General features: G+C 39.8%; 4 protein-coding genes across 6 annotated transcripts in view; 1 reads left to right on the forward strand and 3 right to left on the reverse strand.

Moving 5' to 3' along the window:
* LOC126392964 (GDP-Man:Man(3)GlcNAc(2)-PP-Dol alpha-1,2-mannosyltransferase-like) overlaps window positions 1–1,946 on the forward strand; it is a 6,263-nt gene extending 4,317 nt beyond the window's left edge. Inside the window, exon 6 of the mRNA XM_050048756.1 lies at window positions 1–1,946. This exon is cut by the window's left edge and continues 609 nt beyond it. The gene's annotated coding sequence lies outside the window, so the exon portion shown is untranslated.
* LOC126392963 (serine/threonine-protein kinase Nek5-like) lies at window positions 1,842–26,525 on the reverse strand. Of its 2 annotated transcripts, none has more exons than XM_050048755.1 (24): window positions 26,389–26,525; window positions 23,964–24,091; window positions 23,769–23,865; window positions 23,585–23,682; window positions 23,413–23,496; window positions 22,172–22,242; window positions 20,024–20,110; window positions 17,679–17,733; window positions 16,501–16,614; window positions 14,768–14,854; window positions 12,589–12,679; window positions 11,422–11,534; window positions 10,266–10,318; window positions 9,960–10,136; window positions 8,911–8,989; window positions 8,220–8,333; window positions 7,913–7,993; window positions 7,147–7,218; window positions 6,663–6,743; window positions 5,272–5,391; window positions 5,012–5,186; window positions 4,598–4,708; window positions 4,365–4,491; window positions 1,842–4,086 (listed from the first exon to the last, which is right to left on the reverse strand). In XM_050048755.1, exons 2-24 carry the CDS (start codon window positions 24,084–24,086, stop codon window positions 3,777–3,779), a joined length of 2,520 nt encoding a protein of 839 aa, XP_049904712.1. In that variant the 5' UTR covers window positions 24,087–24,091; window positions 26,389–26,525; the 3' UTR covers window positions 1,842–3,776. The 2 variants fall into 2 exon arrangements, with proteins under 2 accessions (XP_049904712.1, XP_049904711.1); XM_050048754.1 differs by lacking the exon at window positions 26,389–26,525 and adding an exon at window positions 24,769–24,884 and having other exon boundaries at window positions 8,136–8,333.
* Window positions 26,526–30,539: 4,014 nt separating this feature from the next.
* Window positions 30,540–60,717, reverse strand: itm2bb (integral membrane protein 2Bb). 2 transcript variants are annotated; one of them, XM_050048282.1, is made up of 7 exons: window positions 60,481–60,717; window positions 40,304–40,471; window positions 36,890–36,958; window positions 35,272–35,421; window positions 34,553–34,663; window positions 33,697–33,847; window positions 30,540–31,367 (listed from the first exon to the last, which is right to left on the reverse strand). In XM_050048282.1, exons 1-7 carry the CDS (start codon window positions 60,562–60,564, stop codon window positions 31,279–31,281), a joined length of 822 nt encoding a protein of 273 aa, XP_049904239.1. In that variant the 5' UTR covers window positions 60,565–60,717; the 3' UTR covers window positions 30,540–31,278. The 2 variants fall into 2 exon arrangements, with proteins under 2 accessions (XP_049904239.1, XP_049904240.1); XM_050048283.1 differs by having other exon boundaries at window positions 40,340–40,471; window positions 60,481–60,715.
* A 3,658-nt stretch (window positions 60,718–64,375) lies between these two features.
* On the reverse strand, window positions 64,376–69,146 carry esd (esterase D/formylglutathione hydrolase). The gene is made up of 9 exons (XM_050049516.1): window positions 69,023–69,146; window positions 67,942–68,016; window positions 67,327–67,415; window positions 66,853–66,951; window positions 66,606–66,730; window positions 66,408–66,527; window positions 66,190–66,288; window positions 65,774–65,941; window positions 64,376–64,800 (listed from the first exon to the last, which is right to left on the reverse strand). Exons 2-9 carry the CDS (start codon window positions 68,007–68,009, stop codon window positions 64,720–64,722), a joined length of 849 nt encoding a protein of 282 aa, XP_049905473.1. The 5' UTR covers window positions 68,010–68,016; window positions 69,023–69,146; the 3' UTR covers window positions 64,376–64,719.
* Window positions 69,147–70,843: the final 1,697 nt, after the last annotated feature.

Here is a 70,843-nt window from a genome sequence, read left to right on the forward strand (position 1 = left end):
TGATTGTCTGTCAGGGTGTAAACGGGGTGAGTTTCTGCTGCAGCTCCAGAGACTCAGAGAAGCAGATCCTGAACTTTAAATGTAAAACATAAACGTTACATGTGTTCACCATCAAACTGTCTTTGTTAATGTGTTGAAGTGACTTCAGCCAAAAGCTTAGAAGAGATCTCAAGCTTCAGGAAACTTTCTGTTAAATCACATTGTTCACCAGTGGGATGTGACATTTCCAAGTTGAAGTACTTTGAGATTTGAGGAGTTTGTTTTCTTAGCTGGATGAGAATATCGTCATTGCCTTTATATCTCTGTTATACTTGGTACAGGAGCTGTTGAGCTTAGCTTAGCACGAAGGCTGTGAGCAGAGGGAAACTGTCAGCCTGCATACATCTATCTGTGCTGAAGCACGTGGGGGGAGCAGATGGAGCCACTGGTCTGTGTGGGTTCATGAGAGGAAACATATTAATATATACACAGTGTATTAACATATTTCTCCTCCATTGAAGCAACATTGTAAGTTGTGATGATTGGTCTTTGTGGTATTTGTCCCTCCTCTACTATGATTGGACGGCTGGGTCACTAGAAAAAACGCCACCAAAGACGCAGCACTCAAAGCCTTGTTGCCCCGCTGGTGTCTGTAGTAGATTTCTAAATTCGTGTTGCTGCCGTTGCAGAGAATTAGGTCCCGTTTATACGACAACGATTTCAACTGAAAACGGTAAACTTAAGTTACGTTGTGGCTGATTGTTTACACGACAACGGCGTTTTGGGTGCCTGAAAACATTTTGAAAACGGGTTCCAGAGTGCTTTTTTTTTTTTTTGGAAACAGCACTATCTCCGTTGTCATGTAAACTTGCAATATGCAGTTCCTCTGAAAACAGAGACTTTTCGCACATGCTCATTACGCTTCCAGTCACCAGGCATGCGCGAGAAAGTCGACCATCAAAAAAACAATGGTGAGCTCTGTTTGTGCTGCTCACCCTGTTGAATTTATCAACGCTTCCCCATCGTAGTGTAGATTTACTGTAGCAACCCCACCTCGTCGTCCGTCCAGACAAACGTTCATGTGGTTGCCATTTTGTTTGTTTATACAGCACGGCTCTGTAGAAGGAAGCGTAAGCGTCACACCGCCAACTACTGGCCTGGCATGTATACTGCAGCACTTTTGGTCATTTTTGCGGATCCGTGTGCACGCCGTTTGTTATCAAAACGTTGTTGTCTAAACGCAGAACTTTTTTCAAAACGAAAATGAGAAACGATTCTGTTTTCAGTGGATCGTTTTCGTGTAAACATGGCCTGAACAAAATGCACTTCATAGGTTTAGAAGCTTCTCTATCTCTACTTGTGTTTAAATACGTAAGATACAACATGTTAATCAGACAGCTCTTTTGATTATGCTCGGCTATCAGTTTCCCCCTGCTTCCAGTCTTTGTGCTAAGCTAAGCTAACACATGTTGGACATATCTGGAAGTGAATCTTCTCATCAGACTGTGAAGCATATTCACTTCCCAAATGTTCCTTTAAGGTGTTAAATTAAATTGAGAGTTACATTCCAAATATCTTTTTGTTCGACACCACTGACGTGTGAAGTTATTCAGATTTTAATTATAGTTATTTATGAAGATGGTAGTATTCGTAATGATTCCTAAATAGATGTGAAAGGGTTTGTGATGTTAGTTTTCCTGACAGAGTCACTGAAATGAAGATGTTTTTTTATGCACTTTGAAGAAGCACTTAAGTGTGTTTGGGTTTAAGGTGACGGCCAAATCAATTTTTATTTAAATGTAGTTTCACTTCCTGCATTCCTGTTTGTAACGAGGTGGAGGCACAGAGATGTGAAAGTGTGTGAAATATTAAGGAATCTTTATTTTGAAAGACATTGTTACTGTTTAAGGTTGTTAATGTAGAAATAAGATTCAAATACTGCAATAAATACAATCATCAACACTTCATATTAACTGTCTGTTATGTGCGTGAAACAGAGTTAAAGCACAGAAAGGTACAAACATTACTGCTGCTTGTTAAACAATATCTTCCATATAACTGAGTGAAGCATTAAAATCAGAAGTCACACTGAAGCTGATGTTAAAGGAGACGTCTGCTGATTTTCAGCTTTTTCCAAATGTCACAAAATCCCATAAAAAGATTCAATCCTACATAAACCGTCCTGCTGCCACAGATACTCACTAGAGCACCAAATGTGGATTAATCCGCCGCTGAAAATAGTCCCCTACACAGTCACTGATTCCTCCTGTTTGTTAAATTAAAAACTACAGTGAGCAGCTGTGAGGACATTACTGATGAAACTGTTGCTCTGTCTCAAATCAGATACCTCAGAACACTGTGTTCAGTGTGTAGTTACTTGTGTAGTGCGTGAATTTTGACAGGTTAGTGTTGTCTCAGATCAAACATGGCCGTTGACAGCTTTCCTTCTGCTCAGTGTACTGCAGCCAGGCTGAGCATCATCACCTGAATGACTATCTCTCGTCAATGTTCGAGTGAATGTATGATTGCTGTATCTGCCTGTTTGCTCCTTTGTCTTCTGCATTTATTTACTCATTGTATTAAAAATAAAAGGGCTTTCACAGCACGTTTCTATATATATGGATGTCGGTGGCTGATACTGTCAGTGACAGCTGCTGCATTTTATAAATATTTACAACTCATCAAGCATCTGACCACAAATCTGACATTACAATCCTCTATCGCAGTGGTTTCCAACTGGTCCAGAATTGTCCTGAGTCATTAGTTCAAGGTCCATACAGTTTAATATATTCAGCGTCATACTGGCGTTTGGCCATGTCGAGTTAGCTGCCCGTTAGTCACTCACTCTACAGCAGGAAACAGCACTTCAGAATAAAATCTCTGTGCCGGATATTCACTGTACTTCAAAATAAAGTGTTTTTTACAAACCTGACACATTTGTGAGTCCATTCAGGATGGACCCGTATAATTTAAGATGCATAAACACCAAAAATAACTTACTCTTTAAGCTAGTATATCTTACCCTTCACGCCTGATGACAAAATGTGATGCTGTTAGCTCGCTAGCAGACTAACGTCATTTCACAAGTTTAAAATGTGTTTGTGGTCCCGCCCCTTCTGTTACGTAGGCAACATGGCGACCATTAAAGATTAACAGTGTGCAACATAACACAACTCGATTTTCTGACTGTCATGAGTGCATCATCCAGGTACTCTTAGATCTCTGCTTTTCACCATACTTTTCAGTGTGAACGCACTCACACACTCAAAGTAGCAAGTTTGAGTACAGAAGTTTCTGACTTGAGACACAGCACATATGATCATCGATTGAGAGAAGACGAACTAAAGTATTTGTTGATTTTGTTCTTTTCATGGTATTTATAGACAATAAAAAAATGTAAAATAACACCAGACTTATCTGTTAAAATAAAGATCAACAGACAGTTAAACTAAAGACTGGACACTCAGACACAAACAGTTTTCTATCTAATGGTGTGAAGCAGAGCAGAGCGCCTGAAACATGAAACATATCAGTGCAAACAGACTTCAATGGAAGATGAACAAAAGAAAAGGTAATTAAATCTTCTGGACATTTCTAAGCAGCATTTTCCAGCTGTCTTGTATCTGTTCAGCTCTGGAAATCCAAACTACTGTTTCTTCTAAACTTTGGCTAAATGAAACATTTCCCATGAAGGAGGGCTCTTCTAATATACTCCAACATATTGTTTTGGGTGAACTATTCCGTTAAATGGACTCAAGTCACTGTCTCAGAATAAAGGATTCAATGTTTGTGATCACTCAGCTCGTCTGCTGCTGTTTATTTGACGCAGTGTTATTGTCTGAACTGTCAGACTGACCGTCTCGTTCTTCAGGCTCAGAGGAAACATTGTCTGCTTGTGAATCTTCGACCTCCGGCTGGATCTGTTGTGAGTCTGCAGCACTCGCCGCTGCACCTCCATCCTCATTCTCCTCCGTCCCATCACCACCCACCGCCGCCGTCTCCTCTGTGTGCTCTGCCTCGTCCGAGCTCCCATCCTCCATCACAAACAGGTTCTTCATGGAGTCTGCCACGGCCTCTCTCAGCTCGTCCTCCGACTCCTCGAAGTTCCTGATGATAGACAGGAAATTAAAATGGTTTTGTTAAAGTTCAAGAAGCAACGACGACGATGAAGGCTTTGGTGAGGAAACGGGCTTGTTGCTGAGGAGATAACAATCAGAGTTTACTGAAAAAGAGGAGTAATGATGACACTAAAATCTGTGTATTAAACAGCTGTATCAGTGAAACATTATCCTCACTGACACTGACATAAATGATGGTGTTATAAATATATCCATAAGAAACTACGAGCTACAGAGAGCAGTGAACAGAGGGGAGTGTTCACTCACGTGTCGTCATCGTCTGACCTCGGCTCCAGACGCTCTTCATCCATCTCCACATCAGAGTCCTCCTCCTCTTCCTCCTCTTTCCTCTCCTCTTTTTCCTCCTCCTCCTCTTCTGCTCTGTCCTCTGAGTCTGACAGTAAACACAGTTCAGTGTGTCAGATGTTTTAGGAGTGACGTTGGTTTTATACTGCTGCCGACTGTCGATCAGTCAAATGTGAGTGTGAGTGAACTCTGACCTGCAGTCACTGAGTCCAGAGTCGATGAAGTGAGTTCAGCCTCAGCGAGAGCGTTCAGCAGGGTGTTGGGGGGGCCGTCCACCCACTGCCTGCGACCTGCTACCTCCTCACCTGAAGGGGGCGGGGTCAGGAGACATATATGGGTCCCATACACTGCACTGTAACAGTCAAGTTTCTCAACAGGATTTCTTCATGAAAGCAAATATTTATCAAAATGTCGATTTCATATCCCTTCAAAGTCAGAGAAGAGAGGAAAGCAGAGAACAGCACAAATCAGAAAAATAGTGTAACTGAAGAAAATAAACTTTAAATTTGTGGTGAAGCTCTGGTTGTTGTAAAAAGTTAAATACAGAGGAGATTCATTGATGAATTAATTAACTAACTAATATATGATTTAAAAACGTTGCACTGCACCTTGTTCAGCCTCGACCACTGTGTTGTAGACAGAGTTGACGTCCATGTTGGCGAGTGCGTCCAGCAGAGTCTGAGGAGTCCTCTGGCTCCACCCCCTCCTCACCTCCGACCAATCCCTGAGCTTCAACTCCTCCCCTTCCTGGAAGCTCAGCGTCTGGTTCAGAGGGTCCACTTCCTGTGTGAGGAGTCGGGGACAAGATGAGAGAGAAACAGAAGAAGAAGAGGAGGTGTGAAGGAGAAACAGACAGAGTACTACTCACCTCCTCCTCCTTTTGTCTTCCATCACCCACCTTCTCCTCGTCTTCCTCTCTCTTCTCCTCCTTCTCTGCTTCCTCTTTCACGCCTTCGTCATCTAACCGGATCTCAAACATGATTCCCTTCTGCAGGAATGACAAACACAACAAACAGATGACAAACAAAACTGGAAAATTTCTCATGACATTTTGAGCGCACCTGATAGTGGCACCCTGATGCTAATATTATTGGTACTTAGTGATGATTAATCACCAAATAATATAATCAGAGAGAAAAGACTCTGCCATACGCATTGATGTCACATTTATGTTTGTGATGTCAAAAATGTGAGCTCCACAGCAGGTTGGAAAACTAGCACTGTCAGCGTTCTTTCATGAATTCCTGGTCTCAGTTTATACAGGACTAATAGTAATATAGAGCCTCAGTGAGCCAAATGTGTAAGTGTGTTTGATCACAAACCAGCTTCGATGACTTTAGGTGAACAGCGGGCTGAAAACTGAGCTGCTTATTTGGGGTTCATTAAACTATTCTACATTAAATACTCAAATGTTCTGAATCTGGACAGACAGTCAAAAAGCTGACTTCAAGACAGGTCTTATTCTTGAGTAAAGACATCAGCTGAGTGTCTGAGCTGAATATTTAGCCCTACCACTCAAAAATGCGCGTGCCCGTGTAGGGGTAGGGGTGTCCCAATTCTCTTACCGTCGAGGGTTAGGGCCAAGGGGAGGGCTAGATAGTCCTTCAAACGGAGATTTTCCAGACCCACACTCCAAACGGAGGGCTAATGATGGTGAGAGACGCGTGAAAAGAGGCCCACAAATGTAAGTTTTTCTTTGTTAATAAAGGTGTAAAAATTGTGACAACCATTGAATTAGCTTGGTTTTATGTTGTTTCAGTGTATTTTAGAACTTTTACTTTTAACAAGCGTGTCAAAAAAGTTTGCGGTAACACTACATAATACGGCCCGTGTCTTTAGTGTGTACCTCCCATTCACTTACCACCTACTTTAAAATAAATATAAAATAATATTTAATAATATATAATATAATATATAATATAAAACAGAACAGAAATACCAGAAACAAGATTTTAGTATGATGATTTATTCGAGGAAAAGAAAATACTACTAAATTGGGTGGGGAAAAAATACAAACCCTTGTAAAATAAAAAACAACAATAAAACATTTACACATCCCTGACAAGCTTATAGACATTTTCTGTGTCCATCAATGAAAACTACAAACTATAGACAATATCTGTGTGCCGGCTTGAAGTGGTGTCCCAATTCTTAGGGGGATATTTCAAGCCCCTAGCCATTGACACTCTGTTTGGAGGGGCAAGGGGTAGGGGTAGGGCTAAAAAAGAGAATTGGGATTCACCCTTAGTGTGACCTCACCTTGTCTTTGTGTTTCCTCTCCAGCGCTTTCCTCTGATCTCTGGTCTCCTCTCTGATCTGCCTCAGAGCTGCTTCCATGTCCTGCAGCAGGAACGAGACACGCTATCAGAGACTTTAGTTTTTTATTGATTGTTGTTCGGGGGATTCAGAGCTTGCTTACTCATGCTTTCAATTAAAAACTTTTTTTTAAAATTTTATTGAAAAAATTTCAACAGACATGTGCTGTTCAACTTTTAATCAAAACAATGATAATCTTTTTTTTTATTTCACAAATATCAGCACGATAATTTACCTCTTATAATGATTTATTATTGGTCTTATTAATAACAAAATAATCCTTTAAGAGTAACTAGAAAGAAGAAGTATAAGAGAAGTATTTTTTTGTGTCGTTGTTAAGAAAAGTGCCGTATAAATAAAGTTTATTATATCATTCATGTACTGCTGGAGTATTAAAGGTCAGAATGGGTGTGACTCAGCTGATTACCTGTACAGGTGAGGCTCTCTGCTCTCTGGGTTTCTCCACCACAAAGGTTCCATGTTTGTGTTGTGGCTGCGGCTGACACATGACAGAATAAACATTTGTTAATGTTTCACTTTGTCGGGGCGTGAATAAATTCACAATGAACAGGGTTGGTGTTTTCTGAGCTGACAGGAGGAGCTGATGGCGTCTGTTCTCAGTGTGTTGATTCAGACAGGTTAACATGACAGGAAGAGGAGGATGAAATATGTATTGTGTGTGTTCCTGTTTAATTTAGCTCATCTTTCAGGATGACACTTTAACCACAAAGAAATGACAGGATATGGACGGTAACAGACATTCTGCAGGACAAAGACTACGACCTCACAGGGCGTGGAGGCAAAGTAATACTGTACTGTCTGGCTTTGAAGTGAGCGTCAAGGTGGTGGTGAAAATATTCTAAATTTAGTGTACACTTAAACTGTAGTCGATTATTTAAGAGCCTTAAATACATTTTGCTTCTTCCCCCGTCCGCAGCAGTGCACTGTTCAGCTTCTGTTGTAGTACTCCTGCCTGCTTCTCCAAATTGCGGGTGTCCCGACTGACACCCAGCGTATGTACAGTAACACACTGACTGTGGAGAAACAGAACTATCTCTATAAGGTCCATCCAGACAAATCCACGTACAGGTCACCTGCCATGCAACAGATTATGAGATACAGAGGGCTGCAGATATTGTCCTCTAAAATCAGACTGCTGCACGAACACCTGAGGTGGAATAAAGTGTTTGTACCTCTACTTCAGCTCTCAGTCTCATCTGTCTCATCTCCTGGTGATACTGCTGTCTGATGGCGTCCAGCTGACGCAGGTACTCCTGGCCACAGAGACACAGTATGAAGTTACAGCAAATATAAATAAAAACATTTTACAGTTGTACTGAAGTACAGTACTTAACTAGATGTATGTAGTAGCTCTCCACCTCGTTAAAGACAACATGCGGTTCAAAACTCTCCTACCTGCTGTCCCTCCTGCCTCCTGTCCTGAGGTATGTGTCCTACCTGCTGTCCCTCCTGCCTCCTGTCCTGAGGTGTGTGTCCTACCTGCTGTCCCTCCTGCCTCCTGTCCTGAGGTGTGTGTTGGTGTTCAGATGGTCTCACTTCCTGCTCCTGACCTCCAGGCTTCCTGTTGCGTTCAGCTGTAGACGGACGCAAACCCTGACGATCAAAGAGGAAAGGTCAAAGGTTACAGCTGTGTTGGAGCTTGGCATGATGGGAAATTACCACCAACACCAAGAGTTTATTTGTTTTTATTTTATTTTATCTGCGCTTTCAAATTCTGCACAGTGACTTTTAACGTCTCTTTTTAATGCTGCAGTCTTGTGATCACTGCTCTCATGTGTCAGTTAGTTTTCTCCCTCACAGGTTTCTGAATGTTACTCTGAGTGTGAACAGCAAGTTCACTTCCTGTTGTGGTTTTGTGCGACCCCACTGATGTTTACAGGTTTGAGTCATGATCCTGTGAACAAACTGACATTAAAAAACCTGCTGATTTAACAAGAGCAACCTACAACAACAAAATGTCTTCAGTCTTCTCTTTCAATCCAGACATGATGGATTTATTCTTCAAACACATTTATGACTTGTCTTATTACATGTGTTGAGTTAAAGTGTTCCTACAGTGTGGGATTTATCTAAACTAAGGCTAAAATCACAGATCTGATAATTCAGTGATCAGAAACGTGTTGCAGACTCAGTATGTGTGAGATGGTGAAGCTGCTGAGCTTCTTCCTACCAGCTGTTTCTCTGCTCTCAGTTTGTACAGGTTGGCTTCGTGTCTCCTCTGCATGTATTCATTACGAGCTGCAGCCACACTGACAGATACAAACAGAGACGTGGTTAAAATTGTTATTGACATACTGTTCTTGAACTCCATGATGACAATAAATCAGAAATTAATATATTGGGAAAACACTTAAAGGTCCAGTGTGTAAGATTTAAGGAGATTCAGTGGTGTAAGTTTTTAAGGGTGGCTAAAATACGTTCTGTTGCTGACCCCTCCACAGCAGTACATTGCTTAACTACCATGTCAGACTCCCGCCTGTTTCTCCAAACTGGAGGCGTGCTGACTGACATCTACTGTAAATAATATACTGTCTATGGATAAGTACCTCACACGACCCCACTTGAAAAAATCTGAACCATCTCTTTAAGACTGTAAACAAGGGGAAACAGATGCTGGTAGGCTTTTTGTTTTACTTTGGCCAGACTAGCTGTTTACCTCATTTTCAGCCTTTAAGCTAAGCAAAGCTAACATCTCCTCTTATCATTGGATATAAGTATGGTAGCAATCCAGCAAGAAAACAAAACCAAAAAACAAAAACTGTTAAACTTTTCTTTTAAATCAAACAAATGAACAGCAGCAGTTAGCTGCTAGCTGCAGGTAGACTGGTGGGTAACAAGTTTGCTGGGAAGATAAAAATGAGACTCAGCTATCCAACTATCATGATGATATCCTCGTATATGTAGCTCTGAAACAATTATGAAAATTAATCAGACGACTAATCGATAAATTTAGTCATTTTTAGCCAAATATTACATAATTGCCGCTTCTCAAAAATGAAGAATTCCTGTTTTTTCTTTCTTTTACATCATCACGAATTGAAGATCTTTGACTTTTGGAGCGTCGATCAAACAAAACAAGCACACTGAAGATACAACTTTAAGTTCTGAGAAATTGGGAAATACATTTGTCACTACTTTCTGACGAGTAGTTTCTTAAGCTAAAAAATAATCCACAGATGAATCTATAATGAAAACAATCATTAGTTACAGGTCACTCACATCATGTATGGTTCCACAGCATGGTCTTCACATCGCTCCTTCTCTCTCTCCTGAGGAGGAGGAGGAGGAGGAGGAGGAGGAGGAGGAGGAAGGACGTCCTCCTTCTTCCTCCTCTGGAGGGCGTCCAGCTGGGCGTAGTAGTGCTTATACTGGCCGACCAGCTGCTGTCCATTAAACCTGCATCAGGATTAGCTTTAGGTCAAAGTCCGAATGTAAAGGTCATCATGACGTCACTGATGACTGAGGGAGACTTTCATTCATGGAGTGAAGAGGTTGAATATGTGAGACGGTCTGAATGTGACTCACCTCTGGTTCTGCAGCGCTGCAGCTTCTCTGTCTGCAGCTCTGTGACGAAAAGGCTGAGATCATGAATAAATGGATCAGATCAATAATCATAATTTCACACACTTGGCAGCTTAGTTTTGTACAAGAGCTTACATTTATGATTTCAGCTGTTCCTGAGCGTCTCTGCAGCACACTGTTCACACTTAAAGTTCCTAATTTCTCAATTAAATCAAGACTTATTATTGACAAACTCAATAACCTTAAACATTAACTGCTAGCTTAAAGGATTTTGGAGAGATTTATGAACGACATGTGACCTGATGTACTCTCTGATGATACCTGAGAAATAAGAATTCTTGCAATTTTGGGAAATACATTTTTTTTAAGAGTTTGTTTACTTAATGACCACGGTAGTAGTCATGTGACAGGACTGCACGTGGCCAAAGGACAGTTAGTTCCACAGAGGAAAGTAAAATAAGATGAAATCAAGATACATTTTTGTTAAATCAATAATATGCAGCTCATCTTTCCTTTAAATGTACAAATAATTAGAAAAGCAACATTTTATATTGTGTACTTGGTGTGTATTCAGATATCAGCACGCTAACATAGCCTGGGATTTTTTTTAAATTGTGACAGAATGTTATTTCCATCACTTTGTTTATTGTGATGAAAAAGACATATGGTCATGAAAATGCCAATGGCAGTGTGATATTACCAAAATATTGTATCAATAAACTTCTCTTAATATGTGTTTGACTGTCTAGAAATGTTCAGACCGAAATGGATCACAGTTGGAAAGGTGAGAGGCAGGGTTCACCCTGGACAGGTCCCCAGACTATCACAGGACAGACAACCATTCACACTCACATTCACACCTACGGACAATTTAGAGTCACCAGTTAACCTGCATGTCTTTGGACTGTGGGAGGAAGCTGGAGCACCTGGAGGAAACCCACGCTGACACAGGGAGAACATGCAGACTCCACACAGAAGGGCTCCTCCACCCTGGGGTTTGAACCAGGAACCCTCTTGCTGTGAGGCGTCAGTGCTAACCACTGCACCAGTACCATATACACTTAAACATGGGAAAAAAACAGCAACCAGAGGCTCCGAATCCTGGACTGTGTTTGTATATATGGTACTTGTGGTGTTTGACTCTTATTATTATTATTACTTTGTAGGGGGCGGGGCTGTAGACTCTGAGTGGGACCCTCCAGTCTGGTTTAGCAGGAAGTCTCTTTGCGGCAGCTCCAGGTCTCTCTGCTGCTCCAAACTGCTGCTTCTTCTCTGGAGAAAAGACGAGGCTCAAGTTAGAACAACCAAAAACGATCAGAGTCACTTTGTCTCCTGTCGGTGCACGGGTACTTTTACTTTTGAATTTCCACTACTTTCGCTTTCTGCTCCTTCCTGTCCAGTGATAACCACATATCTCCAGATGTGTTGATGTTGAATGTTTGTGATAAACTGAAGGATGAAGTCTTCCTCTATCTGCTGCTAAATAAACTCTTTAAAACTCTTGGACCAGCTGGAAAAATCTGTTGTCACAAAGCTGAAAACAGGCTCTCTTTCTGACTTTTTACAGATTTGTGGTTCTCACAGGACAGCCACGCTACAAACATGTGATTATCTTATAGAATCTGAGGCATCGCTGTAGATAAACTACCCAACAGTATGTAAAGGAGTTCAATGAGCACAACCTGTAACATATACAGCAGGAAAATGACACATTCATGCAGCAGGAAAAGGTTTTAAATGCAGTGCTGTCACTTTTACTGGAGTAAAGGCTGCTGTATAAATACTTGACATGTGCACCCATAGGTGGCAAGACTTTCCTGTTTACTTCTGCTCTTCCTGCTCGTGTTCTTCTGTCTGAAACAGTTTAAAAATGCCTCAAAGTTTGGATGAACTCATTTGAGTTTATTGTTCAGAGGAATAAAAGAGATGCAGAACATGTGATCTGTCAGAGCAGAGAGAGATGAAGATAAATGAGTTATGTAACCATTGTTAAGCAGCAGACACTCCCTCAATGATTCAAGACTTTGTGTTCTGATGTTACCAAAACACAAAGTGTGCCAGAGCGTGACGCCATCGACCGGTCCAATCAGGACTCAGCGATACGACCGAGGATGGAGTCGTGTTTCCCTGCAGTTTATCACAAGTGTTGAAAAATGGCAGCTGGAGTGGAGCCAGCAGCGACACTGTGGGATCAGGCTGGTGTAGGGTCACAGAACGACCACCGGGTGGCGCCACAATCCACGTTCAACACATCTGATCAGACCTGAGACCAGTTGAAGGTTCAGTTTCTGTCTCTGCTGCTGTTTCAATGTGTGTGTGGTGTTACCTGCTGCCGTTGCTGCTCTGGGTTTAGCAGCCTGAGACGCTGCCGATCTGTTTCGATGCAGCACCGTGTGGCTGAACTCCTCCTGCATCACCTGCACACACAGGAAACCACACACACACACACACACGCACACACACACACACACACACACACACACACACACACCAGAGTTATTCTAGTCTTGTATGTTTCATTAGTTTTTCTTTCTATTTTGCTTTTAATTTATGTTTTCAGTTTAGTTTTTGTTAGTTTCATTATTAGTTTTTGTCTGTTTTTATCTCAATACATGGAAGGTTTGTCAGAAGAAGGAACTAAGAAGTTCAGAGAAGGTGTTACAACACAATGACAACATTTTGTGAGGGCAGTTGAGTCACAGACATGTAGACAACCCAGTGTGAGTGCACCAACACCTCATGTTGCTGTGTTGACCAATGTCATCAAATTGACACTAAGCTAAAACTAAAAACATCTCCAATATTCTGTGCAACTATTTAAAGTGTGCAGTATTTATCGCCTCTTCAATGTATATATTCAACATACAGTGCACATAACTGTACATATTTCTTATGTTACTCTCAATCTATTCTTGTTTTATTCTATTGATGTATATATTGTAGTTACATTTTCACACTCACAGCTTCAGCACAGTGACGATATATATTCTATTTCAATATTTGAATTTATCATATCTTAAGTAGTGGTGTTAGAAACAGTAGCATAATGCACATTTTATTTTCATTTTAAAATAAAATTGAATTGAATTTCCTCCCTGGGGATCACTAAAGTATATCTTATCTTAATGCACATTTCATATCAACTTTACTTTATTTACTGCTTTATATTTATATTTTTATTTATTCTTACTTCTTATAATTCTCTATTCTTTACACTGGAGCGACTGTAAAGAATCATAATTTCCCCTCTGGGATAAATAAAGTATTTCTGATTCTGATATATTTTTATCTTGTAGTTTTGTCAGTAAACAATATTGTCTCAGTTAGTTTTATTTATTTTTTTTTTTTTTTTTTTTTTATTTCAGTGAACTACACTGTTTTTTCACAACTAGTTTTAGTTTTAATAAACTATAATAACCTTGACACATACACAAGTTTATAAATCTATACTTCTGAGGAACCTTTATTTATGGAGGCAAATACTAGCCACAGAGATCTGAATACTGAAAGCAACTGAAAACTAAATGTAGACATTTAAACACGATACTGCCCTAAATGTTTCTAATATTTTGTCCATGTATACACGAGGGGGGGGAAACAATATAATGGAGCACAGTTCGACTTTACCACGAACAGTGAGCTCAGTATTCATCGTATAGTTGAATTAAAACCTCTTGGATAGTGCCAACAAAAACTGGTTTACAATCTTCTTAAATGTAGAACTCAAAGGTTCAGTGCGTAGGATTTGGGGGGATATACTGTCAGAATATAATCAGTATGTTTTCTTTAGTGTATAATCACCTGAAAATAAGAATTGTGCTTTCTTTCCCTTAGAATGAGCTGTTTATATCTATGTAGGGAGCTCTTCCTCGACTACAGAGATCACCATGTTGCACTGTCATGTTTGTACAGTAGCCCAGAACGGACAAACCAAACACTGATTCTAGAGAGGGACCTTCATGTTTTCATGTCAGCCACTGTGGTTAGCAGCCCCTACGTGTCAAGAAACACTGGAAAAGCACCAGATTTTTTAAGGTGAAACTGCTTTATTCAGTGTTTTTCTGGTTTAAATCAGCTGGTCTGTTTGTTTTGGAGAGGAAGAGACTCTGTGGATAATTCAACTCCCAGGAAAAAACTCCTCAACATCTGGTGCATCTTAAGTAATCAGAGTAAAAAGGTGAGCACAGATAAGCAGGTGCTTTAAGAGCTGTCCATCTCAGACGTGCCAAACAGCATCAGAGAAACACTGATTTGTTACATTAAACTGTTTTATTCAGTGTTTCTACCAGTTTAAATGATCTGGTCTGTTTGTTTTAGAGAGATAAATAGTGACCTTTTCTGTGGCGTTGGCATTTTAAATCTGATGCCTGATGCACCATTGGAGCATCAACTGAGTGGCGTCCGTATCACTTTCTGTGCGTCTGTGCTGTTAAGTCTGGTGGATTTCCATGAGACTTCTCACTGTGTTGACAATTTAATTAACACGAGTGAATCAGATTCGTTACCTGTGGGTCCAGGTGTTTGCTGATGTGCTTCTCCAGGAAGGGACGCCTGAGGACAGAGCTGACCGAGGGACGGTCCCGAGGGTTGACCTAACAAAACAGTGTATGTGTGTGTGGAATAAACGTGAACACTGAATTTCATAATAATTCAATCAATTAATGATTATTTGTACAGCCCAAAAATAAACCTCATCAACAACAGAGTCACTTACTGACTTTATAATGACACAGGTAGTGATGAGTATCATGGCTACTTTACATGTAACACACTGTGAGACACTTTGTATACATTGACTAACGGCAGTGAGGTGGTTGTTCAGAGGTTATCTGGTGGATGTGAGGGATCTGTTCACTGACTGGTTCCTGTAAACATGTGAATGATGTACTTCCACTGGCAGCCTGTTTTATCTGCCTGACTGTCTGCAGCAGACAATAGGAGCCTCCTAACGTGCAGCTCAGGCTGATATCCTGAGCAGCTGCTCTAACAGTTTCCTGACATTATATCATTTTCACTTTCCTCTTTAGAAATACTTGTTTTGCAGTTTGAACTCAGAGAACTTTAAAGGAACAGCTACAAACAGACGTCTGTAAAATATAAAAAATCTGTCTGGAATATGTCAGACGACCCCTACGCCGGGTTCAGACTACATGATAACAGCCTGATTATAGCCTGACGCGTCGTACAGTGAGTGTCAGAAGCGATGATCCATTGTTTTATCTCGTGTAGTGTGTCATAGTAGACGACAACCGACGCTGCGTCTGAGACATCTCATGACGTCCCGACAGAAAGTATAGCATGTTTTATTTCTATTTGTCGTTCACGACTTCTCCCGTCACAGCCGTCACTTTGAACAATAGAAACACAGAGTGATCTGCTGCTGTGGAAACTGTACGGCAACAACAGTCCAGCCTATTTGATATTTCCTGTAGGGACGTTACCACACAGAGTAAAAAGGGAAAATGATGATGTGAAACAGCTGAGGCACTTCATCAACCTGCTGAGTACTGCCATTAGCATCAGGCTAGCAAAGAAAACTAACTCTTCATAATGGAGGATATAAAGAAATGAAATACGGTGTGGGCTTTTACTAACCACAACTGCAGAGGCTACCAGCTTAATTTGAAACACACTACATTAGAAACCACCGTTATTTCTCATTTCCCCTGTATTTTATATTTTCATTTTTAATCTGCTCCTGTTTGCCCTGTTAAATTTGATGCATCGCACTGTCGTTTCAAACTCAGCACTTCCTGTATCCGTTAAAATTAAAAGCCTATTATTGTTTCGTTGGAGAGAATCCCCTCATGTTATAAAAAAGGCTTTTGTTGTGAAACATTTACAGAAACTTGTGGTGGAGGATTCAGTGACTGTCATAGTTTTTATGCGGTACTTCAAATGTAGCTCCGCCCATCTGGTGGCACTTTTTACATTACTACAAAAACAGTTCGGCTGGGACATGCACAGACACAGTGACTGACGTAATAATAATAATAATAATAATATGACAGGAATAATCCCGTAACATCACGCACACTGTGACAGATGACCAGCGTTGATTGGTTGTGGACCAACATGTAGTCTGTCACGGCAAGATTTTATGACTTCATAATCACCTAATCTGACATACAAACAAATATGTTGTGTAGTCTGAACCCAGCACTAGATACACCAGCAACCTCTGACACTTCTCTGATATCCACACACTGTGAAGAAAAATAAATAAAGAGTGTCTGACCTTGAAGAGTTGGGTGACCAGCAGGCGAAGGTCGTAGGAGTAGTGGCTGGGCACTGGGTTGTAGCGCCCCCTGCAGATTTTACTGACCAGCTGCCGCAGACTGCTGCCCTCAAACTGCAGGTAGACAGAATATAAGTCCTGCACTGAAACCTTTACTTAAAGGGTAAGTTTGGTATCCTTCAACCTGGCTCCTATTTTCCATGTTTTTGTGTCTAAGTGACCAATGGGGAACAACATTGTTTGAAACTGGTCCACTTTCTTATTAAGAAAGAGACAACACTGCAGCTGGCAGCTGTGAAACAGGATGGCCACACCATCAGTGTTCGTCCACTAAAAGTGTTTGTTTTGTCACAGAGAGGCTCAGATTGTTATTTTTAGTGTCTCACAACATCATATCCGTTCATGAGAAACCCAAATATGCTAGCTGGAGTACTCTGAAAGAAACTGGGGAATATGGATGACCATATTTCTCCATGCTCATGTAAACGGCATATCCTGAATATGACTGTAACTGGGATAAGCTTTATGGTAAATGGACTGCACTTGTATGGCGCCTTTCTAGTCTTAAGACCACTCAAAATGCTTTTACACTACGTCACATTCACCCATTTACACACTGGTGGCCGAGGCTACCATGTATGGTGCCACCTGCTACTCAGTAACCATCCACAAGCTCTCACACTGATGGAACAGCCATCAGGAGCAATTGGGGATTCAGTGTCTTGGATACTTTGACATGCGGAGCCGGGGGTTCAAACCACCGATTCTCTGATTAGAGGACAAACCATGAACAGGTTATTACCTCCAGCAAGATGGTTATGTTTTCGCCGGCGTTGGTCTGTTTGTCTGCAAAATAACTCGGAAAGTTCTGAACAGATTTTGATGAAATTTTCAGGAAAGGTTGATAATGGGACAAGAAACAGATGATAAAATGTTGGTGGTGATCGGTTGAAGCGAAGTGGATAAAATAATAAAATGGCGGGAAATCCGAGCTGCTTGGCGGAGATCTGCGTTCTCCGAGTGTTCTAGTTCATACCTATGTTATTGCACTCATGAAGTTTGCTACAGAGCTAATGTTAGCATTAGCTCAGTGTTAGCAAAGCCTTGGAGACTCCAGCTGTGTGTGTGTGTGTGTGTGTGTGTGTGTGTGTGTGTGTGCTGGGTGTGGTGCAGCTCACTGGATGCCTCAGGGTGCAGAGTTCATACAGGACGCAGCCCAGAGACCAGATATCCCTGCAGAGAGGACACACACACACACACACACACACACACACACACACACATGAAGGGGAAGTTAAATACAATCTGACAATAATTCAACCGTAATAATTTCACAGACAAACTCCCTGATGTTGTGACATCACCTCCAGATGTCCTCTCAGCTCTGTGTTGAAACAGAATCGGGGAGTGTTTTCATGACGTCACCATGAAGCAGCTTCTTCGCTGCATCTTGTGTAACTCGACAAATGTCTTGTTAGAACATGATTTTGGGGCAAGGCCGAACATTACCCTCTGTCCCCCTGAGCTAAACTCATAAACACACCACACACTAAACCATAATGTCAAAACCCAGAGCTGGGAGGCGTCCAATCAGAGCGCAGATCCCTACAGAAACATCTCATAAAAAAAGTTTTGCTTCTGGACTCATACAACAGATTTTGGCACGGAGCCTTATTGGCAGGGAAGCAAGTATGTGCATGTGTGCTGTTGTATTTCTGTCTTTGTGAGGTCCGGCTGAAGTTTTAAAGTTTGAGAATCAAATTAAAGACATTTTTTTATTCTTCAAAGCATAGTTTGAGAGTTTAGACTTGGTTTGAGGGGAACGTTCAGACTCAGGTTGAGGTGGAGGTTAGAGGTGGGGGCTCAGGCATCATGTATGATGTGAATAAGAGTCTCACAAGTACAGCAGTGTGAGCACGTCTGTGTGAGTGTGGGAAAGTGGAAGTAACTTTGACCTCGACTGTATCAAAACAAGAGAGCAGAGAACAGAGCAGCGATCTGTCTCAACACGCAGAAAGAGAAAAAGAGGGCAGAGGATGATAATCAGTGTGCGTGTGTGTGTTTGCTGCACGTCTGAGCTCCCTGTCAGCATATATCTGTGGGTGTGTGTGTGTGTACATGTTGTTGTTGCAATGAGTGCGTGTGCAGGACCATGTGCTCTTATCTCAATCATAAAAATAAAAAAGAGGAAGCTCCTCTCTGCACACAGGGTCAGAGTTCATGTTGACCTTGGTCAGCTCTCTAAGCCCCTCCCCCAAGCAGTAACTGTCCAATCATAGCTCAGACACGATCACCAGGCACAGCAGGCGGTGTTGAAGCAGTGTGTATGGTGCTGCTGTCACAGAGATATTCTTCATTCAGACTTCCCTTTCTAACTAAAAACACTCGAGCAAAAGTGTGAGGAAAGGTGCATGAATGTTCCTATCTAGAGCTGGTGTTTGGTTTGTCCATTCTGGGCTACTGTAGAAACATTAATTTAACATTTCAGGAGGCAAATAAAATCAGAATCGTTTTAAAATCGAATAAACTACCCAACAATAATTAGATAAAATCACTAATAATAAAACAGATAACACATGTTGGAAACAACTCTGTTACGACTTCTTTTTCGTAATTAATGCCAGCACATCATTTTGCTTCCAAGCTCCAGGAGCACATCATAAAGTATGTACAGAGACACATCCTCTGTGTGAAGGGTGGACCTGGATACTATCAGAGTTCAGGCTGACGTCAGCAGCTCTGACCTGAAAGTGAAAAGTGAAAGTGAACACTCCTAACAGCTCCAGCTAACTCCTAACAGCTCCAGCTAACATCACCTGAGACAGTTACATTTGGCAAACAGATCAGTTAGTCCTCCAGTATATAAAATCAGAATAAAATATCTCATGTCTCAAATGTCTCGTTTTCAATCTTAAATCAGGAGCACTACGTCTACTGCAGTATAAGATCACTGCTGTTTCTTTCTGTACATGTCTTCCACACTGATCATTCACTGTTGTTTTTCTGCTGCAGTTAAATAAACGGTCACTCTGTTTATGAAAATGATTTCTGTGGTTAATTTCAGCTTGTTCCGTTTCCAGATGGGTGCGACCAGTAGTAATATATAATGACGACTATCAGAGTCTTAATCAGTCAGAATTAATCTTCTCTTTGTTTCTGTAGTTGACAGTTTACAGGATCCTCCCTGAACTGACCAGAGGAGACTGACTCCACCCTGCTGGGACTCACTGCACATCGAAACAAACAACCTGTACCATCTACACCACAGACTGTATGAATACTAGACACTGAGGGATGGAAGATAATTGTACTATAATAGTTTTGGCAGTTAATATACAGTCTGGGTGACTTTACCTGCATTAGGTGCAATGACCTGCCTCTTATTATTGATTATTATTATTGATTGTTACAGCTGTAGCTTTTAAAAATTTCATATTTCCTTTCTGTTTATGTAATAGGCTAAACATTGTATTTATTTCAGTCAAGTCTGACTTTTTTTTGTTAAGTCTGTCTATGCACATACGTCTTGTTGTTGTAGGGTCGATTCTCGCAGATCTCTGGGGAGAGGTAGTACGGAGTCCCAACACAGGTCCTCGCCAGCTCCATGGTGCTGCACACACACAGGTCACACACACACACTCACTCTGTCAGGGTTTAACATGTAACGTCACATAAACATGTAAAATCACTCCTTCTCTTTATACCAGATATCAACAGACACCTTCCGAACATGCCTCCAAACACCCACAGTCACTGTTAGTGCACAATCATACATTTATCAGTGTTAATATGAGGCTTTAAAACTGGAGCTGCACAATACATCTTTTTTTATCTTCACCACGATGTCAACTCACACAATAAACACATCATGAAACATATTTTGCACTCAGATTTTTTGAGTGAGCTGAAAGAGAATATGAGTAGAAAACTGCAAAAACTGAAATATATATATATTTTTTTCTTTTTTCTTTAAATTCAGAACTGAGCACACTTTTATCACAAGTAATATTGTTATCATGATACTCAACAAGGTTAAAGTATATTAAACACCTTCCTTATATTGTGCAGCTCTATTTAAAACCTTTCTGTGCTCAGATAAAAACATCTTTCCTGGCTGAATAACATCAGACGGCAGTCTGGATCAGATCAGGCTCTATAAAGCAGATCCCAATCAGTTAAGAAATGCTTAGACCGGCCCCGATACCAATTCTCGTTTTCAGATAAAAACATCCCAACTGATTTTTCACCCTCTGGACTTTTCTCTCATCTTTGACTTTTAGTAAAATATTGATCATTTGAACAGCTACTGGAATAAAATTATGTGGAAATGTATGAGCAGAAATGTCTCTGTGGTTGAACTGATGACAACTCAGAGACATCTGAGACGTGATAAGGAGCCCAGATTAGATGTTGCTTCACTGTGAGGGGTCGTAAGCATAACAGGTTGGAAACACTGGTTTAATATTTAATATTTATTACCAACTGTAAGCCTCTAACTCATCACTGTATCCTGTTTGCTCGGTTTCATAGACTTTTTCATCGGTATTCTCTTGTGTACAGAGCTGTTCTTGACCTACTTCAGCATATTTATGTGTGTACATTAAGCAAAAAAAATGAGGATGGCTGCTCTCTGTTCACAGAACTTGTTTTTATTGTCTGTACCTAGGGTACATACAGAGTTTGGCAAGAGTGCATTTATGTCTGCTGCTCCTCATATGTGGAATCCTCTGCAGAAGGACGTAAAGTTGCACTCAGTGGTTCCTCTCGGCTGTTTCAAAACACTGCTGCAGGATTTTTGTACACAGTCTTCTATATGCCAATGTCACAGTGTATCGTAGCTGGTTTTTGTCATCATGTGTAGTTGCCCTTTTTGTGTTTTTATGGTTCACCTATAGCATATATTAACATACTTTCGGCTTTTCTTTGTAGTGTTCTTACTTTGTGTTTTATTTTGCTTGTTTTAGAGCTTTCCATTTTTATTCTGTATTTTTGTTCTATGTTGTCTGTCCGTAACTTTATGTTGCTGCCTGTCTCGACCAGGACACTCTTGAAAACAGATTTTTAATCTCAAGAGGTTTTGCTGGTTAAATAAATTGATTTGATTTTATCATATAGTTTCATTGTGTGTTTTTTTAATCTTAATCTTAAAGGTAAACCAGTTAACTTCAGCTGTTGGATACATGTTGTGGAGCAGAAATATAAAGTAACATAAACGTTAACGTTTTTTTTCCCCGTTAAAGGGGTTTTTTTGGGGAGTTTTTCCTTATCCGCTGCGAGGGTCATAAGGACAGAGGGATGTCGTATGCTGTAAAGCCCTGTGAGGCAAATTGTGATTTGTGATATTGGGCTTTATAAATAAAATTGATTGATTGATTGATTGAATACGCTCATATAAAGTACATCACAACTGTACTATCTTTTCTTATCTATCAAGAAACACTAAAAGTACCTGTGTACTCCGTATTTACAGGACACAAATCAGATCTGTGGAGTTCTGCAGGCCGACCATTATTTCCACAACATGTGTGTTTACATGTCCCGGTCGACAGTTTATGGAATGATAATGACTTGTTCGGAGGTTTTCCATGTGTTACAGAGCACTCAGTGATTAACAGCTGCACTCTGTGTATGTGTGTGTGTGTGTGTGTGTGTGAAGATGACACTGACTTACTTATTCAACATTCTTGCGATTCCAAAGTCCCCCAGCTTTGCTTTCAACCCTCCGTTGGTGAGGAAGATATTCTGCAGCAGAGGGAGAGCAGGAATGAAAGCACGTCTGTGTTCAGCAGGAAAATAGTGACTGTGCATGTTTCCTGTGTGTGTGTGTGTGTGTGTTTGTGTGTGTGTGTGTGTGTGTGTTAGGAAACAGATATGATTGATGAAAGATAGTGATGGTTGTGAACAGAGACGCAGTTATTCTGGGAGTTGGCACACAGCGAGCTCTTTGTTGAGAAGCTCTGGACGGTTCAGCCTTACAATCCTCTGGACGCTGTAATAACACTCGTTAATTAAAAAGTTAAACCTCTGGCTCTGTGGGTGATGTTGTTTACATGTACAAGTTGTACCAGGAATGCATGATGTACTGTATGCTGCATCAGCCTCATAACCCAGTTAAAGTCACAGTCCGCCCAAAATCTTGGCCTGAGAGGAAGCTGTGAAAAGCTTCTAACAGCAGCTGTGATCAGGTCAAATCCAGGTCTCCAAACTTTATTTATACAGCTGACTGCGCACAGACAGATACATAACTTTACACCTTGTAAAGAGGTGTATAAGAGGTTATAATTTTTTCTTATATTCTCCTCATAAACTTTTCTCTGTGAGGTTTATGAGTGTTTCAAGTCAGATTCATCAAACTGTCTTAACAGCACAAATTTTTTTGTAAATCGCTTGTTTTAATTTGATGAAACTCCCCAAAATAGTCAGTTTAATTCACAAGAATAAAGTCCTTCTGACGTAAATCAACAGACAAGTTTAGATTCTATATATTTATTATTGTGTCTCTAACAATTTATATATTTTCTAAAGATTTTTCTTTTGGGCTTTTTGCCTTTATTAGATACGACAGTCTAAGTGTGAGAGGGGCAGCGAGAGAGGGGATGACAAGCAATATTTTTTTCGTACAAAACAAAGTTTGAAGACATCACTTTGGACTCTGGGAACTTTTATCTCAGTATTTTTCACTATTTTCTGACATTTTATAGAGTAAATGATATCTATTAATCATAAAAGTAACTGACTTATTAAATGATGAAAATAATTGTTAGTTGCAGCCCTGAGCTGTTGATCAGAGGAGTTAGAGCCACAGACTTCAGTGTTTCTCAGAGTAAACTGACAGAGTATTCCCTGACGGTTTGTTGAGTTGGCTCCGAAAGTGAAAGCAGTGGATGTGTGTGTGTGTTCGCTTCCACACACCTGAGCTTTGATGTCTCTGTGGAGGATCTTCCTGTCGTGGATGTGTTTGAGTCCGAGGCAGATCTGCACGAACCAGTCCACGACCTGAGACACACAGCTCAGTGTTACCCCGTCACTGTGTGTGTAATTATTAGATTCATTGAAACCAAATGACGTCAGCTCTCCACCTCACCTTCTGCTCAGTGAAGAAGACTCCTCTCTGCATGTTGATCTTCTTCATCAGATCTCCTCCGTCACAGAACTCCATCACTATGTACAGGCTGCCCCTCTCTACACACACACACACACACACACACACACACACACAGTATACCATATACTGTACAATGATCACATGTATATGGAGTCACCCTCACCTTGAAATGAGCTGATGAAGGTGACGATGTTTGGGTGTTTCATCTTCGACAGCAGCGTCACTTCTTTCTTGGACCCTTCCTTTTCCCGCGCTGACATCTGCGCAGTGAACAAACCTTTAACTTATAATCAATCAAACACAGACCGACACCAACTGTGGTTTTAAAACATCGTTGAGTAACAAGCTGAAGCCGTACCTTTCTGAGGTTGATCTGTTTGACAACACACTGTCTGTCTCCACCTCCCCCTCTGTCCTGAACCAGGAAGGCTTTCCCAAACGCACCCTCTCCAATCTGACGGATGACCTCATAGTTGTTCATAACACCTGCAACAAGAAAAACAATAGAGTTTCAGCACAAAGAAATAATAACACATTTTATTCATAGGCACCTTTCACAACACTCAAGGTCACCATACAGGCAAAGATAGAGAAAATTACACCAGATTTAAAATGTCAACAAGGTGAGGAATAAAGTAACATAAAATAAATGGACCAGCTGAAGTTTGTGGATGGACTTGAGAGGGAGACCAAAAAGGAGTGAGTTACAGTAATCAGTAATCAATACAGGATGTAACAGGGTGTGAATAAAAATGGCAGTACAGTGCGGTGTGAGGGATGGGCGAAGGTGGTTAATATTGCGTAGATGGAAGTAGGCAGACCGAGCGACATTATTGATGTGAGCTTGGAATGACAGAATGCTGTCGAGGGTGACACCCAGACTCTCAAGAGTGAAACTGTCCATTTTTGCTGAGGTGGATTTGGTGCCAGTGAGACGTAATTCATTTTTATCACTGTTAAATTGAGGAAGTTGCAGGAGAACCAGGATTTGATTTCCTGAAGGCAGTCAGAGAGGGAGGACGGCGGGAGGGTGGAGGTAGGTTTGGTGGACAGATAGAGGAGGGTGTCATTCGCATAGCAATGGAAATGGATGCTGAATTTATGGAAGATGTAACCAAGAGGAAGTAAGTAGATAACAAACAGAAGGGGACCCGAGACAGAACCTTGAGGAACACCAGTAGTAACTGGAAATGGTTGAGTACAGTCAGAAAGATAGGATTTAAACCAGTCCAAGGGAGCGTCAGTGATTCCAGTGGAGGCCAGTATGTTAAGGAGGATGTTGTGAGAAATGGTGTCAAAGGCCGCGCTCAGATCAAGTAGGATGAGAATGGATAAGAGTCCGGACTCAGCTGCCATGAGAGGTCATTTGTGATTTTTACCAAGGCTGAACTCCAAGGAAAGAAAGTCTGTTAAATGTTTTCACTGCTTTTATAGAAATGTTTGACCCTTAAAATACTGTGACAGGATCAGGACTGTAACCAGCCATTTTTATTATCAACTAATCTGATGATAATTTTCCTGATTAGGCCTAATCATTTGGCCTAAGAAACATCAGTTTTGTTCAAACAACTGTCCAAAAACTCTGTTTATGAAGATAAAAAGAGAGAAACATAGAACATTCTTATATTTCAGGGGCTAGAACCATCAAATATTTCACTACTACTCAATTTGACTGGTAATTATTTGGTTGATTGTTGCGGTTCTACACAGAACTTGCGGAGGAGGGTGAATGAAAACACCCTCAACCTAAAAACGGAAGTAAATTTAGTATAACAATACTGTTGTTATTAGCATCAATTAAACATGATTAATCAGTGCTGTGTGTGCAGCATTTTGTGTAGCTGGTCCAAGTTAAGCTGGTGTTTGACTGTAACTGTTTGAATGACTTTTATCTATAACAAGGCATCATATTTAATAAGATAATCATTTATTATGTGATTAAAACGCTGATCTCAAAAGTACACAGTAGCTACAGCTGTTAAATAAATGTAGTGCACTAAAAATTACAGTAAAAGCTCAAGTATGAAGTAGCATAAAATAGAAAATTACAGTAAAAGCACTAATACCACACAATTAAAATTCTAATAGAGTATAATAATAATAATAATAATAATATAGAGTAAAGGTTCTGCATTGAAAATGTTCCTTCAGTAAAATCATGTCAGTATAATCAATAAAATGTAATCAAAGTAATAAAGGTGAATGTTATACCATTATATCTGATCTCATTAGATGATTATGACTCATGACATAATGTAAAAGCAGGATTTTATAGGAAAAACAATATTTCTCATTCGTTTTCTTTCAATTAACTTATTAATTATTGGACTAAGGGTTTTAGTTTTACTTTAACATCATATTTTATCAACTCTTTAAGTATTTTGTGTGTCAAAATCTGAATTTATACAGTAACTAAAGCTGTCAGGTGAATGTAGTTGTGGAAAAAGAATATTTCCTACTGAGAAGTGGAGGAGAAGTAGCAGTAAAGTGGTCTAAACTAAATATTAGAGTGTAGTAACTTTCCACCGCTGTGATTAATAGATACAGATAATATTATTCCACAGCAGCCGGTATATTAGATCAAGCTGTCCTTTATTTAAAACCATAAACCACGTCCACAGTTCTCACAAAGACAAACCAGGTCCGGGCGGAAGGAGCCGGTTGCCATGGAGACAGATACACGGGCCACTAGCTTCCACGTTAGCATGCTAACATAACTTCACTTTCGGCAGACAAAAGCAGTTTTTGTGTGTTTTAATCGTCAGATAAAAGTCTTAACTTACCTTCTACAGAGTTAACTTCTTCTCAGGAGTCACATAATGAAACAAAAAGCGGCGGCAGCGAGTTTAAACCGCTGAGACGTTAAAATGTCTGAATACTGTAAAAAAAAAAGACGTTTGTTAAATACGGCAAGCGCGAGGGGGGAACACAAGGTACGATGGGAGATGTAGTCATGGCAGGTTTAAGGCACAACATGAATTTAGACTCAACAAGGTGATTATGGCTTTATTTATGGCTCTGTGCTGAGATTTGCTGCAGGATGATTTTAATATTAATTTAAGGTTATAACATGAGCTGAAGCAATTGATCGTTTACTGATTACTGCAGTTTACAGAAAAATATTTTTTGATTACTTGTTTATTAAAAGTTATTGTTTTCCTTTTTCTGTTTGTTTTTGTTTTATATATTTACATTTTAAGCTAAAAATATTAAGGTTTTTGGACTTTACTAGACTGACTACTAGTCACTTTGCAGAATTAGATTATTTAAATCATAATTTAAAAAAATACGTTAGTTTAGTTTATTTGCACATACATGTAAAGAAAACACAGGGAAAAGAAATTTTAAGTTAAAACATTGTACAGTTGAGTTGAAGATACCTCCCCTATTAAATAACAACAATAATACATAAAAAGAAAAAGATAAAAATGAAGACAGCATTATTGAATAAGAGTTCCAGACTGAGAAATATTACAAAATTGTTAAAGATGTACAATTAAAAAAAAAAGAAAAAGTACATAAAGTAATTAAAATTAGCATCATGATCACCAGCTGCAACATTAAAGTGCTGAACACAATGCATCAATAATTACAATCCAATTACATTACATATGATTCTGAAATGGGTCATTCTGCAACATGAGTCACTTTTGGTACCTTAACTATATTTTGATGCTAATACTTTTGTACTTTTACTTAAGTTCTGAATGCAGGTCTTTTATTTCTGCGCTGCCATATGGCTACTTCAATTAATCAATCAGCCATTGTTTATTCAGGGAAAATTGTGCAATAAGCTCTTATAACAGTGTCACTGGATCTTTATTTAAATTTTAGCATCTGTTCAAACTCACCTGCTGACACTATTATCACGTCATCATCACATTTAAGTTAATAACACAGTGTGTCTGCAGTCATGTCTCACCTGTCTCTCACCTGTCCTCTCTGTAATCAGAGCCAGAGACTTCGCTGCTTGTGCAGAGATCCTGATTTAAATCCTGAGTTTGGCAGCAGAGGTTTGGTGCTTTCTTCACACTCAGAGATCATGTTGCTGTTGTCACATTTTAGACATTCACACCCCACGATGATATGCACGGCAGCCATCGTGTGTGTGTGTGAAGTTATTCATGGTGTGTGTTACTATGTCTCAAAGAGAGTGATGGAAATAAAGTGCAGGACACAAATAAAATACTGGACACATTAAAATGTCGATCTGATGATGGAGCTAGACAAGAAGGATCACCAAAGTTACTAAAATACAGGATGTAACTAGAATTATCACCCCGTGGTTGTTTGCCTCCGCCCACCAGTCAACTTTCTTTTATAGTTTCCATCCACCAAAATCCGATCAGTTCATCCTCGAGTCCAAGTGAACATGTGTGCCAAATTTGAAGAAGTTCCTTGACGGTGTTCTTGAGATATCACGTTCATGAAAATGAGATGGATGCAAGGTCACAGTGACCTTGACCTTTGACTACCAAAATCCAATCAGTTCATCTTAAATCCAAGTGAACATTTGTTCCTAATATTAAGAAATTCCCTTAAGGCATTCTTGAGATATTGCGTTCACGAGAATGAGACAGATGCAAGGTCACAGCGACCTTGACCTCTGACCACCAAAATCCAATCAGTTCCTCCTCAAATCCAAGTGACTGTTTGTGCCAAATCTCAAGATACTCCCTCAAGGCTTCCTTTAGATATTGTGTTCATGAGAATGAGACAGATGCAAGGTCACAGCGACCTTGACCTCTGACCACTGAAATCCAGTGAGTTGAATGTTGAGTCCAAGTGAACATTTGTGCCAAATCTGAAGAAATTCCCTTAAGGCGTTCTTGTGATACCACGTTCACAAGGATGGGACGGAAGGACGAATGTGGACGGACAACCTGAAAACATAATGCCTCTGGTGATGGCTAGCATGGAGGCATAAAAAAACCCACGAATGTCTGAACTAAATTTTGTGAGGCTAAATCAAGTAGACACATTTGTTAGATTCGTTGATAGATGGATAATAAAGACCTGCTGGTGGCGCAACAGGAAAACTGAGAATCACCAAAGTCAGTCAGATTCATCCTCTGGAGACCACGAACATCTGTATGTAGTCACAGGCATCTTAGTTCAACTGTAAGTACCTATTTCATCATTACAAAGAAAAATACCTACCAAAAACAAACTTTAAAATTTAAAGAACAATGTGTCATATTTGATAAGATATTGATGTTTTGGATGAAAATCTGAATCTGCAGAGAAACCAAACAGCAGCTGTAGAATAAATGTCATTAAAGAGTTGATGCTGTGAGGGGCTGCAGTGCTGCAGCAGTTACTGTCTTGTGTACTTACATCATATGAGCTCTTTGAACAACCTTCTGTCTGATCCTTCAAGGTGACACCACACCACCGCCAACCACCTGGCCCATTTCCCATCATCCCCCTGGGCGAGGTCCCTCTGATTAGTGCTTTAATCAAGGACAAATTTCCACTGTGATCAGATGACACGCAGGCCGAGCTCCCGCCGTGACAGCTGATCTGAGGTCAGTCTGATCTGAGGTCAGTCTGATCTGAGGCGACGGCTGCAGACACACTGTCACATGATGACACAGCAGCACTGTGTACAATTACACAACAGTACTACAATGTACAAATACACAACAATACTACACATCATTTATGATTATACCACAAACACTGTACAAATACACAATTACAACTGTAACAATCAAAGTTTATGAAAATACTACAAATACTGTGGACTAATCACTTGTGGAAGAAGTACACAGATCTTTTACTTAGGTAAAAGTACCAGAACCACAATGTGGAAAATACTCCATTAAAAGTAACAGTATTTTTTTAAGATTTCTAATAAAGTACACAAGTATTCTCTGCTTCTTGTAGTCGAAGGTTCAGCAGAAAAAGTACACGATTTCCCCAGATATATCACATGCTAACATTATTGGCATAAGCCTATGATGTTTCATGTTGAATAAATTAGCATAGTGGCTAGCAGACTTTCCTCTTGTCATATGAAGCCAGGATAAATCACACACAAGACCTTAAAAGTTATTTTGTGGGGCAGTAAAAGTATGCAAGTATTGTCAGTTTCAAGTAGTCAGTGAAATTATCAGCGATAAAATCACAGAGGTTCTCCCCAGAAATACAACATGCTAATGTTATTAGCACAAGCCTATGATGGTTCCCAATGAATAAGTTAGCATAGTGGGTAGCATACCTTTCTCTACTCATATGAAGCCAGAATAAATCACACACAAGAGTTAAAATGTTATTTCGTGGGGCAGTAAAAGTACACAAATATTGTCAGTTTCAAGTAGTCAGTGAAATTATCAGCCATAAAATCACAGAGGTTCTCCCCAGAAATACAACATGCTAATGTTATTAGCATAAGCCTATGACGTTTCCCATTGAATAAATTAGCATAGTGGCTATCAGACTGTCCTCTACTCCCATGAAGCCAGAATAAATCACACTTGACTTAAAATGTTATTTTGTGGGGCAGTAAAAGTACGCAAGTATTGTCAGTTTCAAGTAGTTAGTTCAAGTATCAGCAGTAAAAGTGCAATGTTTTTTGTGGGGCAGAGGGAAATGGTTTTACGTTTACAAAGATACAGGAAGTCTGCGTTGCTGCGCTGTGTAGTTACATTTCTGGGGAGTTACACATCAAGCTATGACATAGGCTCTGCAGAGCTTACATTGTAGATTCTATGTTGATTCTATGCAGAGGTACAAATCCCGCTTCATGCTTAAACAGAAAAGTAGTGTGAGATATGTTTGAAGAGATGAGAGGGAGGTTCAAACCCCGCCTCTTTTCTCACCTGATCGCTGCAGGAAGTGGGTGTGAATGTTGGACTGGGCTCAACGTATTCTGAAGAGGCACATAAACAGCTTAAAAAGCACTTTAATAAAAACACACAACAGCATCATATTTGTTTTTCCATTTTGTTTATTGTGTTGGTCTGTTCATATCTTTAAAGAGATTATATACACAAATTAGTACAACAGGAAGAGTTATCCAAAAAAATTACACATTCAAAAAAGACAGACAACCCTCGAGAAAAAGATTTTAACATAAGTGTGTGTCTGAACTCTCCGCTGGGAATTTCACTCTTGTCTTTAATACAAAGTTATTTTTAAAGCTACACTGGAGGAGCACGTGTCCACACGCTTATTTTAAGATCATTTTCCAGTTAAGAAAGAACAGGTGCAGTGTATTAATAGCTACAGCAGACAAAATACAAAAAACAAAAAACGTCTCCCTGGACTGATCAGGATGAGTGGTACAAAAGTTTCTCTTGAAGTCTTATAATGTTTGAACTGAAAGAAAGGTAAAGTATATTTACCCACGTCTATTAAAAGATACGTTCGTGCTATAATTGCAGTTATTTGATTAAAATAATTTACTATTACTAACTCAGCTGACTTTTAACTAGTTATTTTATGAAAAGATTCCAAGAAGATCCCCGAACAGAAAAGTGGAAAAATACACAACTCTCTTTTGTTTTTATCACAATCAAAAGAATATTTTAGCAAACAGCTTCACATTTCACTCCTCTCACTCACTCAGACTACCTGAAGTAAAGAAAAAAGACAGGTGATGATTAAAACACAGATCTCACTGCACGCCAGTGACTTTAAGAGCAGTTAAAGTGAGGCGACGAGGTCTCTTAAGGCTCACAGATCAGAGTTTCCACCACAACGTTGCTCTCAAAGTGACGAATCTTGTGGCAATTCAGAGCTTCGCGCTTCTGCATACCTGTAAGACAAGAAGAGGGGGTTAATGCGCTGCATCCAGGGAGTAAACACAACCTAATGTTTACTTATTCCATGACTTTGTTGTATCTACAGTGTAATACAAATACAAAATGTTCCTGACTTTTAAAATGAAAACAGTTTATCAGTGGACAAAATGTCCCCTCAGTCTCCAGCAGGAGGATTGTGCCTGTCTTTGACACATGTTCTAGAGCTGGGTGATATGGACAAAAATCCTCTCTCTGTATTTTCAGGCTGAACGGTGATACACAATATATATCTCTGTATTTTCTATGAAATGGGTGACATGTTCAGAGTCAAGTCAAAGCCACATTTGAGACTGAGATACAGCTGCACAACATGGAAATCAAACATAATATAAAATCAATAGCAAGGCTATGCGTTAACTTTTTGCACACAGCATTGGAGCTACAGAGGTTGAAAGGTTTGCAGCACAGGACACTAAACTATAACATGAGTATGAACGTATGAAGTAGGTTTGAGACAATAAAAATCTTTGTGGGCGGAGTTAGGCCCTGATCACACAGAAAGTGTTTTAGCAACTGGAGGCGCCATTTTGTAATTGTTTTTAACGAGAATGAAGCATTTTGGTCGCTGTTTTTGTGTTGCAACGCGCCACGCCTCACGTTCCTGGAGTTTTTGCCTGAACTTCTCAAGTTGAAAAAACGTTCAACTCAGAGCAGAGGAGCGCCCCACGTCATCTTTTTTTCCCGTTGTCCAATGGGATGGTTTGAGAGGCGGGCCTTCTGTGGTGGTCACGACAACAAGTTTACAGTTGGTCAACAATGGAGGAGAAACTGGTGGTAGTGGTTGCTGGATACCCAGAGCTATACTTGTCAAACTGCCCCTGATTCATCCTAAAATATTCCTGGAAACAGCCATGATGGAGGAGAAGCTCCTGGACCAACTGGTGGTACTCCCCATGATCCAGCCTCTTTTTTAGGGTCTCATGTACTCACACAGATCTCTGTTTATCTGTGACCAACAAACTAATTACTGACAAGTACCCTCTGCCTGTCCATTTTTTATTTTTTGCAACCTGCAAAACACTTGCTGTGTGATCAGGGCCTTAAAAGGTAATTTCCTGTGGTGTTTCAAATGAATCTGTTGCTGGAAAAATAATCTACATCTATTATTTATGGGGCCTAAATCTTATTTCTGTCGTATAAGAAACATCTGTGTTGGCGCTGCATTTTTAAACGGATCTGTCACCTGCATCCAGGCGCTGTCTCAGTGTCACACTGTCACACTACAACTACTAACAAGAACAGCTAGCAAACAAACGCTCAGCTGACATAATCAAGCAGCTCTGTTTCCCACACATGCAGCGCAGCGCTGTACTGCACGTGTACTGCGCTCATTTCACTCATCTCACAGACTGATTACAGTAGTGCGTGCAACATATAGACTGATGTCAGCTGCTCTGTGTCTCTCTGAGTGTTGAAGGAGAAACGGTGAGTGAGTGAGTGAGTGGGGCGGAGCTGTGAGGAGGGTATGAGAGAGGTGAGATGCACACTGGTATGTGAGATGTAACCTAGCGTGACCCTATATCAGTATAAACAGAGTGGTCTAAATCTTGCTTGAAAATATATCGATATATCGTACAGTCGTTATATCACCCAGTCCTAACTTGTTTAAACTGTCTTTTCACAATAAATCAAAACAAATGGATCCTCATGAATTTTTTTTCTGGTGTACCAAACTGACGCCTAACCATGACTCTTGTACTGTTACACTCCTCGTCATAACTGTTCTCCAAGCAGAGCACAGGGCACTAAATTCCTGTTTAAGGCACTCCAAACTGTCACCCATGTTTCGTCCATTGTTAGGTGGATAAACTGAAATCCATTCAGGTTTGTTTACTCTGTCCCTGGGCTGAAACTATTTCTGTTTCCTGATTTCCTCTATGTTTACTGAACACTGTGGTTTGCTAAACGTGGCACTGCTTCTCTGTGTATATGGACATTACACCCTCTGATCTGTACAAGTATAACAGAAACACACACTGAAAGATCTCTGAACGACACAAGGGAACGTTAGCTGACGTGCAGCCTGGAGCAAACTGCTAACGGGACAATAAGTTCACACAGTTAATTTAACTCCTGTCTCCTAAGTGTGTGTGAACCATCCATTATGTGACCTGGTTTAGCTGTTTTAAACACAGGTGTGAGCTGGGCCTTTAGTGTATTCAGCCGCTGTTTAACTCACAGTAACTTCATCTATTCCTTGTTAGAGACACATCTATGACCTTAAATGTAAAAGAGCTCTTCTAATAAGCATAAATAGAGGCCTGAGTGACTTCCTGTTCCTACCCAGAATCCTGTCTCTGCGCTGCAGCTTGTAGGTGTCTTTGCCGCGGCAGAGGTTGTAGATGAAGTAGCCGAGCTGGTCGACGTGCTGCAGACGCTCTGTCACAACCATCTCCTCATGGAGCAGGTAAGACTGAGGCAGGTAGGTGCCGGCCTGCGCAGAGAGAGGACAGATGATAGGGATGAATACATGATCACCACTGATAGAGTTAAAGCTGCCTCATTCAGACTCCTCAGGGCTCAGTGCAAACCTTATTTTTAGTATGTGAAATAACATCAATGAAGTTGCACCCTTGTTCTAATTTGCTGGTTTTACCAGTTTTGTTTTTATGAACTGGTTCTTACAGTTTTTAATGTCGTTAGATCCGTCCTCACCACCACTGGAGTCTGTTTACTGTAAACTGACATCAACTGTGTCTCTCATCCATCAAAACGTCTGTGAAAATCAGTTTAAAACAAACTGCTCGGTGGGTTTAACAGATTTATTTTGGTGCCAGCATTGATGTCTACTTTCTATTTTATAAAGAAACAGTTTGAGAAGCGTGCTTAACTAATGTCTTGGAGAGAGTTCAATGAGAAGATTAAAACCACAAATATGAAGCTACAGCCACTTCAGCATGAAGACTAGGAACAGTTGGCTCTGTGCAAAGGTGTCAATCGTCTTATTTAACTCAAAATATTGAACTATTCCTTTATACAGAAGTTACAGTACATCATCAAAGCAAATTAATTTGAAGCTTCGACAAATATTATTTTCATTATTTAATATCTCTAAAGACAAACTGATGTTACAATGATCAACAAAGACTTAATTCTGCTGTCAAGACTGGCGGGCACGTCTGGGTTAAAGGTCGTTTACCTTGACGTTGACGAGCAGCTCCAAGAGGTCTCTGGGAGGCATGACGATGGAGGTGTTGAGTGGGATGACGTAGCACTTGTTCAGACTCAGATCCAGGTAGGCGGTCAACCTCTGAGACACACGACAAACATTTATAGACCAACAAAACTAACATCTACACAGCTGTAATTTCCTTTTTAAATAAGTAATAAACCTGTTTCACAAATCCTGCCCCTACCAACCTAAAAGTCAGAAAGAACCAGGCCTTTGTTTGGAACAGGCCTCTATTAGAGACACACCTTTTATTTTTCATTTCCCTTTCTTCCCAGTAAATGACAACTGGTCCCTTCCTCCATGTTTATTTGTGTTGATAAATCAGTTCCTGTTCTTTCACCTTTAATTTATTTTGCTGATAATTTTCAATCTACTGTGAATGAACACTTCCAGTTGATTTCTGTACATTTCAGTCTTCCAGCCTGCCCGTTAATGGTAGGCTTTTAATGTGAAAATCCACAGGAAGTTGTCATTTCAATGCCGTGTTTTCTATAAGACTTTGCAATAGAAGTCTTTGGAATTTAACTTGAATCTTTCCCTCTAATCTATGTTTAATAAGATGTATTTATGTGACTATAATTTACTGCTGATGATAAATAAGTCACAATCAACAGTAATGATAATTATCTATTAATCATTAAAGTCGTTAGTGATTCACACAGGAAGCAGCTGGGGATCTGTCTCACCCGCTGGAAGTCGTGGACGATGTCTGCTGGGTCTCCGTCTCCGAACTCGGGCACGGGGACGTTGATGAGCTCCACCTGCTCCCTCTCCAGCACCCTGATCCTCTCCTCCAGCTGCCGCAGCTGGAACTGGTTTGGCAGCTCCACCTCCAACTACAAACCAGTTCAGCCAGTTCATTAACCAGTAACAGAACCAGTCACACTGACAGTTATTTGGTCACTTATTTCCTTTGTTATTCCACAGTCTGAACTCAATGTATTTCTACAGCAAGAGCCATTAAATGGACTCACATTTCGTAATTACCTCTCTATAAGTAATTATTACTGTTGGTGGCGGAGTCCGCCATTCTGTGCTGGATATAAACAGCCATTAGGGACTGACAGGAAACACTGCAGACTGTAATCCGGAGTTACTGTTTATAATTTAATCTGATTGATATAAGACTCACTGTTCACAGACATATTAAGAGTGGGATTAAGATACCGCTAATGCTAACAAAACACTTCCTGCTTCTACAAGACAAAAACAGGACGCCTTTTATTGTGACACAGAAACAATGTTATTTGTCATCGAGGTTAGTGTTGACCACAATCGTTCAACAGAAATGTGTCTACAACGTGACGTCTTCAAATGTTTGTTTTGCCCGATTAACAGTTAAAAAGATATATTTAATGTTCTATAATGTAAGTAAATAAAAACTAAAAGAATTCTCAAGTGAACATCACATGTTTGCACTGTTCCTGAAAATTGACTTAATCAGTCAATTATCAAAAAAGCTGCGGATTTATTTTCTGTCAGTTTTTTTGTAACTGATTAATCAGCAAATAATTACAGCCAGTTTAAAAAAAAAAATCTTATCATATTCAAAAGTGTCAAAAAGTGTGAACAGAATGTAAAATATGGAGGAAAAAAATGGGTATCATTTAATAAGCAAATAAATGTATGAATTAATAAATAAACAAATGTGAACATACAGACACAGAAATACAGAAATAAATGTAGTTGTACAAAAATGTATAAATAAATTTAAGATTTTTCTTTATGTACTTTTAAAATACATACTTTTATCTATACATTTCTTAATGAATTAAATCATTTATTTACATATTTATTTCAATATTTATCTATTTTTATTATTTTATTTTTTATTCATTTTATTTATTCATGGATTATTTCATTTATTTACATATTTCAACATGTATTTATTTTTTTAATCAATGCATTTCTTTATTTATTCTTCCATTTATTCATTTATTTATATTAAAGTAATTTTTCACCCTCCATATTAATATGGTGTAGTAATGAAACAGAAAAAATGAAAAATATAATAAATAAAATCTCCACCTGTAGAGAAAACAGTCTGAAAATAGTCGACTAAAACGTAAAGTGAACGTGATTTGAAGTTAAAACTAATAAAAATGTGTGTGTGTGTGTGTGTAAACACAGATACAGATGACTCTACTGTGAGCTCAGCCTTAAGTCATTACCTCAGAAATCAATCAGTGACCCAGTCTGTAATGATTAATAAAACACTTCCTGTCACATGTTCTGAACACAAACACTAACATCTGATAAGCAGCAGAAAGAGAAGTTGATCTGATGTGTTGAACAGCTTCATACCTCGTCTTCCTCCTGGATCATGAAGTCTTCCTCACGGTAGTTCACACCACACACAAACACCTGACCCTCCTGCAGAGAGGAGGAGGAGGAGAACACAAATGAAGGAGTGAGTGTTTGAGTCTGTGCAGCCGATGACAATGTGTTGAGTGCTGTAAACTGTAACAAGGCCTGTTTGTCACACGTTACATTTCTGCTTTTTTTTTTAAAATAATCAGAGCTCCACGCTGTAAAACATTATAATAATAAACTTTATTAATACAGAACTCTTAGAAACAAAGTTACAAAATGTTTAATGCAAGTTTTCACAGCGCAGGAAGTAGAATAAAAAACACAGCTATAACAAATAAGAAGTGTTGAGGTGGCCGACACGTTAATATCTCAGGTTGTATGAAGTCACTGTTAGTCTGATTTCAAATTAGACAACAGGACTAGTTCATGGTTAAACTGGATTTACAGGGTTTTGTATCAATGGGATGATGTGTCAGTGTTTAACCTGATGAAACAGACACTGACATCTGGTTATTTTTTACGTTAGTCCCGACATGCAACTGTTATGTGTATGTTTATTTATTAACAGAGGGTGGTGATGATGGTGGTCTTTCTTCATCTTCACCCTCAACGATCTTTACTGACATCAGAAACATGTAGAGGGAAACACTAGCTGACCAATCACAGTCTGCGTGGTCTCAATGTGATATCTGGGTCTCCATCCTCCAGGAGATAGACCCAGCCCTCATCTCTGCTCCCATTTATGTGAATGTCCTTGGGTCTGTCTATTGTGTGTCTGCGGCAGAGAGGAGGTCGCAGCACCTGGAGGTTTCTTGACGTCTTCCTGGATCCATGTTGCATTCACGTTATCTTTGTCTACCTTTCTCCGTTCCTCCTTATCTGGATCCAGGGGTGCAGAACTCCATAGATATATAAAAGCCCTTTAAAGAAAATTTTGGGCATATTTGACATGAGTCTCTCTGTAGCTGCAGCTACATATGTACTGTTTATAAATCCATCTTAACACGGCATCCTAACGTGTTCGACTATCGTGTCACATCACACATCAGACGCTCTCTGTCCACACTGAGCCTGCTGTCAATCGTGGCCCAGCAGACTCATTTAAACCGCCCTCGAGCAATTTCACTTTGCATTTTTCCCTTAACCTCAGGATGGCAGGACTATCATACAGTTTGTCGACATGCACCAGGTGGGAACTGCACAGGCAGAACTAATGTTTTCATAACCAAACAAGCACAGGTCAGCTAACAGCAGACATTTCCTGCTAGGTGGCGGACATGGCCACAGCAGAGAAGCGTAAAGTCAAAAGCGAGGGCCGCTGCTTTGAGGAGCAGTGGAAAGATGAATACTTTTTCACTGAATGATGAAACAGCTGTGTTTGTCGAATTGTGTATGATTTTTTTTATAATCCATTTGATGCGAGAAGCAGCTGACCCGCAGATACTTTCCCAGGATCTAATCCAAAAAGTTTGGACACCCCCGGCCTACATGGTTTGTTAACATGAAGCAACAGAAGTGCATTGAAGTTACGTGATGCTACGTGACAGTCAGACACTAATTTTCTATTGGGACATGATGTCATTATGTTCCCCTCAGGAGCGGCTGCTGAGTCAAGTGAGACACCTGGTAAAATTCATTACACTAGTCCGGTCCTGTCTTTGGCTTAATATCAAACCAGTTTGAAAATGTTTACACCAGACTGTGAACAGAGTGTTAGAGCCTCATGTGTCTGTAGACTTATGGTTGTGTTTTATGCATGAGGATTTAAATCACCTCGACTTTCACGGCTGTGTTTTGTGTTTAGTTTCTGTTTTGTCTGATTCCACTTTGCTGCAGTTATTAATCTCCATACAGAGAGGACAGGTCTGTGTATCACTCACATCTCTGCTCTTTAAAACCTGCTGAGGTAGGCGGAGTCAGCATGTGACATAAAAGCAGCTCGCAGCAGTTTACCTGCCCCGACATGTCCAGTGTGTCACATTTCATACTTGTGATGTTGTTTTTGGACTTGATCGACAACTACAACCCAAATACTGACATTATCAGATGCTTTTTTATTGTGAAAGTCATGAGCTAATAGGGGTGGGAATCTTTGGGCACCTCACGATTCGATAATGATTACGATTCAGGGGCTACGATTCGATTATAAAACGATTATTGATGCATCTTTAATTTATGTATATTGTATACTTTTTCACAACACACATTTCTTTTTGTCTCACTGAATAAGCATTCAACACAGTGCATTTGTAATAAGAAACAGTCGAATTAATTTCCATTATATTTTATTAAACATATAAATGGAAATGCGTGCGAACTGGAAAGTTACAACTTTGTTGTATGGAACCAAAGGTAACAACAGGTATCTTAAATCACAAGATAAAATGCGCAGTTAGAGTAACAAATGATTCAGTGGCGACAGACGTCCACGCATCACATGTAACTGCGATCCTACCTGCCTTCAACAGCGAGGCCATGACTTCTGTTTTGGTTTGGTTGTAGAGTGTCGGGATGGCCGTGTCGGTGAAATAGCGTCGGGATGGGATGGTGTATCTGGGCTCCAGTGTATGCAGCAGTGCTCGAAATCCCTGATTTTCCACGACGGAATAAGGACGCAAATCCTTGGCAATAAATGCCGCGATGGCCTTCGTAATTCGCTTCGCCTTTTCCGATGAGGGTGGCAGCTTTCTAATTGCTTCCTCGATTGTTCTCTGGTCGGTAGCGCCACTAGTAGCCGCAGCAACAACAGCCTGCCGTCTCCCTGACTCCTCCGTCAGGTGGTATCGAGTTACATGGCTTCTCATGTTTGTTGGGTTTCCAAAGTATTTTATTTTAGCACGACACAACTTACATATAATGTGGCTCTTGTCCAGTTCACTTCCGCCGTCGACGTTGTAGAAGCCGAAGTGTTTCCACTCGTCTGCTTTTAAATTAGAAGGAGCTGTTCAGCTCTTACGGCGAGGTGGGTGGCGGTCAGCCATGTTTGTTTTCCTCTGTGCGCGTGTCCACTCCAGGCGCGCATCCCAAAGTGTCCCGGAGATGACGCATACCGTGCTTCTTAGTTCCGCATTATTTAGAACCTTCTGTATTACTCTAATTAACAGATTTAAATAATCGAAATTTGGACGTTTGTGAATCGATTCAGATTCGTCCACGTCCGAATCGCGATGCATCTAAGAATCGGAAATTTCCCCCACCCCTATGAGTTAGTTTATAATTATTTATTTAATACATGGTTTTATTTCCTTGTCTGCTAGTTTGTAATGTCGTGTCTCTAGAGGACTTGTAAGTGGGCTGCCTAAGTCAACCCCTGACGATAAGCAAACATTAAAGCTGAAAGTCGTCCTGCCTCAAATCTAATCTGCCTTCACTGATCCTTTCATATATGATTACTGTTAAATTTACCTCTCCTTCCCACCCTCGCTGGGGCTGGTAGCTCACCTCCAGGATGTAGTAGCGGTACAGGTAGGCTCCTCCAACCACCACTCCAGACAGCATGAGGGCGAGACCCAGGCACATGCACCAGCACCAGGCCCGGGACTGGTGACGCACCGGCAGAGCTGCCTCCTCATCCTGCAAGAGAGAGAAGAAGAAGAAGAAGAAGATGGGATCAGTGAGGATGTTCAAATATTAAATCCTCCGAAGAAGAAAAGGAAAAAACGTGTCTGATTGTTATTGCTCTGGTTATTTCTCTACTTCTTCCGCCATTATTTCTACACCTCTTCCCTCCTTTACTCCTCAGACGTATCCATTCACTGCAACACTCTGTATTTCATCAAGAAAACACCACTTATTTTCACTGCTGTGAGATGCAGCAATGCACCAACAAAGACAGAGAAGACGAAGAGGACGACTGCCAGCAGGGAAACATCAGTGCAAACAATGCTGGTCTTAAGGGTGGTTTTAATTGAAGTTTTAAGTGTGAGAAAAAGCCTCAGTGCAGGCTCACAGAGCTGCTAGCGTGTCTGTGGACTTTGATCTTGTTACTGACACGAAGTTGCAAGCGAGTGCTGGTTGATAAGGACGATAACATATCAGCTAGTGGTTACAATTTAAAAAAAAGACATCTTAAATCTGCAGATCTTTTTTTGAGGCCGACTGTCACATGGATAACATTATAAAACTGTCAAATATCAACGTTGTGCATTTAAGAAGCTCTTGTGAGAAACCTGAGACTTTGATCTGAGTGGCCAGGAGAATTGTGGGTAAATATTCTGAATAGACTCGGGCTTATTTTCATCAGACAAACATCAGCTGCTGGACTCTGGCCAGCAGGATGAAGCAGCAGCTTCTCTCAGAACAAGACCTGACTCGTCTCCTCCTGCTGCTAAAAACTGAAAACCTCTGTCAGACTAAGAGACACTTCGTCTGAAGATAAACAGCCAGGAGTCATTAACGTGAAGCTCTCTCCTTTGACCTCCATCACATCTGTTTAACTGATGTTGAGCCTTAAAACACGACCTGTGGTTTCACTTACAGAAACTCTGACAAGCTTTTTACCGTTAATTTTCAACACACCCTTCTCTTGAATTTACAGAAGTGCTTGTACTGAGAACTTGTGGTGTATGAATTGTTTCTGTTACGTATGAATCACTATTAGAAACCAACAACTTCTCCTATTCTTGACGTTAGTGGAACGAGCTGCAACTAGGGCTGGGTACTGTTTAAAAAATGATGTTAACAGTACCCTTAAAGTGATGCCGATACCAATAGTATACTTCTTTTAATACCTAGAATGTGAATGGAGTTGGGTGTAGTCACACACCACGTACCTTATGGTTACTAACAGGTTTAATGACAGGGTTCTGGTGTCGGTGTGAGTTCGGACTGTTTAGCCTCGTTTCTACCAAGCAGTACGGATCAGTTCAGTTCACTTTGGTGCACATCAGAGTGGTTATTTTTCGGTTTTCATTGTAAAAAGTTGTGGATGGCACCATTTAAACGGTCACACTGATCCCGTACGAGCAGAAAACAAGTGGGGGGAAAAATGCCTTTAATATTCCTGCCTTTTTAATTCTGGTAGTGACAAGGCTGGAAATAGGACAGTGATGTGAAGTGGCACAGGGACACATCCAGGAGCGCCGACACGCGCCTATCCGCCGCCAATGTAGGGCTGTACAGTGCAGCGGTGTATGCCACCAGTGTGTTTTTGTCTTTTCTCAGTGTTGAGTTGTAACCGCTTTTCATACCATGGCTAGTTTTTCATACATTAATAAACTATAACTATGAAATGAAAGGATGTTTTACTGCCGCTAACAGAAGCTATAGACTAAGAAAAACATTTAATTCATTGTGCCGACTAGCGACAGCGACTGGCAACTTTTATGGTAGAACATTTACTTGTGATGTTACTCAAAGGAATTTCTTAATAACATTAAGAATTTATTCTGATATTAAAGCAATGAAAATGTGGAATGAGAGATTTTATGACATTTTTGCACGACAAGCGACTTTAACGACCAATTATCAACTCATGTTTCCAGTTTAGGAGCCTGCTGATTTCTGACATTATGTCTATGCAGAAGTGTTTTTGGTTTCCCCACAACGCAACACTTCATAACACCCGGACACACAAACTTCCTCCTTGTGTTCCTGTAATCAGTCAAGCAACACCGAGCAGAAACCGTCGCCTGAGCCAAAGAGGAAACCGCACAAACTAAGAAATATCAGCCCTCGTGGTGTGATCGGTTTTGTTACGATGAAAAAGACTTCTGCAGTAAATCTTTATGTTCATGTACATCTTGAAGGAACAGTTTTGCCAACAGCGTACGACAAAATGCAACAAAGGGAATTATAGTTACGTAGTGTTAAATAATTACTTTTAAAATATTAGACAGAGAAACAGCCTTTTGTCACAGCTGTTATAAACACTACAATTTCAATAGAGCAGCCAAAAAACAAAATGTATTTTTAAGAAGAACACATAGAACATATTTCCTGACATCAGCAGACAGTCGACCTCCTGTTAAACATTCATATTTGTATTTTCAGTGTGGTCAGTAAAGCCGTGCCATCTGAGTGAATGCAGCTTTTATAACTTGATAAATGTGGACCATGAGTCAGCATTTCCAGAACAACTCAGGTACAGGAGGAAACTGCAGGGAGGCAACTAAAACACTGACAGTCAGCCCTTTCTGACCTTCACCTCAATTCGCGGCCAGCAAAGACAAAACTCCCCGAACATTGTGTAATGTTTTGTTTTCTGCGAGCAGGAACGTTGAGAAAAGAGGAACCAAAGAACAGCGGTCTGACGGGAGGAAGTGAGGGTGAAACCTTTAGAGAGGAAAGTGCTGAGCAGCTAACACTGGCGGTGTTAGACGAAGTGTGTTTGACAGGCCGAGCGGCTGACAGAGACACTAAAAGGGAACATTTCCTGAGGCTTTTCTCCATCAGCTGTAAAGCTCAGGTCATCGCTGCTGAGCGGACATTTGTTTCAAACACTCACACTGACTTTGACTTCTAGGAAAACAAAAAAGAGGAAGTGAAGGCAAAATAGCAGAAAGTAGAAGAGGATGTTTTTCACCTACTGGACATCTTCAGTGACATGAGAATATTAAAAAGGTTAGTTAGGAGACGTTTGGCCCTGTGTCGGGAGCTGTCAGGCCAGTGGAGGACATCCAGTTTTATTTCTAGTTTAAGGTGAGAAAGCTAGATTTTAAAAATAAATGTGTTTGAATATCAGTGTATAATCAGGGTCTAATCCAACCCTGATATGAGGGTTATTTTCAAATATGAGTTACACAGTTGTAGTCAATATTTTGCACATTACTGCACAAAACTGTTCAGCTCTTTCATTTCAAAACAGGTACATTATATTTTTATCTTGTGTTTATTGCACATTTTTCTATTTTACTGCTATTTACTGCTTTATTTTTTTTTTTATCTTCTTTTATCATGTTTATTCATATGCAGCAAAACACCAAGGAAAATTCAGTGTACATGAAAACCTACTTGGCAATAAATCTGATTCTGATTCTAGCAAGTAACTTTATTTATAAGGGCCCTGAAACACCTGGCTGATGGTGACCTGTTGGTCAATGTTGTGCTGTCAGCGAGCATCTAGCACCCTAATCTTTAATGTGTCCCCAACACTGGCACTAATTGATAATTTTAAATCGGACTCTGAGACGGCAGAGCCCATCGGTGAGAGAAATCCTTCTGATTGGCAGTTCAGCCTTGCACACAAAAAGAGAAACATAAGTGAGGAAAGTAAACAAATGACTGAAGTCAAGGGGCCGTGAGATCCAAACAAACTTCTCATATTGGGTAACAATGTGTTTTGAGCCACCGCGCTCTTCCACAGAAACAGTGAGTAATTGTGTCATTCTTCACTGGAGCACGGTAAACTGTTCTTTCAACATCAGGTCATGCTGTCAATGTGCTAACTGGCTAACTAGTGTCTTGAATCTGTCCTGGTGATCTTCCCCTTTCTCTTTTTGAATGATGAATACAGACTACTGCTGCCTGCTGGCGTGGAGACATGTTTCGTCACACACAGGCGCAGAACAAGCATGTTTTTTGGGGCATTGGCCGTAGTCTTCGCAGTGTGTTCATGTCCAACTTTTTAGCCGAGATACAGGCAATTTGAGGCGACACAACAGTTAGCTTTCGTTGATGCTAGTTCTTTGAAGACAGTTTGGTGTGTCCGGGCCTTAAGAACCACAACCTAAAAAGTCTCCTTTAATTTTATACCTGAAACGAGGAACAACCGACCAACCCTGATCAGAGGAGCTCAAAGACCTGCTGGTTACAATCTGCAGGGCTGCAGTAGATCTTAACTAAGAGTCCACTTGGATCCACTCGGTTAGAAGGCCGAGTTCAAACCTGCATGCAAACACACAGTCGCCTTATTTGAATTAAATACATCTAGTGCAGGAAGATGAGTTTGTAAGATGAATATTGTGTTTCTATTGTTTCCAGGTGACCAGTGCAATAAGATCAAATAACTGTCATGCTGAGTTGAAAACTCATTGATCTGTTTACTCAAACTGGACTTCCATGATTGTATTTCATCATCACATCAGAGTTATCCTGTCAGCATGGCTTTGTGTTCGCCTCTATTTTATTTATTAGTTCAGATTTCTGGTTGGCCATGAAGTAGAGGTGACAGTGAATTTAAATAACGTCAAGGCGAACTACTTCAGACTGTAAATATTGAAATCAAGCAGCTCATTGAGTTCAAATATTACATCTGATGCAGTGATCATTGTTTCTCAGCATTCTCCTGATGCCTCACCACCACCACCAACAAGACCCGACAGGCCTTCAGACCAACGTTTCATAACTGCGACACACTCACACCCTCGTTAACACACTCGTGTGTCAACACAGTGAAGTATGTCGACGTCACACACAGTTGGAACAATATGTACAGTCAGAAACACACTCAAGGAATAAAGGCATTTTCAGGATTATTTGATCAACTGAGTGAATGATGAGGCCACAACTAAAGATTATTCCCATTACTGATACAAAGACAGAAATAAAAATGTAGTACAGGGTTTCAGAAAGATAAAAAATCTCTACAAGTCTTATTTTGTTTGACCAATAGTCACGAAAAATTATAAATTATATAAAGAAGCAAATATTCATCTTTGAGTAGCTGAAGCCATAGAAGGTTTTCAATATTTAACTAACTACTTGTAGAGCTGTCACATTCTGGTCAGTTGGTTGGTCAATATATTCTTGTCCTTGGTTGCACAGTCGCTGGTGTTACTTTAATAAGTCTGTGAGTCCGCCACAGTAGTTGTTGTTGTTAGGCACTTGTATTTGTCCTGTGTCAGTTGGTCTTTGTGGTATTTGTCCCGCCCCTTCTCCACTGTGATTGGACGTCTGGTGACAGTGATGAGCGCATTGTTCTACCCAAAGTTAAACATATTTTAGCTCTCATTTCTAATCAGAAATTGAATAAATAATCACAGGAGACGGTCAGTGTCAGATTTTCATTCTGGATCTATTTTACGAAGCCTCCAGAAAGATGCTGCCGTTCAAGTCTGGATTATAAACCTTCTGAAAGGGAAACAATCACACCGGACCCTCAGTTGGAGCAGCAGGACGGCTGACGTTACCTACTGCGCTACAAATAATAAATCTCACTCTTGCAAGCAGTGCTCCATATTTAGTCCAGTATGTCAGATTCTTCTTATCAGTCCTGTTCAACGCTTAGCGTTGAGATGGACTCGTGCAAGCAGCTTAGCTGGACAGTCTGCAGCTAATGTTCAGATCGCATCTATTTTTCACTCGAGGCATTCTACTTGCCTGAACACAGAGTTAACTTGCCCTGGTGGAGTGTTACTGTCAAGCTCTGTGAGAGGAAATAATGCCTCAGTGGACACACAATACTATCAGGTAGAGTGCACCCAATGCACTGTGGCTGATTTAGTTAATCTACAGACGACATGCAGAACTTTTCCCCCACTGACTTATCGATTAGTGAAAGAGTAGGTCAAGATTCAGTTGACCAAGACTGTCTTTGCTTGATTTTAGGAGTGAAATAATTTTCTTATTTAAACATTCAGACAATTCACAACTATCTAAATCAAGCAACAAATGTGAATATAGCAGATTTGGGGTGCAGCTATTTAGTTTATTTGCACTTACATGTGTATAACAAACAAAGTAAGAAGTTAAAATGTTTGAAAAGAGTGCATGAGAGGTTCAAAGATACCTCACCTATTAAATGAAAATAATCCTACATTACAAAAAGATAAAAACAAAGATTGCATAATTGATGAAAACAATCAATCTCCAAATTATTTTCTGAAATAAAGCGATGAAAGAGATCAATGTCATTTATATTTCCTGTTTAATGTGACCAACAGTCCAAAACTGAAGATAATTAGTTTACTATCATGTGTGACAAAGAAAAGCATCAATGGGAGAAACTGAAACCAGCAAATAATTGTTTCTTTTTTTGTTTGTTAGAAAACTGACGGAACCAATTATAATTATTTGTTCATCAGCCAATCGACTGAGTGTTTCAGCTCTACTGCAGATATCTGAGCTTTATAATTAGTAGGAATGAAGACTTGTGCACGTTTTGTGTACAGGAACTGATTCTTATGACTTCAGCCTTTTTGTATTTTTAACAAACTGTCAGATCCAACGGACTGAAACAGACTCACTTCCTCTTTGTTCTCAGACGGTCGGTCCGACTCTGCTATGATGATCTGTCTCAACTTTAATGTCAACTGTTTCGTCTCATTTTGAGAGATTTGTGTGTGTGTGTGTGTTTGTGTGTGTGTGTGTGTGTGTGTGTGTGTGTGTGTGTGTGGTGAGGACGGAGGCTGATGGTTCATTCACATCACACAGTCACGCTACAACAGGGATCAATGACTCTCTTTGTGTCTGCGACACCACTTTAAATCAGCCACAACCAACCAACATCTCACACTTCATTAAGTTTTGGTGGATTCTCACATGGTTTGAGGGTGTGTGTGTGTGTGTGTGTGTGTGTGTGCGTGCTGGAATTAAAGAGTCAGGTGTTATCATATCTGTTGTGTTTAAATGCCGTGAAACAAAGAGGTTTTATGGGAGTTTGCTCTTTAACAGTGTATAGTATAGAAATAGTGAACAACAGTTGAACCATCTAACTCCACAATTCAGTACTGACATGTTTATTATAAGTGTCTTTGATTTCACCAGAACAAATACGTTTTCTCCCTCATCTGGATTGTATGATGCCATTTTATAACTGAGGCTTATTAATGTTTTTAGTGTGAATACATGACTGCTCGCCCTGGTCCTAAACATGGCTCAGTGTTCCGGTCAATGTCTTAATGTCAGATCAGCCTGCAGAGTCCTGAGTGTGGGTCCACCTGAGAGCAGCTTGTGTTTCTGTCTCTGTGGAGACAGGTGAGTATCAGTGTCCAGGACGCAGGTTTGGTTTCACTGAAACTCCATCCTCTGCTCTGAGCTGCATACGGCCACACACCAAACACTGGGTTCAAAACTTTAACAGGAAACCCCTCTTTAGTTTAGAGAAAGGAAACATAACTTTTCCACCGTCTGTTTACTGTTGAACTCTTCCTTGTGTTCCTACAAACCTATAGAGAGCATTTCCACGGACGAGGGTAGAGCTGCACTGATACACCAGAGGAATTCATCTGATTATTTTATTCAGATCTCTGCATGACACACACGCACAAAAACTTGTACTGTCTGGATATGACACAGACCTGCCAGAGTCCAGCACGTCATCAGCCTGATAAAATGCAAATGACAAACCGCAACAGTTATACCAGCCCATGAGAAAACCAAAAATGGGAACTATAACCTGACTGAAACTGAACTCCAAAGCCAACTGAAATATTTAATCTCCTCCACTCCTCTTTCTTTGTCATTAAACCTGCTGGACCACAAATTGTAATTCTTTCACAAACTTGAGCTTTACTTTGACTTTTATTGACTGCAAAGTGAACTACATCAGGGAATAATACTGAATTTTAAACCTTTAAAAACTAACCTGACAGAAAACTCAAGATAAAACTAAGTCCAGAAATACTGTGTAAAGTAATTATGATTTAAAAGTGGAACTAAACTACCTGTGGACACAACTAGAGCTGTACTAGTGCAACTAGTAACTGCTCTCATTATTGATTAATCGTCTCTAAAATGTCAGTAGAAAATGTCCAAAATCAAACGCCTGCTTTGGTCCAGCCAACAGTCTTAAAAGCAAAGATATTTCACTATCATATGTCACAAAAATAAGGCAGAAAATCCTCACATTTAAAGATATAATGTGTAATTTTTAACATCAAAATGTCTAAAAACAATTGGATCAATGATCTATATTTTGTTGTTATCCAAAACATTTTCAACTATGCTCAAACACAGAGAAATTTGTCATCTTAATCCAGGACACGGTCCTTTTCATTTGGTTGTCAATGCCGTCATATTCTATTTGTGCATAAGTCAGGATCATAAATTGACTTTCATCCAGTTTTAAGCCACATCTTTACAAGACACTTTTTAGATCTTGATTGTTTTAAACTCTATGTTTTGACCAGATTAAGGATTTTAGTGATTGGACGTCTGGATCTGAAGTCATCAGAGAAACAAACTGAGCTCGGCTCCAGCCCCTGCTGTACCAAACAGCATCAGAGAAACACTGATTTGAACATGAAACTGCCCTTTTCAGTGTATTTACTAGTTTAAATCTCCCGGTCTGTTTGTTTTGCAGAGGAACAGACCTCTGCAGAAAATTCGGCTCCTGATAAAAACCTCCTGAACCTTGAAAACTGGAGGAATCCTAACCAGGAGAACCTGACTGCAATAACGAAACTGCTCTAGAGACACGCAGCAGCAGAGAATTATAAACTGTATGTTCACAAATTTTGTTTGTAAAATGACTAAAACATTAATAAAAATAACTCCAGGCTAGCCTAATTTTCTTTTTATAGGCCAATATAATTGTCGCAACTCTAGACAGAACACAAACAACTCCCAGTTGCTGTAAATCTGATTCTCTACATGATATCAGGTCTGCACTGGGGTGAAGGGTGTCTGGGTCTCTGAGCTGCGGCGGGGGGGTGGAGGTCTTATATCTGCCTAGTTGGATAATCTCCCCTCCTCTTGAGTTTTAGTGGCCGGCGCCGCTGTAGGAGGCTGCTAAGTCTCTGCGGCTGAGTCTCTATCTGACTGATTAAACCGTAATCCTTCTCAAGCAGTCCACATGCCTCAGACGACGATCAGAGGACACACAGGAGGAGAGCAGCAGCAACAGATCTGGGCTGTAATCCCGTCATGTAGCTGTGTAGACAGGTATGCAGTCATATCATACCTGAAATCATTCTTAAATGAATCAACTGGAGGAGTCGGGTAAATGTACAGAAGTACAATCAGCAGACAGACGTGGAGCTGTGAGATTTGCATGCAGAAAGTTTCTCTCAATGATTTTCATATTATTTCCATGTCTGAATGCATCACCTGCTGCAACAACAGGCTCAGACCTGTCTATACAAACAACGATACTCAGTGCCAGAGTGAAACCTGTTAGTGCTGGTGATTAGTATCATTCTCAATTCATTATTTGGTCTATAAACTGTCAGACAACAATGCAATCCCAATCACAACTTCATCCGATCAACAGCCTGAGTACCAAAAGTCCTCACTTTGCTATCATCTAAAGCAGCAAGCCCTCACAATTAACTTAAGCATGTAGGATTGACTAATTGATTTAATCGACTAATAGCTTCAGCTCTAAGACCTGCAGTGATGTGTAGGTCACTGGGTTGGTGTTGCCTTGAGTTACCTGCAAAAGTGCTCATAGCAGGGAAACAAAATCGTTGGGTAAAAATGAATTACCTGCATGCATTTTGTTACTGTCTAAACATAAAACACATTTCAGCTGTAAAACCACCATGGCAGCTCAGATTGAACCCTTAAGTGCTGAAGACTGACCCAAAAATGTGACATCTCTACTCTGTTGGTCAGAGATCTGCACACAGTGAACCAAATGAATCCACTGATCAACTGTGGATTCATTCTGTCATCACAAAACAGGATAGAACAAAGGTAAGGTACCTGCCGACATAGGTCTAAAGACTGATCTGGTCAGTGGACGACCCGCTCTACCTCTGAGCCACAGCCGCCCCAAAATGAACCATCTTCGTCTGCACTTTGAGTTTGTGCACCACGAGTAGGACAAGAAACAATTAAAACAACAGTGAGTCCACCACAACACCAAAATATTCTTGCGTCCCATCCAAATCAGCACCTAAATGATTCAGTAATATTTCAACATTTCATGAATCAACCATGTCAGGAGATCTTGGTGTGCAAGTAGGGACGGGAATTGATATGCCATTATCAGTTCTGTTTATCAGTCTGATGTTTTCTCAACTCCTCAATCAGTTTTCTGTGTGTGGGGAAAATGCACTGAACACAGTGTAGATGAAATGAGAGATTATTTGTTTTCATGTAGGTTTTCTTTGTCAAAAAGACTTTAATATAACAGAGGGTATTCCCCACTGAAACGCTGTGACACTTACACTTTAAGTGTCAAATGCCTGGCATTCGTGGAATTTAAGCCCCTGTTGCTTAGAGGGACATTTCTGAATACTGCTGGTGTTTCCACCCTTACTTGAACTTCTCATTTTACAGCCGTTACAAGCAGCACTGTTGTCATCTCTCTTCTCTCTTCTTGAGCTATGCAAAAAGTCATATTGTAATTATTTTTGACAAATATTACGATTGCAATGAGCTGCGATTTTAGACAGAAAGGTAATTTTTGCATTTAATTTCCATTGAAAAAATATAAAAATGATGTTCACTTATGTCTGGAATATGATGTGTAGGCTGGGGTGTCTCTGCAGCACCACAATGCTTCATTTATAATGCCGTGTTATGACACATTTTAATTTTATCTCAAAAATTGCAGCTCCTGTGATCTGGATATTGCACTTGACCATACTACAGGTTGGATGTGTTTTGATTAATTAATAAAAATTGTGCAGCCCTGAGTAAAGCCCTACTGCAGTTTGGATATAATTAGATTAACTGTAATTAAGTAAAGCCATGTTCTGGACCGTTTCTCTTCGCCATGACTCCATCTGGATGCAAGTTTCCAGCAGTGTAGATACAGAAAAACATGCCGGCATCGATAAAAGGTATTGTTAAGCTCTGAAGCAAATTATTCTGATGGATTAGACCATTTGTAACCAGTTCCTGTCTCTATGTGCAAGTCAACAATAATATGAATTAGTAATCATAACTGAAGGATATCTGACAATAAATATGAACAACAATCCTTCAAACTGGGGCTGCAAACGATTATTCTTGATTAACTGATTAATCATTTGGTCAGTGAAACACCAGAAAACAACGATAAACAAATGTATTCAATTAACTGCAGTGCTGAGACAAAGAAAACAGAAAACTCACAACTCGGAGCAACTATAGAAAGTTTGGCCAATTAATTTCCTGTCAACAGATCAACTTATCGTTGTAGCTCTACTTCCAACTTTACAAGAAACACAGTTGCTATCGTCATAATTTAATATTTCAAAAACACTGATGTGCATAAAACTTTTCTTGTCAAAGCCTCATAAATTCAACTGTTATTTACAATGACATTTATGTGTTTGCCATGTGTCACTTTTTCCACCTGTTGACACAATTACAAAAAAAAAGCAGTATCATATGAACGCTCTACACCCGCACATATAAAAATAATTCCCTCCAACACATTATCAGCACAGTAACACGAGGTTTGCAGCAGCCAGCACATCTTAATAAAGCTTCCTTCTTGCATTCACAGCGTCTCTGAATATATCCGGCTCCTATAAAAACACATTTATAGTTCAGGCATCTCAACGGGTGCCCACACCATCAGCAACTTACAACCTCCTCACTGCTCCAACAATCAAACGTTTACTTAGCTGGCTTTATCACTGAAAATTTATAAACTCAGATCAGTTAGTCTTCATGTTAGGAATACCAACGAGTTGTTCAAAGCTTCACAAACAAACTTCTCTTTTGTTCACATCATTAAAAGATTTCAAGATAAAAGCAGGTGACTTGTGATTGGAAACTAATAATTCACAAAAAAAGGCAGATTAATTTAGAGTCAACTGTGACACGTTCACTCAGCAGGTTTATCTCATTTGAATTAAAGGGAACTGCTGCTGTGGGCCAATCAGGCTCCAGTATTCGTTTTGATAAAATAAAATAATCATTAAACATAAAGGAGTTTCCTGTGCTGTGCCGATAAATTATTCCAGCTTCATTATTATGACCTATAAACATTATGACAATAAAGTTAAGATTCTCAAATGCATTTATGTTCAAACGAAGTTCTTGTTTGTAATCTACAATCAAATTATAAAATGGTGTATTTTAGGGTACAATGAAAGATTATTTTCATTATTGAATTATCTACAGCATTGTCTCAATTACTCAAATTATTGTTTAGTCTGTAAAATGTCAGAAAATAGTGATACACATCCACAGAGTCCAAGATAATGTCTTCAAATGTCTTCTTCTGTCCTGCCAACAATCCAAAACCAAATACATTTAGTTTACAATTTAATAAATTAAAGGGGAAAGCTGTAAATATCCCTGACTGAAATTCTATGACTGGGATTTTTATTGGCTTTTTTTTTTAATAAACAAAAGTGGACTTTAATTTGATTAACTGTTTATTAAAATAGTTGAAGATTGTTTTTCCATAGATCAGCTCTCAGTTTATAGCACCTCTGTTTATATATTTGTATTTAATTATATTAAGTAGATGTTTACAATGTATATAACATTCTTAGTTTTAGTTAACTTCTCTTATCTGTACCGTGCAACTGTTCTGTGCTTCCTCCTTGCTGCTGTGAAACTGTGTGGGACTTTGATAAAGTTTATCTTTTGAAATCAGGAAATATGTGATTGAAATAACCTTGTAAAAGTTAATGCTTCAAACAATAAGCCATGTGTTCATGTGAGAGCAGCCCAAAACCCAAATATTTTCACATAAATGAAACTGGAAAGCAGCAAAGGGGGGGGGGGGGGGGGGCTTATGTGTTTGCCACTTTCTTTTTCATTTTAACCCACACCATGATCTTTTCCTGACCCTAACCAAGTGGTTTTTGTGCCTAAACCTAACCAGACCTTAACCACAGGGCATCATGATGATTTCGGAACGGACTTCGGAACAATGAGTTTAATGTGGTCGGAACAATGGGATGTCGAACCAATGGGCAGTTCCCGTTTATATTGCTGTTATTGTTGTATACAGTAGATGCTCATTTTGTATATAGAAAGGATGTACTGATTTATCGGCCGCACATCAGAATCTGCAGATATTCGCCTTGTTGACTGGCATTGGCCTGTAAAAAACATGGCGGTGAACGTTTCTCTGTTGTGTCTCAAAAGCAGGGCTGTACACCAACGGTGCCCAGAGGTAAATAAAAAGCACGTTTAGGATGAGCAGGGATTTTCAACGGGACACCTTTGAGACGCGGCCTGTTATTTCCCTAAAACACTACAATGTAAACAAGTCTGTGTTGACATTAGCAGGAGGAGAGCTAGTTAACGTTAGCTGTTAGCTAGTGACTGGAACTGACTGCTGACGGAGGTTGCATTGAGTTACATTACGATGTGTTCAAGCTCTATTCAGTAAAAATGGGTATTGGTTAATGGTAAATTAGAATATGTTCGTGATGTGTTCAATGTGATCTTGTAAAATGCAGTTTTTGATGATAACCTTGAATAACTACAGCTGTTAAAAGGAGAACTTTGATGTTTTCACAGCAATATAAAATAGATATTAGAGAGAGAATTATGATATAATTAAAAAACAAAAAATTTTCATGTGAAGGTTGTGTTAAAGTTTTATTTTACAAATGTGTATACTTTAATTCTTTTAATTCTTTAATGTTTTGTACTTCCTCCTCGCTGCTGTGAAACTGCGTAGGTTTTTGATAAAGTTCATTTCATCTCGATAAAGGAGGGAAATGTCTGATGATCTGATGAAGCATTTAACGCTTGATGCTTCAACAAATTTAGTAAGAACTTGATAAGTAGTGATGTCTCACACCCCGCCGCTGCTGTGCTTCATGTGAGAACAGAGTTGTGAAAACTGACCTTTAATGAATGCCACACACACACACACACACCTGGCCGTCATGGACCAACACAACCTGAACATTAACCTGGATTCACACGCTGCTGATAAAGCCTGGGCTCAGCCGCTGATGTGATCTTCACTACACGGAGCTGACAGCACAGTGTGACGTGTTAATGTGCTGCAACATAAGCTCAGGTGTTCGTCCCATGCTGACCTTCAGCTGAGCTGTCTGGAGGTTAGTCTCACTGTTTTCTCTTTAAGGGCTCTGCAGAGACAACACAGCCTGGTGACTCCAGTCATTACAAACAGAAGTCAATATAATAAACATCTACACACTGGATTCTGCTTTCTGGTGCAGAATTTAAAATGCACACAGAAACAAAAGCTGACTCATGGTTCTGTTTGTAAATCGGAGCAGAGCTCATTACAGACTGGATCAATGACGGAGCAGAATCAGCACACTGACAGCAGGAGACGAGGCCTAATTGTTAATTAGCACAAAGTCAAACTGGGTTTAGTAAAGCAGATAAGATGCTGATTAACTCTAATGATCTGTGGATTAATTAAGAGTGGACACAAACAGACCTGATGTTTAAAATGTGTCTGCAGAAATCAATCGATCTTTAAAGCCTCGAGTTCGGACAGATGGACGTTAGGAACTTGATGATTAACAAAGTGATTAAATATGAAAAAGGGACTGTACTTGAGAACTTCAACTCCACAATGTCTCTGAGGCAAATACTGTTCTTTTTACAACACTATATTTAATTCATTTAATAAACTGGACGTTGGATTTTTTGCCGATATCCCATATGTAACAACTAGAGATGTTCCTAGCGACTAATTTCCCTGTTGACTACGCAAAAATTTTAATTAGGACTACTCGACTAGTCTAAAAAGGTCTCAGCACGGTGTATTCAGGCTAACTGAACTTCCTGAGGCTTTTACCTTCAACAAAGTTGAGTGGAAGCATATCGTGCGGGGTCATTGTCGTGATGAGCTGAGTGTGGCTAGCACCGCTAGCAGCAGCCGTCGTTCTGTGCAGGTTAACATCCAAATGCTTGAGTTGAATGTGGTACCTTGTTTACATTTTCTAGATCAAAGTTCTGCCAAACTGCTGATTTTGCGAGAGGACGTCTCTCCAATTTCCCACCGTGCTGTTTTAAAACTCCAGTCTACTTGAGCATTACCGCAGGGAGGGGGACTGCTGTCTGACAGCTCTGTAGCCCCCACTAGTGGCGGGGGGCTGCATGACAGTTATGCGCCCTTGTACATGAATAAAACACTAATTCGTGTAACCGACTAACATTTCTTGTGTCGACTAGTGAGGGGGCGGACGTTTAATCATTTAGACGACTAATTGCGCTCATCCCTAGTAACATTTGGCGGATAGCCGATACCGACATAGATGTATCCACTTTTTTCCCCACCTGATTTTAGTGATCATCAAGTCTCTTCTGTAGTGGAATTAACATCATATTATACATGCATACTCTTGTCATGACGGCCCACCAGCAGATGGAGACATGAAATACAATACTTTTCAATGTATGTGACATTTATTCATTGTGCAAATTGAGAAAAAGCATGCTGGCCGATATCATCATGCATCCCTACTGTATATAAAATATATTTTATACATATAAAATATAAATAAATCAAAATCTGCTCCACCTTCAGCTCTGCAGCATTAAAGTGACGAACACATTAATGCATCAATAATTATAATCCAATAATATTGTATACATTTTTCTGAAATGGGCCATTTTGCAAAATGAGAACTTTACTGTAGGTACTTTAAGTATATTTTGTATCTTTACTTTAAATACAGGACTTTTACTTGTGACGAGGTACTGTATATTCAAAGGGGGGTAGTAGTACTTTTACTTTAGTTTCACTGCTTAACTAACTATAGAAGTAAACCCAATGTGAGTAAGAGTCATACAGGTGACGGTTCTGATCACAGGTTTTAATCCCTCCATGATTATCTCCACAAGTACACAATTCTGGTCCTCATCATATCTAACAACCAAACTCTATTCCTTTACATGACAAAGGTTGAGAGTCACTGAAGTAAAGGATCCAAGGTACGTCTTCCACCGCTGCCTGAGTCCTGTTATTTTTTCTCCATGGATGAAGATATAAACTGGGATCTTATGTCCAACAGGAAGAAACCTGCGTCCCTGTTTGGACACACCCAGCATGTCTGACTCAGGGAAAAGCTAAAGTAAGCACGTCGACAGGCTTAGCCTAAATGTTTAGCTTGGTTTATTTTTTTGTGTGGCTATAAATGTCTCAGCGGCAGGCTTTAGCTGATTGGTTCAACTCTGTTTAACTCGTTAAAGACGGACGAACACAAACAGCCTGCAGAGGAACACAAACCGCTCAGTGCCCGACTGATGGAGCTGATCAACATGGAGATGAGACAAGACATGTAAATTAATATTTAAAGATTTAAAGTAAATACATTACAGAATAGTATTTGTTTCTCCCCTCACTCGTCACATATAACAATTATTTGCACATTTTCATGTTGAAACCAGGGATTTAAAAGAAAGAGAAGCAGAAGCACAACAGGAAGAGAGAGCGTGAGAGAAAGAGAGACAAAAAGAAACTAAAAATCTTCTGAGGTTAGGAAACTAAAACCACCGTGTTTAGGCTCATGTTGTGTAAAACGCACAATGCAGAAATGATGTTTATTTTAGCTGCTCACTATCCACAACGAAGACAATCTTTCAGATTCATTTAACATTTTATAATCTCCCACGGTGCCAGACGTGTGGAGGTGGGGGAAATCCACTCTCACAAGAATTCAGATTGTTATCATCTTCAAGTCTGAACTGACTGACAGACAGACAGAGTGGGTCTACTGGTACTAATGTTGAAGCAGAGTATTATAATGTACCATAGTCCAAACTCTAAAACACAAAAACCAACATTCAGTTTGGAAAATGTGTCTCCTCTCTTATTTATTGAGCTGAAAATGTATTCTGAATTAGGCCATGACAACAAGGATTGAATAGTGAGAATCCTAAAGACATGATAGTCCACATGTAGCTTTACGCAGCACTACGTTCAGACTCTTATTACAGACACAGTACACTACAAGCTACAAATTTCCAGGGCTGCCCTGAATACCAGTTTTATGGTGTCAGAGCTTCGTTAAGAAATACTCCCGATGGATCACAGCTTCAAGGGAGGGAGACAAGAGGATGGTTTTTGAGTTTGACAGAATAGAAGATGGCTGAGCTGTTACCGAACAGTTTTCAGGTGATTTGCCAAACTCGTTGAGGTTTTGATGTACACCAGTTTCCTTTGGCGAATCTGACACTCGACTTTTTGAAAGCTACCTTTGTAAATTTTGAAACTATTCCAGATGCTTGATTTTTCGGACACTCCTATCGTAGAATATCTGTAAACCTGCCATGGCGGAGTCACAAACCTCGGCCTATAACAAAGTTTACATGTCCTTGTCTGAGAAGAACTAATCAATGAACGAATTATGTTGGATAACTGTTTATTTTTGGGGTAATGGTATTAAAAACAAAGCATCAGAATACTGACTTGGACATCGACTACCGTGGCGACGATCGAACCTTCAAAGTATTTGGGTCAGCCCTGCAAACGTGATCAGGTTTCAGGTGTATCATCACCTGAGGCAGAAGTTAACACAAAGTCAGTGCTCCTGTCTCGATGGACGCCATGATGGAAATGTTTCCATGAAGGCAACGTGGATCAGACTGTGATAAGCACAGCTCTGCAGACATCAGCTGTAACAAGAGATGACTTTTTCTTTTGAAATCAGACTCATCTGATTGACTAATAAGTATGTGAGTAAGCCTGGAGGAGCTGTGTGACCCATCACACCCAACTAATGTTCAGTGACATCTTTAAATGTGTTTTATTGTCCAACCAAATGTCCGAAACAAGAAGATATTCAATCTACGATGACATGAGACGAGGAGAAGCAGAAAATCCTGCAACCAAGATGCTGGAACTAAGAAATATTTCACATTTTTGGAAGTAAATGACATTAACTAACTCAATAAATGTTGAGAATTTATCAGAACTTTATCTTTTTAACTCCATTATAGGATTCTTGTAAGCAATATGACACAACCAGATCATATTGCCCTGTAACTGGAGGTTATTTCTCATGTCACGGCCCAAATATAAACATATTTTAATGATACATGTTGAGTAAATCCGCAACTTTATGAAGTATGCAATGTCAGAAGCATCAGGAGTGAAGAATATTGCCTTTATCTCCATGCTTTTTCAAATTTTTCATGATTTTTTAAGACCTAGGAATGAGCAATTGTCATCAATGTACGTGAGCATCAGGAGCCCTCCGACAGACACATGGTTATCTTACAGTGCAGATGGAAACGATGTGCCATGTGCAGGAAAATCCCTCCAAACAACATGTACAGAATCTGCTGTGTTTGCACCCACTTCAACCCCCCCAGAAGGAAAACATTAAGCTCTGATTATCACGATAAGAGCCAGTCAGACTGAAACCAACCCGGCTTTCAACTAACTGTAGTCTGCAACCACAGTAACCACACAGGAAGGCAGCAGATATGCATCACATCACACAAACCTACATCTGAAACCTGTTTAACGAGAATCATGCTGCTTCTGCACCCGACTTTAAACCTCTTTTATGAATCCTCCTCAGAAACACAGACAGTGTGCACAAACAATACAACTACAGCTCATATTTACTCTGCCGAGAAACTATCTTTCAAACTGGGCTGAAACTTCCTCTGAAAGCCTGAAACAGCAACAGCTTCTTTCACAACAGGGTGGAGACGGACGGATGTCTCAGGAGGAGTTTTAACTAGACTTTAGACCTAGAGAGACGCCTGAACAGTCAGCAGGCTGAAACCTCCAGTCAGCTTCACATGGCTGAATTATTAATCCAGTTAGAATTGAAGTTTCAAAACCATCACTCTAAATGTTGATTTCACAGCAGCTGTTTCAACGTTTTCCAGCAATCACAAACCTACAATTATAGTTTATGTTTCCTGTCTAACTTTTAATGATGTCTCCCAGTTTTCCAAAGCATTTCAATCCTGGAAAACAAGATTCACAACTTCTCCAGGACTCTAATGTGTGAGGTAATGTGACAGGAAGCTTCCTCTTTGTTTGCAGCACACAGAGGCTTAAAATCTAAGTAGATCACCAGCTTCTCGGTCTAATTTAAAGTTTCCAATGTATCAGGATGTTGTTAGTTAAGGGGATTAGAAAAAAGGGTACCCACTCCAGCTATATATATATATATCTGTATTTCTGCATATTACATGATGCATTTCATCACATTGTCTACTTTCGCTTGTGCAAGAGTGACGCAGTTTTCAGAGGAAACAACAGAGCACAAGTGAAAACAGAAACGAGACACAGCAGCTAAGATTACAAGAAGAGAAATTATAGAAAGGACAGATGTCAAACTGACTTTAAAGACAATTAACAGCTTTAAAAAAGACTATAAGCGATAATTAAATATTAAAACAAGACACTTTCGGTTTCAGAAAGTTGCTTCACTTAATTCTCTGAATTTCTGGCTAGAAAATAATATGAAAACTCTTTAATATAGAGACAATGCTATTTTTTACTGTGTCAATCATTAACTAACCATATTTTTATGTATTACAAAACACAAAACTGAAAAACATGCTTAAAATAATTAACCATAGTTTGGAAAAATTGCTTATAAAAGTGTTATAACTTTTAATATTTGAAATATTATCAGAAAAGTCAGACTAGCAAACACAACGCAGTTTATCGAAGTATAACAACATTAAAACCACATCAGCAAGTAGCCAAACACTAATTACGTCACTACTATAAAATATATTTTAAAATATCGCAGTGAGCTTTGTTTAAAGTGTTAAGTGACATATATAGTTAAAATATATGCATAGTTTATATAAATAAAGCCATTGTGTGTGTGTATAAACTGCGTCTTCTTCCGCCGAGCAGGAAGCTAACTTCTCGTTAGCACAGTTAGCCATTTTCTACTCACTTTGTCCTCCTCGGGAATCAGAGTTTCGACGTCCTTCTTCACATCTTTCTGGGCCAACGCGGAGTTGAAAGACACTTTAACCATCCTGGAAGAGACGCAGACAAACTCCGACGAGAAAAAAACACGATGGAAAAACTGTAAAAACAAAAAAAATCAACAGAGATAATTCGCTCCGAAGTGAAGTGGACGCACTTCTCTCCGGCCAAGTCTGATCTGTTGTGATAAGAACGGCGGCGTCAAGCCAGGAAGAGAGCTTCGACACTACTTCCGGTTTGGCTTCAAATAAAAGCACAACTGCTAAAACCTGGCAACATTTCCGGTTAGAATGAGGAATCAGGAAGGCTTTTATTAGGGATTGTTCGTTATAAGTGTGGCTGTGGTGTGACTTATTTATTCATTTATGTATTTTTATCTTGATCCTCTCCGAAGCTACAAATTTCTTTGAGCCTCTCTGAGCGACTGGAGGGAAATGTATGACTTTCCTTCCAGCATAAATAACCATATTTTATTAGCCTATACTCACACCAAATGTGTTGAAGCCAATGCAACGAGCAAACAGCACAGAGAAACAAACAGCTAATATCATAAGCTAAGCAGCAGCAGTAGCTCCGTTCGTAGGGACTTGGGTTGGAAACCGTGGTGTCACCAGCTCAAGTCCATGTCCAGACGAAATATGGAGTGTGGACTGGTGGCTGGAGAGGTGCCAGTTTGCCTCCTAGGCACCACCGAACGCCCTTAAGGAAGGCATCAAACCCACAACTGCAAGGGCCGGCTGTACTTTGGCATCTCTGACATCCCTCCCTCCATTTAATGCATGTGTAAGTCCTATTTGTGCCTGTGTGCTTATGACGACAGAGTGAAAAAGAATTAATTTCCCCTTCCCCTTAATAAAGTACATCTTCTTCTTCAAAATGCAACATGCCACATCATGACAGTCACCCATACAAAACCAACAACATTTAATAGGCTACACACACACACACACACACACACGCACACACACACACCACAGTAACCACTTTAGCATTAGAAATATGCATGTAATGACTGTTTTCCCAAATAAACTGAAGCAGCTGCAACAGTGGCAGCAGCCGCAAGAATAACAGCTGTAACATAGTACGACAGCTGTTGTTAAATTCAAAATATGTGCTCCTCAGTGATCAAGATTTAAAAGTCAAAAGATGAAAACAAAATCATGGAGTGGTAAAAACCATATTTACACTTTTGTCATGTAAGCAGAGCACAGAATTTAATGTTGTGATGCAAACAGTTTCTATTTCACAAAATCTTCAGTGAGATATGTTTTGATAAAATATCATCATCATTATTATTTTAAGCTTAGATTAAGTCATGTTTTCTGACTAAAGCATTTGTCTCACCTGATGTGTTCAAGGACTATTGGGAATTTTAAACCGTTTTCTTTTTTTACAGTTTTACAGACAAAAAAAAGTTGCAATTTTGGCAATTTTTCAAAGAAAACATGCCATACAAAGTCACTGATGTGTTTTGGGGTTCAGAGGGAAGTAAAAAAAGAAAATAAATGCAACATATAACCATTAAAAGTTGTACGTCCCTCTCCTCAGCCAAAACAAAACCAGAAATCCTTCTCCAATACTGAAAAAATATTGCAGCCCCGCCCCCAGGGAGTTTGTCTTGGTAGTTTGGCACGTAATAATAAACACAGGGGGAATAACTTAAAGAAATTACAATTGAAAGATGAGAAAATATAAGAAATACTTAAATATGTATGTGTTTTAAGTGGATCAGCTGTTCACTCTGTACAGGTTTGTGCAAATATTAACAGTGTACGTTTATAAAGTTTTTATATCTTTAACTTTACAGAAGTCAAACTAGGATGCCACTATTTGCCAGTGTTGGGAAGGTTACTTTTAAAATGTAATAACAATGTTAGATTAATTATTACATATTAATGGTTACACCGTTAAAAAAAAGTAATATGTAATGTAACTCATCATTAAAGTACTGTAACGTATTCCATTAGATTTTTTTCGATTACTTTTTTAACAAATGTTTTAAACCGGGTGATAAAGCTGGGACAATTTGGTGGGACAATTTCACACAATAGATTCTTTGGCTTTTATTTTGAAGTCGAACACACTCATGTTCCGGTACAGACCCGGCTACCTGCGGTCACCTTGATGAGTGTGTTCACACAGCTGCTCCGGGACAACATCAGCACAACTCAACGGACAGACGGGGATGGTTGCCAGATGTCGGCGGGTTTCCCCCGAAAGTAAAAAGTAAAAAAGTGAAAGTCCGCTGGTTTGAAATCTCTAATAATAGATTTTATAAGCTTTTATTATCATAAAATTTAGTATATCAAATCTGAATCTGCATTATAAATAAAGTTTTAAAATAAAATAAATAAATTGTAAGTAGCAAATAAAATAATCATACAGTAGTAGACAGACATAGAAAAACAGGTTACTAAAGGAAGCATGAACACTGAAAACAACATAATGATTTAATTTACATGTTCAAAAAGGAGCTGGAGGAAGTACAAACTTATTTATTCCCACCCCTTCTCCATATATCTATAATAGCCAATTATGTAGCTCCCCATCAATATAGTTACTTATAAAGTAGAAAATTATATAAAATTAAAATATTCAAGTAAAGAACAAGTACTAAAAATGGTGTTTAGCCACAGTATTCCAGTAAATGCACTCTTATTTTGCACCATTGTAAATCAAATACTCACTGTTTGCTTTGTATGTAAAATATTAATTTATCAAGTAACTAGAAATTAAAGCTGTAAAAAGTACGACACTTCCTTTATGAGATGCAGGTGGCCTTAAGTATAAAGTAATATAAAATGGAAATACTCAAATAAAATGAAAAGCAAAGTACAGAACTTGAGTTAATGAACCTGCAGGAGTTCATGAACACCAGAAGATGGCAGTGATGCAACATTAATAATGTCTGGTTTATGATTCACATATTTACACAGTGTGACTCTGATACTCTGTGACAGGTCCAACAGAGACAATGGACAGAGTGTGTGTGTGTATCAGACACTGGATTTTTGGTGTGTGTTGTGAGTGCTTAGGCCCTCTACAGTGTAATCCTGTGTTGGCTGCACTTACTGAGCACACTCTCAAAAATGAAGACCATGCAATCATCAAAATAATAATAATAAAAAAAAGTATTTTCAGTGCTCAAAATAAAGCACATGAAAAATGAAAGAAGCACACATGAACATTTTACTCATAATACATCCAACAAATCTTATTTTTCTCCAAATTCTTGGAAACAAATGTATTTTCTGCAAAGATTTACACACATTTACTTTACTATTGTATAATTCAGTTACCTTTGGACTCAAATAAAGATTATTTATTGTGTAAAACTGATCATAAATCAAAATTGAGTATAAAAATGCCACTGTAGATTTAAAAAAAAAAAAGATACATATAACATTGAATTTGTTGTAAGCTCATTATATATTATGGTGAATCTGACATACATCAACATAAAATCACAAAGTTAACACCAACTTCACTGTATTTCTATATGAATTTAAGGAATATATAGACTGTCAAACTTATAACATTAAAAACAGGTAATGAAACTGTTGAACTGTGGGGTGAATTTAAACATGTTTTGTCCTTATTATAGTTTCATATCAATGAAGTTTGTTTATCCTAATTTTATTCTTTTTTACATTTTTTGTTTAAATCATAGGTTTAAATTCATACTCGTGCTTCTCTGTACTATTAAGTTGTTGCAGTGTGTGTATATAAAAAATTTTTTTTCAATTAAGATAAAAAAAATAAACTTTAGTATAGAGGAAACCCTGTGACTGTGATGGAGATGGTGTGGACAGTTTCGCTCTGCAGCTCAACAAACTTTAATAAGAACAAAAACACCAAAATGAACAAAACAAGGCTTTTATTTTGAAAAACACAGCTGTGACTGCTCACTGACACACTCCTAAAAATCGACACTGACAGAAAACTTGTCCTCTGCTGTCTGAGAAACACTGAGCGACTGACGAGGCTCCAAATGACACAGAGCAAATATAATTAAATCAAATCTTGGTGTTATGAGAGACTTTAGATAAGTGCTGTTTGAACTGAAGGAACAAGACTTGTGTCATTATAGAATTTAATCACCAGGGAACAGGTGATGTTAGTGTAGTTAATTCAGCAGGAAGTCATGCGACTGATGTCAGGAGAGCAGAGCTGAACAGTCTTCTTCTTCTGTGGTGGCAGCAGTTCAGGCGTTGAGGAACTTGGCGTGGTGTTTGATGTGATCGCTCATGAAGGAGTAGATGAAGAAGTAGCTGTGGTCGTAGCCCTGCGGCAGGAAACACAGCGTCAGATTCACACTATGAAATGTTTAACTAGCTCCTAAAAGAAAAGATTAACACCCATGTTCGAAAACATCCGGTTCCTTGATAGAAATTAAAAAAAAGTCAGCTGTATATGACTCCCAGGGTGCATTTAGTAAGAAACATCTAATCACAGAGCTTCAAATTCTGTTTTGTGAGGTGCAAACTTGGCAGATGTGGCAGGTTGCAGCTGAAGAGGACACTGCTGAGGAAACAGATTCATAAAGTACTTCACTTTTAGACTCAGTTTCAGCTGAATTTAGTAACTACAGAGATGGTACTACTGCTGCAATCTCAGAACCCATCAGCCATAGGTGTGAAGACGATAAACGCTCTGGAGGCAACGGACAATATTTCGGGCTGATCCAGCGGATACTTCCTCTTCAGTGAGACGGCCATTTAATCTAATCTCTATAAACAGATATCTCCACATGAAAGCAGATAGATTTAGAAAAGCTTAGATACAGCTAACTTCTTGTCTCCCTGCCTTTCCAAACTGTTAATCTGCTGCTTGAATGAGACAGGTTAATACAACTCGGACTGCAAACAGAAATGACAGCGCTTCAGATATGAAAATCTTGTCCCACCACCTCAAGGTTCAGCATCCAGGTGCAAAACTCTATTTATAGCAGGGATGGGTATTATTAAGATTTTAATGATACTACTACTCTTAGCAATACTGCTTATGGATCTGGTGCTTTAACGATACTCTTATTGGTTCTTTTGGGGTATTTTAAGAGAGAAAATGAAACAAATTAAGAGCAGAATTAACATTGCTTCATTTTCTATGTATGCTAGGGTCTAGGTACCATGTCTGAAGGTACCAAACTGACAGTGTTTGGTGGGAAAAAGAGCTTTTGGGTGCCAGCAACGAATTCAAGGTACCAGCACCAGCAGACCCTTTGTGCAATGTCAGAACAACAGACTAAAGGAACTGACCGGCTGCAGCCTGAAGACGACGGGGATCTTCTTCTCGGAGCAGACGGCGATCAGGTTGTCGGGCAGCAGCTGGCTGGCTGACAGGAACTGGTCATCACGGCCCTGATCGATCAGGATGTCGAGCTGAGGGCCAGAGTACGCTCCCGCCAACACGGTGGCGTCGTACGCCTGAAGGAGGAAAGAGGAGGGATGACAACAGGAAGCTGGAGAACTCATATGATCCTTCATCACTCAAACAGCTGAAACACGACTGAGACAGATTCAAACTTTCACTGACAGTTTCAACAGGTTTCTTTCCTTTGGACTCTTTTATTCTTAGTGCTGCAGCTGCTGCAGCTGCTCTCTGTGAGAAGCTCAGTGTGTCATCTTTATTACAGTTATTATCAGGACGGCAGCGTGCAGAGCTCCTACTGTACCTCCCACGTGGACCTGTCAGAACCCAGGTATCCTGAGAAGGCCTTCTGTCCCCAGGGACACTGCATCGGGTTACAGATGGGAGCGAACGCAGACACAGCCTGCAGGAGACACACCAGCGTCAGAGTGCTCACACACTCTGGTTTAAAGTTGCTCTAAATGTACTAATACACAGAACAATGAAGAGAGACAGAAGACAGAAGCTTCTCTGAGGTCGTACCTTGTATTTCCCAGGGTTCTTCAGGGCACAGATGAGCGCCCCGTGCCCGCCCATGGAGTGACCGCTGATGGACATCTTGTCTGGGTTGGTGGGGAAGTTAGCGTTGATCAGTTTGGGGAGCTGAGACAGAGAATCGTCACAATTAGCTCAAAGTAAAATTGACAAGTGAGTTTTTCAGGTGACATAAATCCAACACACCTCCTCTGTGATGTAGGAGTACATGCGGTAGTTGGTCTTCCAGGGGTCCTGCGTGGCGTCGACGTAGAAACCAGCTCCAGTGCCGAAATCCCAGTTTTCATCCTCGCCCTCGATGTTACAGCCGCCTGATGCAGGAGGGGAAACAGTCATGGTGGAGACAGGAAGTCATCTAAATCTATTTTTTTGTTGACTAGAGATGATGCACCATTTGTTTTACTGTTGTTTTACTGCGTGTGTGTTTTCATACGTGGGCTGGTGTCCGGAGCGACGATGATGATGCCGTGCTCTGCAGCAGGAAGCTGACTGCCAGCTTTGGTGATGAAGTTCTGCTCCGTGCACGTCAGGCCTGCAGAGAAACACAGAATGGAAACTCTTATTCTGGGATTATCTAATCTTATTTCTACTTGTCCAAGTCATCTTGTCAAAATCATTTTGTCAAACACCGTCTGCATCAAATTATTAAACTTGTTTCAAGGAAAGTGGTTTTAGTTTTGACCTATTAAAATGGTAAGTCTGGTGACACACAATAAGTCTATCAACTGTCAGGACAGGCCGCTCTGTAAAGTAAGTTTTCAGGTGAGATTTAAAGACGTGAACTGAGTCAGCTGATCTGATGCTCAGTGGGAGGCTGTTCCTAAGTCGAGGAGCAAGAACTGAAAAAAGCAGTTAGAAGACGCAGACCAGCACACCTGAGGGGCCTTGGGACAGACTGCTCACTCACCAGAGAGCCAGTACATGACGGGACACTTGTCGGTCTCAGCCTTGGGAGGCAGGTAGACGGCAAACTTCATCTTACACTTGAGCTCAGTGCTGCGTGAAGAAAACACAAACACACAAGTTCATAGCTCCACAGCTCTGTGTGTGTGTGTGTGTGTGTGTGTGGAGATGGTACGTGTCCATGGGAGCCGTCATTTCCATGTCTACCATTTACTGTCTATGTAAGCAGCTGTGCAGTGCGTTCTGGTAGCGCTGGGTGGTTTTTTGTTTCGAGACGGGGCGTCTGCTCCTCATGTGCATAAAGTTGAGTCTAAACGACTTCATGCAAATCAGGCGCGTTCAGCATGTCTCGCTGCCTCAGGAAACCTCCAAAATACTCAGTTTCAGCAGCCGCGTGGCTTATTTCTCATCAAATGTTTGTAATGTAAAAGAAAAATGCCAACAAGCTGCCATCTTGGTCCAGTTTCAAATCTGGGAGCAGACAGCCCACATACCTAGCTGTACGCCAATTAATGCTGGGGCGCAGTGCGGCCCCCTTGCATCCAAAAACGCCCCTGTGGACATGTACCATGAGGTGTGGATGTTCTTAGAACACGTGAAGGTTCAGCTGTGATCTCACCTCTCATGTTCGAAAACCTTCTGGAAGCCCCCAGCGCACTTGTTGGAGGACACTTGTGTGAGAGCCATCTCTGATCTGTGGAAGACGCAGAGTAATTAACACAGTCCATTATTGTACTACTGCTGTTCCAGCTGATTTAATGAGGTTTACAGTGTTTTGTTTTTGTTGTTAGACTTTCAAAATACAGCTGCACAGCAACAGACACCCATTTCAACAACTCATTTAGAGTTTAAACTGTGAAATATAGTGTCAGATAACAGTAATACACGTCTGTTATCTCAGGAGCAAAGGTGAAGCGTTGCACTGTGGGATTTCTAACAAAAAGCCCAGCACATATGGATCTTTATCTTTTGTCCCATGGGGGAATTTATGAGACTGACAGTGACTCAATACAAATACAGTCTCTCCTCCACAGGCGGATAAATACATATTTAGATCAGTAATAGCAACCTAAAACTTTTGTTTTGGGTTGCTATGATTTAACAGTATCAGTGTGAGAAAACTGTCTCATTCTGCACAGCTTGATAACACCATAACGTGACGTGTGGTCACCTCACAGCTGCATGTAAAAATAGCAGGCGGACTATAACTGCAAATATGAAACTAAGTTAGCAATAATTAGCTAAAAACTAAATTATCTTGACCAAACTCTGCACAACAACCTGCAGCCGATTGTTCACTACTATTTACCACTATTTTAATTTATCTAATTAACAGTTAAGCTGCTGGTAGCGACCACAATGAAGCACATACAAAAACGGCTGTAAAGTCAAACAGCGTTTTGCTAGATCAATCTTCTACATGCCGAATTGTCCAAAACATCCTTCGGAACAAAAATAATATATTAACATAACTTAAACTGGATTTATACTTAATTTATAAGCAAATGAATTTTGAAACTGTCATATTTTGAATGGGGTTCGGCGTACAGTGTCCCATATCAGGGGGCGTGCATGCAGAGATTAGCAAGTTAGCTCGTGTGTTAGCCGCTATTTTACGAGTGTCTTGTTTAAATCAAAGCTCTTAATAAGTTGTTACAGTGAATATAAACTGATTAAAAGAATAATTCCGATGTGCTCACCTTGTTAAACTGCAGGATTTGGTTGAAAGTTGTGCTCAACTGATTTGCTAACTTCCCCGCCTGTGCAGTCCAGAGCGTCCAGAGTCCAACAACGTCGGGGTCAGCGTGATGACGTCACAAGAACCGCCCCCTCCACGCTTTACGCCTAGGATGTAAGGCGGACGTTCAGACACAAGATGGCGGTGTTGTTTATTAGAAAGAATACAGTATATTTCTGTTTTATTTTTTATTTTATTTTATTTTTTTACAACATAATTATTATTATTATTATTATTACTTTATTTTATCTTTTTATTATAGGCCTATTTAAAGTTAAAAGAGTATCCTACTTCATGTAAAATGGTGCTTCAGAGGCTTTTACACACTGACCAGAATACAGTTTAAATACAATGAATACTTACTGTGGTCACGTTTAAAGATGTTGAATTGTGCAAATTATTGTCAACCAGCAGCTTCAGTACAAAATAATCTGCATCAGACTCTTATGGTGAAACCCTGCAGCTAAGGCACTGCCAAAAGTTTAGATATGTAAATGGTTTGTGAGGCAGGGGACGACTTAACCTGCTTCTTCAATAGCTTCCACTTTACTTTGGTGCGCTGATGACAGCATTACTGCAAAAGAATGGAAGTGTTTGGAAAAATGTAACGACAGCGAGTCGTACATTGACTGAATGTGGAAAAACTGAGACCTACTGTTGAATTTGCACAAGATATCTCAGGCATCATCTGTTATTAATACATACATGTTTTTAAAATGTATGTGTACTTTACACTAAAATAAAATGAAAAATGTGAAGGTTGTTATTTTTTCCAGGTTATTCTACAGTGGTTTTACTGGTCCGAAGTAAAAATTTTGACACCTCTAGTCTACGGCAAGTAATGAAGATATCCAGTCTGTATTACAGTTAAAAAGAGAATTACTGGTGACTGGAGGAGGCTGATAGAGGGCAGAGTACCTAAACACAGTCAGATAATGTACAACTATACGACAGCCTGCACGATACAGGTGTATACGTGTCACCATGGGTCTACAGGTTCAGCAGATACTGGACGAATGTGGCTCGTCTCACACAGAAGTGATTAAAACTAACTGTTGAACAGAGGCTAAAAGATCAGTTTATACAAAAGTGGCAAAGTGAGCTCAGCAGTATGACATCATGCGATATATATGTCGAAATTAAACAAGAGTTTAAACTGGAGAGGTATCTGTTGCATGAAAACCAAACGTACAGACAGGCTGTTTGTCATTTTGGAGTAAACAACAGCAGAATTCCTGAAGTCACTGGAAGATATAAAGAGCTGGACAGAAACCAGAGGATCTGCAGCCTCTGTGATGATAATCTGTGGGAGATGAGAATCATATTTAGTTTGAATGTCAGAAGCTTAATGACTTACAGAGAAAGGTATTTGCAAAAGTATTATATAAACCACCCATCTATGTTTAAATTAGTTTTGTTACAACAATCAGATAAGCTGAAAGAGAATGTCTTTCCTTTGTTTAAGTAACATTTGTTGTACGTTAGCCACGCTGTGTGCCGTAGCTCTGTTATTAGGGTCCGGGCAGCTAAACTGCCAGGACACTATTGTAATCCTAGGTATTCTTCTTCTTTCTTCTTCTTTCTTCTTCTTTCTTCTTTCTTCTTCCGAGGAAATCATACTTCCCATGGGTGAAAACTCACCAAACTTTGCACAAAGGTCCAGTCTCATGCCAGATATCCTCAGCTGTAAACTCAAGTCAATAGTCCTGATGGTGGCGCTACAGCAAGCGTCTAAAGTTCAAAACTTTGAAAATTCATAACAAATCAACCATACGTGCTACAA

The sequence above is a fragment of the Epinephelus moara genome, chromosome 7, assembly GCF_006386435.1.
Source record: "Epinephelus moara isolate mb chromosome 7, YSFRI_EMoa_1.0, whole genome shotgun sequence".
Taxonomy (NCBI): Eukaryota; Metazoa; Chordata; class Actinopteri; order Perciformes; family Serranidae; genus Epinephelus; species Epinephelus moara.

Excerpts from the sequence above, each read along its gene's own strand:
- LOC126392963 (XM_050048754.1), bottom strand. The coding sequence starts at position 24,086 with ATGAACAACTATGAGGTCATCCGTCAGATTGGAGAGGGTGCGTTTGGG. Across the intron at positions 8,990-9,959 it reads GCTGTGGAACCATACATGAT|TGTGGCTGCAGCTCGTAATG; the intron begins GTGAGTGACCTG and ends TGTATCTGTCAG. Across the intron at positions 7,994-8,135 it reads GGAGGCAGGAGGGACAGCAG|GAGTACCTGCGTCAGCTGGA; the intron begins GTAGGAGAGTTT and ends CTCTGTGGCCAG.
- itm2bb (XM_050048282.1), bottom strand. The coding sequence starts at position 60,564 with ATGGTTAAAGTGTCTTTCAACTCCGCGTTGGCCCAGAAAGATGTGAAG. Across the intron at positions 40,472-60,480 it reads TGATTCCCGAGGAGGACAAA|GATGAGGAGGCAGCTCTGCC; the intron begins GTGAGTAGAAAA and ends TCTCTCTTGCAG. Across the intron at positions 33,848-34,552 it reads AGCTGCTCGTCAACGTCAAG|GCCGGCACCTACCTGCCTCA; the intron begins GTAAACGACCTT and ends CTCTCTGCGCAG.
- esd (XM_050049516.1), bottom strand. The coding sequence starts at position 68,009 with ATGGCTCTCACACAAGTGTCCTCCAACAAGTGCGCTGGGGGCTTCCAG. Across the intron at positions 66,952-67,326 it reads CGTCATGTACTGGCTCTCTG|GCCTGACGTGCACGGAGCAG; the intron begins GTGAGTGAGCAG and ends GTTTCTCTGCAG. Across the intron at positions 66,528-66,605 it reads ACTCCTACATCACAGAGGAG|CTCCCCAAACTGATCAACGC; the intron begins GTGTGTTGGATT and ends TCTCTGTCTCAG.